The sequence below is a fragment of the Necator americanus genome, chromosome III (genome assembly GCF_031761385.1).
Source record: "Necator americanus strain Aroian chromosome III, whole genome shotgun sequence".
NCBI classification, from domain to species: Eukaryota; Metazoa; Nematoda; class Chromadorea; order Rhabditida; family Ancylostomatidae; genus Necator; species Necator americanus.
In genome coordinates, this window is record NC_087373.1 from 11,359,199 (window position 1) to 11,421,231 (window position 62,033).

The window sequence follows — 62,033 nt, forward strand, 5'->3', positions numbered from 1 at the left end:
ATAACCTCCTTTCAATTCTGCGCTTCGTCTGCTCGTCCTCGTCCGCATGTTTGGATCTTAGCGTTCCGGGAACCATCAGCCAGCCCCGCATCCTCCTTGCTTTTCCTCCTTCAAAGCTTCGAAATCGTTAAGCACCCCGTTCCTATTGTTTTCAACGGATACTCATCGATGCTTCTAGCACACTTTACCCGAAAGTAATGGGTTTGTCGGCGATGTTCGAGAGCACTTCGCCTAATTCCTCACATCATAACATTCTCAGCTGCAATAACAAATAAGTGCCGCGTTTCCATAAATTTTCACCTAAATTCCGGTAAAATTACGAAAATTATCAATCGGAGATGTATTTATTAGTCTTGTCTTGTTCCAACGGATCCGCTTTTCTAGGACAAAATTTAGAAAAAAAAAAGTCGGAAAAGAGTGAAAATTCTAGTTAGTTTTTTAGCTTCTAGTTAGTAATAATTATTCACAAGTGTACGCGTAAATTATTTTTTTAGATAATTTTTTTTGCTATTGGTGATGTTTCCACTGTAAAACTCTGATAAAATGTTCAAAACAAATTTCTTCTAAGCTCTAAGCGTTACTGCTTGACATTGCTTTTGTTCCAGAAGGTTCGTGACGTTTCAATTTTGTCCAAAGGCCGAGAAATTTGATTACATATTTAGATCTTTTTCTGGTTGGTAGGAACTTCAAAATTGCATTTCTCTCGGGAAGGCGCTGTCTGTTTTTTTCCATTGTTTAGAAATAAGAGTTCTTCTAGGGAGACTCAGATTCTCCTAATATTTCCTGAGGAAATTTCTTTTTTTTTCGAATTTCTCTTAGTCCTCTTTTCTTATAACACCCATCTTCATTGAATTTTATCCCAGTTTTCTCTATTTCCATTATAAAGTGATTTTATATTATGAGATTCCAATTTGCCCTTGCAATTGATTTTTAAAAAATAGTTCTTTCCAACAGTTCATTCACAGATTTCGTGATATCCGGGGAATTTTTCGAAAAAAATAGAACAGAAGATTGTCGGATTTTTCCCCGTGCATTTTTGAAATCTTCTGTAGCCATTTTTTGGATAGAAATCTAGACAAAGTTCTATCACATCTGAAGAAACCAGGAATAGTTCCCTAGAGTTTTCCTTCTACCACTAAAATTCTGGCTAACACGACTCTAAAAAAGCTAAGGCATGCACATTATGAGAGTTCGCTGAGTTTCTCTCTAATAAATAGAACATTCGATCATCTTTTCATGGAATTTTAATAAAAAAATATCCTTGAAGTCAACCTTTTTTTCAAATGAGGTGCCCTAAAAATAGAAATTTCATACGGAGAAGCAACTTAAAATCAACTTTTCTATTTGATCTTTAGCTTCTTTACATAAAGGTCTCTATTCGGAAGTAAATTTTACGACAACTCTTAAATTTCTTTAAACTAACTGAAAAAAATCACTTTTCAAATAAGTAACTGCGTTTGTTTCTACTTTTTTTCACTTTCCACTCCATTCTTTTTCACTCCTTCACTTTTTGACACATTTCTCCTCTATTGTGTCCTTTATCATGCTCATTGATCATTACATTTTCTGGATTTATTCCGTTCGGATAAACATTCCAGAGGATTCGGTTCTACCTTGTGAATTCAAATCTTTTTCCTTAACGCCTGCATTCGGTGATGTTTTCCAGAACACAAACCACAATCACTTTCGGGAAAAGAAGCCTAACAAATGAAGTCTCTCACACAGTATCGTCGTTAAAATGATCGGCACACATTATTCCTACAATGATTTACATGCAATAAGTTTTGGTTCGCTATTATCGTGTGAAATTTCACGTGATATATGTACATACATATTAAGGTAGCCTGATTCATTGTATTAGAAGTGTACATGCTGCTTTTCGAGCACTACTTCGCTTTCGAACTTTACAAAAGCTATTCAGTTCAAATTCTTTTTTTGTCTGCTGAAATACAATGACGTTTTAGATCTATAATTTCTCAGAATCATTTTTTAGACATGAAAAAAGCAGATGACGTTGCAAATACGTCAGCATTCCTAGGTCAAACCGCTTATACTCGTATAAATCGGAATTTAATCGTTGTTCGAAGAATCGAATATTTTCTCCAGAATGACGCAAAGTTTTTTTAATCACTCATCCATGTAAATTACGTCAAACGTTTAAAAGAAAAAATCCTCAACAATTTATCACTTTAAGTCGAAGTGAAGTGCAGTTGCCGATTAAAGAACTTTAATCTTTTAAAATGAAGCTTCTCATCTCTGTCCTCCTTCTATGAAACCTCTTATCCTTTTTTTTTGGGATTATTTTCAGCGAATGAGCTGCTATCCGTTTTCTAGGATACTTACAAATAGTGCCTTGATAATTCCCCTTTCCTTTCTTTCTTTCTTCCTTTCTTTCTTTATTTCTTTATTTCTTTCTTTCTCCCTTTCTCCCTTTCTCCCTTTCTTCTTTCTCCCTTTCTTTCTTTCTTTCTTTCTTTCTTTCTTTCTTTCTTTCTTTCTTTCTTTCTTTCTCTCTTTCTTTCCTTCTTTCTCCCTTTCTCCCTTTCTTTCAATCTTTATTTCATTCCTCCCTTCTTTCTTTCACTCTTTCTCAGGACCATTAAAACTCTGAAACTAGTCTCGAGGTTTAAAAATTCTTCCACCTAGATGCATAGAACTGCAGGCGGCCAATGGATCCAGCATTCAATTTCAGACCAGCACGGAGCTCCTGGAATAAGTCGTTACTTCTTCCAGTTGATATGTTCCCTATTCCTCCGGAAAAAAATCGTATCACTTCCACAATACCACTAAACGAAGTAGAATTCTTTCCATGCTGTGACTAAATTGTTGAGATTAAACAACAGCTACCGTTTTAGCGTTATCGCCTTCGTCAGTGCCTGGAAAAAAATCAAAGCCGTCAGTGCCTCAAGCGCCTCATCACCCAACAGAAAGCACTCAAACAATAGGTAAACTCAAACAGCAACACATCAGCTAGTGCTTACCTCATTTGCTGGATCTGGTTACGCAGCAGACCACCACCATAACCATAACTATGAGTCAGAAGGGTTTTTTAAAGGACCTCACGGCCCGCCCCGTAGATCAAAACCCGCATAGGTCTACTGCGGGAGGTAAGCACTAGCTGATGTGTTGCTGTTTGAGTTTGCATATCGTTTGAATGCTTTCTGTAAGGTGATAAGGCGCTTGAGAGGATAAATCACTGACGGCTTTGATTTTTTCCAGGCTCTGACGAAGGCGATAACGCGGAAACGTTAGCTGTTGCTTAAAAAAGGAAGATCAATACCAATATTGGCTACAGCTCGAGGAAATTAATTAAAAACTACGTTTCAACATGCCAAAATTCAAAGACAGTCGAACATCGGCAATACTCGAATGTTGGTTTTTTTAAATAGTAGACGTTGGATTCGACTTGGATTTATTTGTTCTCGTCAGGATTTTGTCAAAAAATTTTTACATGAAGTAATTCTTGCTTCAGTAATACTTAAGGGAATGATTCTATTTAGAAATTAGGAAAAAAACCAAGAAAATTTGTAGCCTCTTAATAGTTCCTGGCATTTCTTGCAAACCTCCGTTCATAAAATTCTATCCACCCTCAATAATTAGGATTAACGATATGTCCACAGTTTTACTCTTTGTCCGGAATATTTCGTTATATTCTCGGGCGATCCAAGCGATAAACTGTTGGAAAATAGAGCTGGTGGTCGAGTCGGGAGTGGCAATCACTAAATTGTAGCGCTAAGAAAAACTTTTCGACATGAGACAGGATAATCCTTCGGTGGGCAGCGCGACTTTACGGATGATTATGTTAATGGGCTACATCCGTCATTCTCTCCACACATCACATCCACACACTACATCTATTCAGCGTTATCCACAGTGATATTCTGATATACTCGATTCGGATAAATGATGGAGGAATGATTATTTGAAGCGGAGCGGTGCGGTGCGGTACGGTACTCTTGGACATCAATACTCTGTATGGTGTGTATGGTGTGTGTGGGTGTGTGGGTGTGTGTGTGTGGGTGTGTGTGTGTATATATATATATATGTGTGTGTCGGTCGAGTTACACCACAGAATTCTGAATGTTTTCTGGTTGACGGTTAAATGATGCATGTTTCATATTCAGCACTGTATCACACACATATATACACATACATACTGCCATCATCTCCTTCATATACACATCCTACATATAGGAACAGTTTCTGCCGTCGATGATTAGGCGCAATTTCATTGCACGACCACCACCACCAGCACCACCACCATCACCACCACGGCCAACGTCAACCGTACCCACTTAGAACTCATACGACGATACTGTCCGATTATTATTCGATTGTACCTAATTTCATATATGTAACTCGATACCACAGAGCTACAGTATCCCAGCTGAAGATCGGTGCAATTTGCACGATTTATTGCCGGGTAATTATAGCGGGGACCACCGTCCAATACTGATTCCGCTAGAAAGAAAAATAACCCTTACTATTCAACTCATTTCTTAACTCATGATTCTGTTCTGCAGCTGGATTATCCGTAAGAATTTTTCTTGTCGAAGACTAAATAAATCAGGAATAAACCTTTAAGAGTATAATTCCCTGATCCTAGAATATCGTATAATATCGTCGACTATGAGATAATTGCTTTCTCCGACGAAAAATTCTAATGTTGCAATCTAAAACTTGCGAAAATACGTTACGTATTTGATCTACGTTTCTATTTTTCTTGTAATAAACAATTGAGATTCTCCTTTCCTATGAAGGATCTGCACCTTTTAGGATCTTCTATATTTTTTGCCTAACTAACCTGTTGCTTACGCTACTCTTGGAGAATTGAGGATTTTACAAATTTTTTGTTTAGATCCCACGCCTGGATTTGACTCACTTTGTCTATATTTTTGAGAACGTATCTCTAAAATTTAGAAAATCTGGTCTTTAATTGTGCATATCTTTGAAATTTTCATCTAAAAGATAATATTTCTGTTTTACAGTTCACTTCATTTGAATCTTACGTTAATTGATGAAATCCACAGAATGTTTCTAAAGTGATCTTGCGAGTTTTCTAGTAAAAAGAATGTTATTCCTTAACCTTCTTTTTATTTTCCGCATATTTTGAATCCTACAAATTGCAATTTCGTTATTTTTCTCTTCTTTAATAAATAAATACTTAATATATTCTTGGATAAATACTTCTCCTGTTCCGTTATTCCAAGCCAACCCTATTCCAATGTCTTTTTGATCTACTCATAAGATCACAATTCATGCCTATCTGAGACCGTAAATAATCTATTCCGTCCAATAAAGCATGAATTTTCAATTCGAGAAATTCCATTTCTTTCCCCAAAATCCTGAATTCCAACTCGGCTTCTTTCTAGGACTTTACTGTTTTTGTCACGTCACCGGATTCAGGGGACGGGGGGATCTCGTTTTCGTGTTCTAACCCACTGAGATATGCATCTTTGTTCGCTTTGGTTACTGCCTAGTAAACGAAACGACGAGAACGGGCGGTCCATAACCGAAATCCGTTTGTTCCAAGATCATAATCGTATTGTGGCAGCTGTGAAATGTGTGCGCCCGGCTCTGGCTCTGTGCGGGACCTCGGACCTCTGCACTAAGTATCTTAGAATTTTCCCTAAACGTTTTTTTCTTCTCTTTTACCTCTACTCTCTCTCTCTCTCTATTCCCTAGGATGAGTTATTGTAACGGCGCGTACACGCTTACAGCAGCAGCAGGTTCCTCGTGATACTAATCAGTTAATTGAGCCGGATTTCGACGGTTGTTTTCGACAATCCGAGGGGATGAAACGATTTTTTCCATCACTTATCACTGAATTAATTTTGTAAAGTACCTAACTGATATGAATCCGACAAAATTGATGCGTTTATCCACAACTTCAACATAGCTGCAACTATTCAAAGCGTTATTATGGAGGATGAACCTCATATGATCCTGCTCGGCTACTAGATTGTTTTTCTGGAGGTTTCTGACTTCTGAGAACATTACGAGCAAGTAAATTTTCACTTCACGTTGTGTCTGATAGGGAAGTTCTCGTCCTCAATGAGAGTGATTCTTGTACTGTTATAATAAGTAATACTTTGACAATAATAATAGGTAATAATAAGTAATTAGTAGTAATACTTAGTAATCCTAGCGATTAAAACATTCTATAACAAATTTGAACAGATTTTTCTCTATTGTCATACTTCTAGGCTGCATCGGTGTTCAAATAATATTGATTTGTTCTAAAATTTCTCTGGATCCAACCATTCAAAGCGCATAAAAGTGTCCTGATAATACTTTCTTGAGATGAGATTCTCTCCTAAAAAATAAAAGTCTTCTGGAAAACGTTATCTTCTCCAATGTTGCAACGTCCACATTCCTCCGGGCACATGTGATGATCCGTGGATACAAAACCCCACGGCGTGCTCTCTCTCTCACACACGTACACACACTAATCCCTGAAAATCTGCGCATGTAGCAATTTAACAAATTACGGGGCCTCCTACACACCTGTGTATTCCATAGATAGATGGATAGATAGAGACGATGTTTTTGTGAATATTTTTCCTGTAATATCTTTAATGGAATCCGTTTCTGATCCACGTCTCTTCGCTGCAAATTAATTTCCATTCCAACAATTTCCTATGTTAAGAATAAATATGCTACAGTAATCTTGAGTTCCTATGCTCAGAGCAAACATTTTCTAAGATCCACTTCTTCCAAAAAATTTAAGTAGCTATTTATTTGTTGGATAATTTGAATTGGGTAGTATTGGGAATTGTTTTTTCTTTAACTGATTTGCTGCTTCCGCCCCAGGAAAAAGACTGGGATATATTTGTCCTACGTTGGCAAATATGGGGAAACAAAAGTATGAAACATGGAAAAAAAACAAAAGTGCAACTTTAGTTCAACAGGATTTTTTTAATACACGCTTCAGTCCTGAAAATAGTTCTTGTAGTTTGTTTCGGAAAAGAAATTTGAAAAAAAAACTTGGTTAAGGAATTGAATAAGGCAAAAAAATCCACTAAACATTTTACATACTTTTTTGTTGAAGTTTTTGGCAGACAAAAAAAAAGCAGAAGAAGGTGACTGTAATTTTTTTGAAAAGATCCTGCAAAGGAAATTTCAAATTTTTTTCCGCTCCTTAAAATATTTTACAATTTGAATTACGTGTATTGCTATAAATATTGCACCAGAAAGATGTTTCTTCTGGATTCATGTGCAAAACTTCATCATATGAAATCTTTTCCTGTAGATCTTCGGATGAGATGCCAGCTTTTCAGATAAGCTTTCCAGAGATATTCTAACAGTTTCTAAACGATTTGTATTTGAAGTATTAATAGGCTGTGTAGTCGGGACTAAGGAACCGTTCACTTCCTGAAACGCCCTCGTTGTCCGAAAATTGGAGTTTTTTTTAAATCTTCAACTGAGATGAACTATTTGACCTACTGTGTATTAACCTACCAGATCCATGTAGAGAATTTCTTGAAATGTACCATGTTTCGATGTACATATATTATTCATATTGCGAACATGCACACGATTACAGTAGCTTTAATGATCGCTGCTCTCAGGTCTTGCAACGAGATTACAGTAACTTGCGCCTTTTCAGTATCACATAGACAAGAGTTACCGAAAAACGTCGCTTGTTTTTTAATCAGATTTTGTCCACATCATCTCATTTTTAATTTACTTAAAGCTTATTTTTTGTTTCATAAGAAGAAGTGGAAGCTTTTTAGAGTGTGTTACTCGAATCTTCAAATTTTTCTACAATAAAAAAACTCCATACGGAAAACAGACCGCTTGAATTAGGTGATAGTGAGAAATGAACGAAATAGTCACCGACGAAGACATACAAATACATTTTTGAATTATATATCAATATTTTCCCTCCTCCATAAAATTTAGAATATAAAAAATATTGGACTTTAACAAAACACCTTCACTCCAGAATGTATTATAAAAGAGGTGAGACTATAAATTAGAAGGAAAAATATTCTTTTTTAAGAGGAAATTCCAGATAGCACCTTTAAATGTAGACTTTACTGCTTTTTTTACTGATTCGTGCAAAATACGTCTATCTCACGCTTCCTCTCTAATATTGTTTCCTTTCCACTGAAAAATTCCCAAAGATGCGAATTGGGTTTGGTGTCATCAAATTTGAATAAATCAGCAACGAATGGATATTTTTGGGAAAGAATATCCATTGCAAATTATTTCCAAGTTTTCGGCTTTTCAAACGTGGTAAAGGAATGCCAGCTTTTTCTGGAAACTTTCTATTATTAATATTACTATTACTACTGCTTTTCTACAATATTTAACTTGAGAAAGGGAGTTCAAAAATTTTCCGACCAGAGTCATTCAAATGCTGATATTGTTCAAAAGTGTATTAGATTGAAAGAAATCCCCTAAATGTCTTTTCTTCAATTCACTTCGCATGAAAAATTCCGGAATACCTCTATGGCGATATTTTTATGGATGGGAAAAGTAGGAGTAAGGTGAAAAATTTCCATGTAAAAAGTCTAGAAGTGTAATATCGTAAGGTGAGTGTAATACGAAATTAAAGTGCGAAATTAAAATTTCAACGGAATAATTGGAGAAGAGGTCCACATATTTCTTGGTTAGAAGTTTTTACGGGAACTTTTGTAAACTCCATAAGTTTATATTATACTTCGTAAGAATTCCAAGAAATGGAACTAGATAGGACTTGTGTAGAATTTTGAAATAATAAAAATTGGGGAATTTTTTGAATCTCTTTTTTGTTTCTCGGACAACCTGACTCAAAGCTGTGTCTCCATAAAAAGAGTCCATTGTCGTATGTATCGGGTATGAACTGTGTGCCATAGCTTTGGCTTTTGTTTGATCAAACGCGACATTTTCCATGTGCGGTGCTGCGGCGGTGAGGAAGGGAAACGAGCGCGAGCAATTCCGAGCGGTGTATCATCCACGTATAGGTTTGGACAGTACACATCAACCCCACCCCATCACTCATCCAATCAGCCAACCAACCAACCTTCCACCCACCCACCCATCGCCACCATCGCCACCTCCACCATCGTCCCCTCATCATCATCATCATCATCACGATCATCATCCTCATCGTTCCTCTCTATTTCTACCCGGACTCCCCGTCTGCAACCGAACCAGAGCCTGAACTAACACTTTTCGACGTTGCTGTCTGACTGTCGACATGAACGACTTCACTTTGCTTTGCGTATTTTACAAACTACACATATATCGTCAATTCAGGATTCTGTTGTTCACTTTGATCACCTCGTTCGTCGACTCCCGTTCATTCCTTCGAATTGATCGACTGGGCGCAAATATTTCCTCCAACTATCCTTCACGAGTCCAAAAATGACTCTTTCTGTCATCGAGAAGAGCACGAAGCGCATAAAATCCTACAAGTAGCTCAGAATTACGCTCCTTGGACAAGTCCGACAGCACATCCACAGAGAACTCGGAAATCTCGGATCTAGGACTTGTAGGGTGAGACTGGCGGAATTCCCCCACCTGAAAGCATTTTGTCGAGGTTTGAAAATGAGCAACATCCAGTATGAGGCGTCATCCATGAAGTGAACCACTCTTCTACATATTAGTCCTCTCTTCTGCCATAAAAACAGAGTCAGAGCAGTGAAAGTCGCGCAACTTCAACTATAAACTATCCTGGTCAGGCTCGTAGAATTCGTATATGTTTATTATTAAAATCTGATGCAATCCAAATAAGAAACAATGAATGTTCTTGTAATAACTCCCGAGAAATTTCTGGATAAATGAAAAGTAAGCTGGGCGGGGATCCCATGTGTGCGTCTCAACTCGAAAAGTCAGTAATATTGCTATAGTATCAATTATATATAATTAATAATTAATAGCATTACTAGTGCATATAATGTAAATTACATAAGTTATCCGGAAATTCCAGATTCGAAAAAAGTTGAAATTTTTACTATTTCTAATTTTTAGAAATAAAAAGGTAGAATAAGTAGTGAAAATTAAGATCCTACTGCAATTTCTTATTTAACACAAAATATAACACAACGATATATGTTATAATTTATTTATATGTATTATTTTGATATTTCTGGAATATTTCTGCTTTGATTCTTGATATTTCTGGAATAGTTCTGCTTTGAAGATTAAATAGTTAAATATAGTTAAATAAACTTTAACTTTTATTTCTGTTCTGGAGATATTTTTAAAAATCATAAAGCACTGTGCTGGGCTCCATCTATTTATATTTCTATTTCTTTCCTTATGTCTGCATTCGGCATACTGTAGATCGTAGTGCTCTCACTCCATTGTTTAAGCATTTATAACAAATCATAACTAATTGATGGGGTCATTTTGATCTACTCAGCAGTGATATACTGGTAGAATGGTGTAATCGTGCCAAATAAGGTCATAACTTTAGTTTTCTACTGGTTTTATATGTACAGCTTCGTTCTGGTACATTCTAAACATTCAACATTTATGCAAATGACTCTTTAATTCCAGTAATAACGTTTGAACAAAGTTATCCATTATCCAGAATTCTTATTCTTTTCGTTACGGTTGCGTTATCCTCGTTGTATACTTCTCCAGAGCTCTTTTCCCGTCGTCAACCTGTCATATGCTGTATCCAGCAATCGTTGCTCCACTAATTAAATATAACATAATTTCCTTATTTTTTTCAATTTTCAGATATATGGTACAACAAAATTAGCGATTACATTGGTATGAGTGCTGCTGTCACCGAAGGACCGCCTGAGGCAAAGAAATTCCGTATAGATTTACCGACCCAGGTAATATTTTATGAGATCTCTAGATCTACAAAAAGAAGCGAATTTGGGAGCAATTATTACCTGAAGCTGTTTGCTAACTTTCTAAGTAGAACTATCCATGCGGGACCTCAAAAACTGAAACGTGCGAATAATTTTAAACGTTAAGAATTAAATACGAGAAAAGAGACTCCATTTATGAACCTAAAATAAAATTAATTAAAATCTGGATCTGCAAGAACTGCTCACAGAGGTGTTTTCAAAAACATAAAACAAGGTTTTTTGTCTTGATCTCCATTGAACTTTTGAGAAAAACTTTTTGTGGGAAATTCTGGATCAAAACAAAAAAATCCTTTACTCTGAAAGATTCTCTCTAGGTAGCAGATTTATTGTGGTAAATTTCTGCGAAAATATGATACCTCTTGTACATTTTTTCTACGCTCATAGTTTCTGTCTATTATTGAGCAAATTTTTCTACTCAATTAATTTAAGGAGTTTTTCCACTAGACCAAGGATCTTTTTCCCCGCTAGGTCCTTCCTACGCTTGTTAAAACAAGCGCTCTTCCTGGATAAAATAGAATGACAGTTTTTTTCTAAACCTGGGAATGTGATCTTAGAAGAATCTTTTCTACAAAAAGCGGATACCTTGATACGTAATCAAGAGAAATCCTCCAAATTTCGTGACTTTTTCCGAGTTCCCCCAAAATCACTTCGATCCATCGAAATCTGTTGATGTTCAATAATAGCACTTTCTTTAAGTCACGTCCTTATTGTTATTGGAGATCTGCTCTATATTAAAGGCTACGTATTATTTGGCATTGTAGAAATATTTATTTTTTAATTCGAGAGTAATACGGTAGCGTTTTTTCTGAGATCATATGATTTCTACTTCGAAGTCCTTCTTAATACCACAATCATATTTAAGCTGCTGTCCTTTTCAAAAAACAAGATTACAAAAATAGAAGGGTGGATGGTCACAGAAGCTTGAAATTTGAATTTTCTGTGGAATTTTCTGAAGAGATATTTATTGAAATAAGTGTAAAGCTGTTTATTTTTAGAGTTCTTGCAATAGCTGTGACGAATCCTAGGATTTTAATCCAGAACTGCAAAATGCAGTCAGGACGATTGTCTTTGCATTCCTATTGTGAGGTTTTTAAACTCTCCAAGGCTCATAAATCCTTCTAAAGGTTATCAAAGGGTTGTCTTTGTCGTTTTAAACTGTGCTGACAGGAAATAAACATTAAACACTTTTTCTCAAATCCCTATTTCAAAAAAGAACTGGGAATTCTCTATTTACATGACTTCAATACGGAAGAAACATGTTCGAAGTCTCTTATCATAGCTGGGGATCATAAAAATACCGTAACTCGGGCCGAATTATAAAATCGCACCGTGCTAGTCGTAAAATTTTGGGCACTGCAATCGAGTGAAGAGTTGCTTCAGCCAGCGTCCTGCTATTTCTGCGAAGCAAATCGAATAAACAGCGTTGCATAGGTGAATGGCTTTGCATTTGATGATACATGGGAAAACGGCTAGAGTGTTGCGTGAAAAACTAGCAGGTAGAGCAGTTTGTGGTGGGAAAAAACGGCTTCCGATGATACATCGTCGTGCGCACATGAAACGTTAAGCAGACGAAGCAGTCGGGGGAAGGGGAGGGATCGATTTCTAATTTTCTGGATCAGATCGTCGCCCGTCAGTCTTCAGACGATGTGCTTCAGGTCGTCGTTGAACCGTCACTGTGTTCATCCGAATCACCTGATGGTCCGGCGGCAGCTGAGGGACAATCACCGGCTGGACCGAGTTCAGCCAGATCTACAAATGGTTCGGAGGTGAGTCGCGATCCTATCGAAGGGAATGCAGTTTAACCATATAAACAAAGATCTCCTATATTTTCAGATCTCCTCCGGATCAGTGGAAAAAGATGATGAACCAGAACCAGGAATGACCGGTAATATCCTGGAAATGATCAGCAGAAGTCTATTGGGCAACGCTTTCAAGGTAATCTTTCTCCCCCAGCAACCGACCTACTCATCGCTTTCCACCCATCCTCGCGTTCTGTTTATCCAGAGAAACGGTCATCCGGCACACGTTGTGTACTTTGCGTGTGCTTTAGATACATTCATCGCACCGGTGCGATGATCTTCTTCTTCCGGACATCGTAAAAGTGAAAGTAAAGAACGTAGGAGAAGGGGAAGATTCGGTTGTATCGTGTGTATGCTTTTTTTCTCCTTCAATAGTCTGGAACAGAAGCGGGATTTTTTTTCTCAGACGTAAATAAGGGCGGTAAATCTCATGTTCCTAGTGATTTGCAAATTTACCGAATTAAAATAAAATATTAAATTCAGATTGAGATCTCGATCTTAAATTAAAACTAAAAATTTATATGTTTCAAGTGATTATATCTGTTATCCTTTGACTACAATTTACGACTACTATTTATTTGTTTTCTGGAATTTACAAAAGAAATTTAAATTCCAGGAATTTCTCGCCATTCTGCTACTTTTTTCGGATTTTTTTCACTCAATTATAATCTCGTATTTGTTCTTAATTATAAGGTAAATTCTCTTCTACTTTTGAATTTTCTTGAAAATTCTGTAACGAATGGAATATAATGGAAAATCTTTAACAGTCTACTCCACGCAGATACAACCTGTATATTCTGAATTTCATCTTGTATTTTCTGGAATTTACAGAAGAAATTTAAATTCCAGGAATTTCTTCTGTGATTTCATTGAATAGGAATCCGGGGGCCATATACGTTCAGACTAGTTGTCTATGCTAACACTGCTAACAATAAAGTGATGTTAGAAGAAATCCACTATGATTTCCCCCTTGAAATAATCTCATTTAAAATTGGAAATTCCGCATGAAATAACTTGTAAATAAATCGAACATTTGCTTTAGCATCCATCCAGTACTAAGAAAAAAATTATACTCAAATTTTCCATTTTTCTTGAACGTGACTTTGTAACTCAGAACTCGTTGTAGTTAGGGAATTCTTGGTTTTCGGCTCTTAGTGTTCATTTTTTTTCTTTTTTCGAAGATACAGTCCGGACATTTTTAAAGTGTGAACTGATAACGTTGTACGATAGAATTTCTGGCAACGTACGCGATCGTCTTCATCGTGACATTACTGCAAATAATGATTGGGTCACTTCGAAAAAATGGAAAAAAAAATCATTTGGAAAACTAATTGTGTTCATTTCAAGAAATGTCTGCGTGAGAATATGTTTTTAGATGACTAAGGTTGAAAATAATGGTTTTTCCGTTGGTTTTACAGGCACTTTTAATGTTTATCATAATTAACGAGACATTTTTGCTCTAATTAGCCTTTTCTGAAAAGGTCCCATTAGTCGAAATCACAGGTTAACGAATCTCCCCTGTTCCAAATTCGAGTTCTTGGTCAACTTCAGTTCAAACTGTGCAACAACGCCTAAAACTGTAATTGTTGTATTTCTTTAAATTTTTTTCTAACATTACGGCTAAACACAACACACAACACAAGGTGGTGTCAACAGCCACGGAGTAGAAATTTCTGAGAAGTAATCTCACATGACCGGGGATCATCCGCCTACAAACCCGTGATAATAAGACAGAGTGAATAAGCTTACCTCAAATCTGTAGCTTATACGGTAATTCTTCGGCGGCAATGATTTATAGTTTTAAGATGAATAGCATAAGATAAGCGGATGGATTTTACTAAGCCTCTGTGATCTTCCGTGATCCGTGAAATCAAAGGCTGTGCGGCCAAAGTTGATTACTTTTGACTCAACCCCAAAGTTTTTATGAAAACAGTGTATCTGGAGTGTATACAGAATATTTGTCAGTTAAGTGGTCATTAGTGAAAGACCATCCTGTCGGCGGTCTTCCTGTGGTACGTTTGATGTTTCGTGGAATCCAGTCGCTCACTGCTCTGGTCCAACGATTGTCGTTGAAACGCATCACATGTCCGGCCCACCTAATTTTGGTTTCTTTGTCATATGCGACAGCGTCTCTGATCTTCGACTGGTGGCGTAGAAGTTAACTTAAAACCTTTTCTTCGACTTTCTCAAAGCGGGATGCTCCTACCATCACCCTTTCGGCTGCGTTATATCACGCTGATCGCATTTTCCTCCTGCTTGCGACATGCCCAGGTTTCTGAAGCGTAGGTCAAAGCGGGAAGAACTCTGAGTAGGTGAGCATGGAGCCAGATGTTCTTAGTTTTCTTCACCACATCATCGATGCTCTTATTTGGTCCCCGTACCGCTCATTTCTTCCCACCTCTTACGACAGGTCCATTATGTTAATTTCTCGACCTAGGTATGCATAGTTAGAGCATTCGGATAAGTTCGTTCCGTTGAGCGGGAATGGAGCATCAGACACTCCGTTGCTCATGAAAATCGCCTTTTCCAGGTTCAGCTGGAGACCTTCCTTCTACACGTTTCATAGAATCCGACCATCATTCATTCCGCCTGATTGATGTTCGATATTGTCGTCAACGAAACGAAGATGGTGTAAAAGCCGGCTGTCGAATTTCACTAGCATGTTATTCCATCGCGTTCTCGAGAATATTTTATTATTTGAACTGGCTGATATTTGACTGAATATTTTGGGTGATATTGTGTCACACTAACAAACCCCTCTCTTCACGTTGATTGTGACATTATTGTAGAATGGGCAAATTTCGGTCGTCGAGTAGCTATGCAACTCACGAAGTATCTTTATGTATAAAGTAGGAACGCATCTGTTGTCCAAATCCTCCATGACCGCTTTCCTCTCAACGGTATCGGAGGCTTTCTTCAAATCGATGAAAGCGAGACACAGCACTTTTGAAACGGTGTGTAATCAATCGTACTGAACCATTTACCAAACCCTGCTCGCTCACATGGATGTCCTTTATCTAATGTTCTTTCTATCCCGTTTAGGATTATTCTTGTGAAAAGTTTGTAGATGACAGAGAGTAAGCAGATTGGGCGACAGTTGTCGATGTCATAAGGGTCTCCCTTCCTATACAACAGCACGGTGTTTCATTGCTTAGGAACCTTGCATTCCAACAGATGACGAGTGAAAAGCCTCGCCAGTGTGTAAATGAGGACTGGGGGTAGATATATCAGATGTTCAGGCTTGATTCTGTCGGGACTGGGTGAAGTACGATTCTTCACCGACATGTTGAAATTACATGTCCCTCTTCCCTCAGATGGTGAGGAAAAAAGTGGACGTGGCTGTCGAAGAGATCTGAGTAGAAGTCCCTTTTTCGATCTTGCAGTACTTCATCTGAGGTCCGGAGAGCAGTCATTTTTGTTTTACGATTGGCAAAGTTCAGAGGGGCATAACGAATGCTCTTTTCCGCCTCTGCAGCTTCAGCCAACACTTCTGCTCTCCTTTCTTTGAGGCCTTCTTTTGTCATCTTTCTGCAAAACCTTGCGAACTTGAATGTGACTTCATGGTTACTTGCAGTTCGTGCAGCTCCACGCTGACGTACTAGTTATGGAGTTTTCGGAGACAATTGTCTCTCGGTGGTTTTAAAAATCTTCGCTTTCCTCATACAGTCATGAAGATATTGTATAAGCCCATCGTCTTCGTCGTTGATGTTGTCCATGAAGGTATCTTTCCAAGAGCCGACAAGCAAGGCAAAGAGGTCCCAGTCGATGATAATTCTGGGAGTTCGCTATGTGAACTTCGTGGCTTCCTCTCCATGTAAAAGAGAATCTTCTTCAGAGAAGGCGATGGTTCGACCTCGTGTTAAACTTTGGTACAACAGCGACATCCGTCAGGCACAACTTTTTACTGACGATGTTGTTGTCAATTTCATTATGGAACCCCCCATCGAGTGACTCCCATATCCAGCGTAGAGAGGAGACTTTCTGGAATTGCGAGTTCCCATGAATGGCTTTAGCCGTCATGATCAAATCGGAAGGCCTCTCTCCCTGTTCATTGCATTGATCGTCGCGTGTTCCGATGTGAAGTTCAGCTGGCGTTCTTCTGGGGTCACTTTTGGCTTTTACATTGCCAACTATGACCTTTAGAAGGTATGATGTTCTCTGTAAAACTTCTCCAGGCCCATTTAGAGAACTTTGACTTCTTTCTCTTTGTAGTTTGATGTTGGGGCGTAAGCGACGAATATAATCAAAGCTGGCGTTAATCCACATGTTCTTATCCGCAGACGTCCGATTCGGGTCTGATAGAGTAGATGGTATAATTCACCACCATGATATTCGGCTCATTTTGTGGGACAGCAGTAATTAGAGAATTTTTGCATAAGCCAAGAGCAATTTTTCTGAGTTCTTCTTTCTAGTATTCACAATGACGACTTTTGTAATCTTCGAGTTTCCTAATTTTCTCCTCAACCTCCTCTATATTACACTTTCTGAGTCAATCAATAATGGTTCTTGTCATTATGAAAGTTCGCACTTAAAGGAGGTCATGACTTTTGCGCGACTTTTTCCTGACCACACTATGAATACTGTATGTAATTATGCCGTAGTATGTTGGTTATTCGAGTGATTGGAGTTTTTCTTAGTTCGAGTTATATATCGAACCTTGACGAAGTAAAGAAGGGCGCCGCGTTGACTGCTCGTGGATTTCAGCGACTTGGGCTGCTTTTCGAAGAAAAAACTTGTAAAAAAATGGATGGATAAATGAATGCAGACAAAAGTGGTAAGTTACAGAGACTAAAATCAAAGAGAAATGATACTGATCATAATCATGATCATGATATATAATAACGGGCTTATTCTGTCACGTGTGTGTGTGTCAGTCACGAAATTCAAAAAGGGGGGTGCGACGGGTCCACCGGTGTCGAATTGGTTTCTCAAAGCTAGAAAACTATAAAATGGAGTGAGACGGGTCCATTGGCGCCAGATACCTATAGAAGAGTGTGCGACGGGTCCACCGGCGCCAGATACCTATGGAAGGGGGTGCGACGGGTCCACCGGCGCCAGATACCTATGGAAGGGGGTGCGACGGGTCCACCGGCGCCAGATACCTATAGAAGGGGGTGCGACGGGTCCACCGGCGCCAGATACCTATGGAAGGGGGTGCGACGGGTCCACCGGCGCCAGATACCTATGGAAGGGGGTGCGACGGGTCCATCGGCGCCAGATACCTACAGAAGCGGGTGCGACGTGTCCAAAAAGTCAATCTCATAATCTCTGTTTGGCTTCAGAAATAGGAATTATTTATCACCGTTAAATAAAATTATTTATTAGGCTTGAGAGGAAAAATAATTAGTCTTCAGTATACTTGAGAAGCAATGTAGTCTTCATAAGTTCGGCTCACTAAATTCGATCCAAGGTATCGAAATTCTAGTGCGGGTCGAACCCGTGGCGCAAAAAAAAAAGGAATTTTGATCGGCCTTTAGCCTTTATCTAGTGGTTTATGACCTGGAATACGAGACGAAAACAATATATTCGTTCTCTTCCATCGGTACACCCTCGCTTGAATGAAATCGTTACGGTCACCACTAAATCTGCGCGGCCGGCTGTCCGAGTTCGATCACGCTCAAGGCCCTATGAAGTCTATAAATCGATACTGGTTCTGTTCGGGAGAATAACACAGGAATCATGAATCTCTGAGATTCTGAATTGAAGTGGAATGCATTGGTGCATCCCAAAGCGATTGGTCAGTGCCATTTCAAAAATTAAGAAGTTTGGATTGAAAAAATTAAATTAAAAATTTATGTGCAAAGTTAATGAAGAATCCGATTAAATCTTTTTACCGTACTCTCAGGGAAATTGCAAGAAATCCAGAAAGTAAATTAAGTTCTCCTATTCTGTATTTGATTTGACGCCTACTGAGTACGGATTTTTTGGAATTACAATAAGAAAGTTTTACTGCTAAATGATATGACGGGAATAAGGGATGTCACGTCGTGATTACGGATGTGCCATCTGAATGGGAACTCTATTCATCATCCTCAAAATACCTACGACATGCGGTCCCGAAGGAGTTCCCAGAACAAACATGTGCGAAATGAAACATGTACTCCCCGGAGATCCGCCAACCGTTGTCATCCATCACATCTCGGGCAACGATAAGCTATTTTTCAGTTGGATGAAGTCTCACGTCCGCCTCGTCTACCTTCAGTACCCGCGTCACCCGTTCCGGCACCGATTCCCGGCGCTGTCGCTGTCGCTCAATCACCGGCCGCTCAACTTTTCTCGGAGGTAAGTGTACGTTTCGGAGCACGTTTTTCTTCTGTAGCATAGCGAATTTCTAGGTAAGAAGAACGATCGAATGGTTTCAGGATGACTGGAGTTGGCATCGGAATCCAGCAGCAGCAATACGATCCGGTGGCACGAATAAACAGACACCGGTCTGGAAATATTTTGTCTATAATAAGGCAGAAAACTTAAGCAGGTGAGAGACTGAGAGAAACACATCAGGATCTTTTGCAAGGAATATTAGTTTTTTAAAGTATTATTTATTTAGGTGCATAATCGGAGATTGTACATATAGTTTGAAAGGGCCGCATACAAGCACACTTGCGTGTCATTTGAAGAAGCACTCAGCTGAATATGCTGAGTTCCAGAAGCTTAAGGTCAGTTAAACGAGGAGGAGGATCTTTGGTGTCCTGTTGCCAACCTACAATGTCGGAGAATTCAGGACAAAAAATGCTTAGTTTATATAAAAATCATCCTGATTAATCCAGTGAGGATTTTATGAGTTTTGTAGCCAAAGAGCCTTTTTGGAATATTAGGCTGTTTCTGATTTTCCCTACTTCTGATCCAGAACACAAAAAAAAATTACAAATGATCTGTAAAACACATAAAGAACACAGCGAATCATATAGCAATTTAATCCAGCAATCCAGCATGTGACTGTTTGTTTGCGAAGGATGTTAGATAGCAAAAATGGTGGTTAAGTGCCATGTAATGGATTTACCAGGAAGAACTTCCAAAAAGTGTTTTTTTCTCGATTAATGGTAAGCAATCAGACTGACGATTTACACCCCTGACCGTATACTGTCCAAGAGAGGTCCCAACATCGTCAATTTCGTTTCATGCTGGCTTTTTAATGTATTTAAGAATCCTTTTCGTGGATTAACTGCAAACTATAAGTGTTCCTAACAAAGGGGCTCATGATCCAGCCTAGATGAGCCTAGATCAAGAGCAGAATAGACCTAATTTTTAAGTGCCTAGTAGTTTTTCAACCCACTGAGTAGCTCTAAAATTTTTCTGGATTTCTTCAACCTTAATACTGTTAAAGTAAAGATAATAAAAAGTTATCATAATAAAAAGTTATAAGTTAAGATAATAAAACTGTTAAAGTGTACAAACATCTGTGATATCCATGATACATTTTCTAAAGGGAAAACTTTCATTTCTAGTAAATTCCATGATTATTCTAAGACCGTACGTACAATCACTACAGGTTGACTACACTCGTGAACGTTATGGTGGTCAACTCCCCTCCTCACCGTCATCGTCAGCGTCAGGATCAAACTCCTCCTCAACAAGTAACAATACTCCCGCTCCGAAACCGACAAAACCGAAGAAAGAAACGAAAGCTGACGTTGGGTTAGTAATTTGCTAGCCATTTATTAAACTTTTCCAAAGAATCATGAACATCTGGTAATTTACAGTAATTTGATGGCTGCTCTCCGAGCAGGGACCCCAGCCATTCCGGGATTACTGCAGAATTTGATGCAAGGTGTGAATCCACTACAAATGATGTTGAATCCACAGATACCGACATCATCAGCCAATATAACCGCTACACAGGCGGCTAATCAAATGCTACAACAAGCAGGTAAGCGCTTTGGTTATCCGTCCACCTGATACAGCTTATCCGAAAAAACACCGTGTGCAGGACTCACAATCAGCGCATCCGGACAGATCATGCAATCGAAGAAATGGCGGCGAGATGAGCGGCGTCAGCGAGAGTTGGAACAGCGACTTGCGCTTGCGCTCACCACTTCACATCTGACATCTGAAGCTCTGGCGAATCCACTGTGGAAGGAGCTTCTGGAAGCAGCACAACCTAAATTCACATTAAATGACGATCCACAGTATTTTGAACAAGTGAGGATTTTTTCTTTTTGTTCTGGTCCAAACAGATATGGAACTTAAAGATGGTTCTTTCGCTTTGTGCAACTATGAAAAAAAGAAAATAAAGGAATATTTATGTAAAATATGCGGAAATATAAAGACAAATATATACGGCAAATAAATAAACAAAATAAATAATATCATAATATAAAATAAATATACAAATGGAAATGACATGTAATTTTATAAAGTTACTGTCATAAAAGTAATCGATAATGTAATAACTATAAGGAGCCACGGAAGAAAAGAACCATTATCCACAATTAACCAACTGTTTTGAAATTCATGACAAGAAAAAAATGTGGAGATGTTATGACAACAAAAACAGTAAATAAGGGAATTTGGAGAAAAAAATTGCAAATATATCCTATTTCGAAGGAAATTGCAATAAAAAACAATAATGAGGGATTTTCAGCTGATATCCACGCTTCACCTCCGCCTCCTCCAGTCTATCCGCGCCCTGCTCTCCTCGGCGGTATGCGTATCAGTTCTCGTCGATTGCGTCCGTCTCCCTCCCACATCCGGAAGTGAAGAACCACTATTAAGGCTCTGTGTTTCGGCTGCATTTCCCGGTTTTGTCAATCAGAAATACGAGGTACGTATGCTTACAGGAGGAATATGGTAAGGATGCTCGGGTCTAAGCGCGAAAATATTCCAGGTTCAAGTGATACTGTTGGCTTTTCGTCCCCTACTTCAAGCCGATAACACATCCGAAGCGGTAGCGATGACTATCGATCAGGTTTGAGGACTTTTGACTGTTGCAGATCACATAAAACCCTGGATCAATCCATAATATTTTAAAAAAAAAACCACTAGAAGCTTATTATCGATCGTGAATAGATTATATGTGAAATTTCTTTGTACACAAAGAGTTCACCTGAGATTTCTCTTGAGATGAAGTTCGTAAATGCTGTGAAAAGAATGCAACTAATATTAGGTGATGAAAATGTTTTTAAATCCAAGAAGTCCAGATTCTACCCATCTAGGAAATTTCTTTGGGATCAAAGAGTAAAATAAAGAAAAACACCACTTTCTTTCAAGATTCACCATAAATGATGAATTGCTGCACAAATACACAAATTTGCTTCATCAAAATTGTGCTAATCCAGAAAGTTGGTTAAATAAGAAGTAAAAAAAAACTGGAAATTATATTTCAATCCTTTTTGTTAATAAAGCTATTAGTATCAATATATTACAAAAATTCCTCGTGGCGCTTTAGAAAATACAAAAAATTCTGTAGATTGAACGCAACACTTTATTCGTCTCGATAAAATTTCAAAAATTAAATGTTATACAGTTTGAAATAGTGGAAAAATTAAAATATCATGAAATAGTGTGGAAGCAATGGGATTTTCCTAAAACACCTTTTTTTCAGTTTGTCCAATTCATCCCATAGTCAAACTGTCTTCATACGATGAAAGCATAGCACAGTATCCCCTCTTATTAAAACATCTCGGTTTTGAAGGAGTTGTTTAAAATGCACATTTATCCAATACTACTGCACTTTTTATCTCTATGCGTTTAAAAAATTAGAAGTTAATGGAAAATTCTCATTGCAGACAGCTGTTCTTTTAGTCTTCATTTTTCTGACAGAATAAAGTTCTTGATCGATATGCTTGAGCTGTAGCCAAGACTTGTATTTCTTTATTAACTAAGTTCTAAATTGGTCCTAATTCGGTTTTGAAGTTACCGTAGAATAAAGTTTAATTGTTGTCCTTTCTCTAGCACATTTCCCTTTGTATCTCACAACAGTAAATGCTAATAAATTTACGAGAACCCTTGCCACCAATCGGCCACACAAATCTTATTGATTGATTGACTGATCCAAGACTCGTTCTGTAGCCGAATACATCGTTAGCTTCATAGAGGCTGGGAATGGTTTGAAGATTTAAAATGAGTGAAAACCTGTAGACAACTAGTGGCACATTATTCTTTAAATAGTGATCTTTGCTGAACTCAAAGATTAATGGGTTGTTAATCTATTTTTTTCTTACCACTACGGTAGAATCAGGTACGGTTCGCTAGCTTTAAGTAACGCCGATTATTTCAGGTCCTAGCCGACTATGATTTGTCGCAGGAAAAAGTGACAAGAATTGTTTGTTCCGGTTTAAAACAACTCCTGGATGATGACGACGGTTGTGTTGTGGATAAGCAGGTCAGCTCCAAAAATCGCATCCTTTTCCATATTTCTATGATAAACTCAGCTCGTAAGTTTCCAGATGGAGCCGTTCAGTCAACGAATCATGTCCTGCTTCACGCATTTCCTGGAATCAAACTCCACCATCGAGGAGCTTCGAAAAAGCGTCTATCAAATGATATTCGCATTTGTTACAAGGCCGGATGCATTGCAAGCTTTAAACAAAGCGGCCGGTTGGTAGATCAAATATCAGACTGGGGAGAATGCAATTTTTGGACGAGTTTTTTTTCAGGTAGAATCGTTGAATTACCGCTCAGCGAACCGTTTCCGGTCTTAGCGGAAGCAGTGATTAACATAAGGCACGCAATCGATATTGTGACTTTGGATGGGACTACGCCACACCTTACGGACGAGCAATGGTAAGTGTAGTCATCCACGCCTACGCATATGTTCAACTGGGATGACGCGATGCCTGCGCGGCTATTTGTCAGTCCAGTCAGGATGCGGTATTGATCGATGAGTGTGAAGGCGTCCGCGGCGGACGCGTCGCATCAGCCTGGTTGAACGCGTCGCAGCTGTGCTTGAGTTCTCAGATTGTCCGTACAAGGGAAGCATGTGCAAAAAAAGTATTATTTAGGTTATTATGGTTATTTTTTTAGTATTTTGGCCTTGGTATTTTGGTATTTTGGTATCTGTAGCAACGATTAATTTAGAACTCTTTATACGGGACAAACGCTACTAAATTGATGTTCGCCTACAATCTTTCTAGAGGCTTGATAATCCAGAAAATAGGACTGGTGGTAGATCCTGACAGTCGGATTTAGAATGCTAAAAAAAACTCAGAAGTGATTAAAGAATCTGATGTGGTACGGGTTTCAGGTGGAGTTTCGTATACGGGATCGTAGATTATGCGGAGAGGGTGATTTCATCCATTTCTTCCTAATTGACGTAAAAAACGGCCAGGAAGATGCGGCGCGTGTACAAGGTTGGCGCGTTCCAATCGAACTCCTTGGAGAAAATAGCGCGCCGGATCGTCCGAAGCCGAAGAAACTGACAAACAACTTTTCTGCTCCAAAGCTATTCTATAAGAGAATGAGGGAGGGAAGTGGAATGTTAGAAGCAGAGAAAAAAATTTCATTATGTTTTCTCATTTACATCGTTCTCAAAGAAAAAAAGTACGTTAAAAAATAAAATATTTTCGCTAGTGCCTTTGCCGTCAAAGTGATTGTATAAGAAAAATTTCTCGGGATGATCCGTACTAGTTCAGATTCGTGGGGTGATGCTTTAAGTTGAATTCGACCATAGCAGGGGATTTAACGTAGCACGACTTATGAAGAAACTGACAAATTGTGCTTCTACGGATCAAACCAGTTCTGGACATTCTTTTTTTTCTATAAAACCTTCACAAAACAAAAATCAAAAAAGAAATCAGTTTTTCGTAAGATTCGCGCAATTAAAGTAATTTATTGATAAAACATTGTGGAAATATTTCTTTCGTAGTGGATTTCACATTAAATGGGCCATCTTGAATTGATTGACTGAAAAATTCACTACAGTAGACATATGTAGATTTGCATCTGCCCCATCATTATCTTTTTGTAAGATTAATTTCTCAAATAAAAAGCTCCGTAGTTTACGCCAAAACCTCCTTCTATTTTTAATTGGTGGGAAAAAACTAATAAGTACTTTTTCGAATTCTTAATACCAGTAAGATGGCTACGAAAATTCTATGTTTACTTTTTATGTCCGAAACTACTTCGTTAAAAATTGCAAGGTATACATTGTGCGCAATGGATCATCGACGTTTGGATTATCGTCGGATAATCAGGAGAAGCGGCTCGGGTCGAGGCTACAAATCCGCGATATAAGGCAGATGATAGATGATTGAACCACTGCAATTCGTCATTTATTGCTACACATGAAGAAATACGAAGACGTTTCTTATCACACTGAGGATAAAGAGGAAACTTTTCGTAATTTTCATATGAAAAAAAGAACAATAAGCAAATAGAGCAAGAGAGAGAGAGAGAGCAAATATGGAAACAAAGCTCCTGGAAAGAAAACAGTGGTACTCTGGTAATTGAAAACAAAGATAAGAAACTGAAATATGAGTATGAGGTTCGAATGACATTGCTTTAACAAATAAACTAATAAATAACAAACAAATAAGCGAACAAAACTACCGTTCCAATTTATACTCCATTTATGAATGGAGTATAAAATATCGAAGATGATTGAAGAAATAATGTTGAAGGAATACTAAAGAATAGAAGGAAGAAAAGACCAGAAGAGAAGTTTTAGTCGAAACCCAGGTAGTAAACACAATTCACGCGACAACAAAGAAAAAATTGATGAGTGCGTATTTGTCAATCAGGCAATCGATATGAGAAGTCCGCAATCAAAAAAATTTCTGGTTTCATTTTTCTTTCATTTCATTCATTCAATTTCATGGTTGCGTATAGTCAGATCAAAACAACCTGAAACTCTGCACAGTAACAGAGCGGCTGTGATCGAAGTGGCGCGGTGGAACCAGCTATTGAAATCTATGTGGGACCACCCCTAGCTTCACTGGTACTGCAACGATGATTAAAGGCATCACCCTACGAATCTGGGGTGGTGCGGGTTTCAGATTTGTTATGCCTATACGGGATTGTAGACCCCTCCTTATGGGAAGGAAGGTGATTCCGTTCATTTCTTCCTAATTACCGTATAAAACGGCCCGGAAGATACGGCTTCGAGCGTTCCGGCGCGCTATTTTCTACAACGAGTTCGATTGGAGCGCGCCAGCCTTGTGCACGCGCCGCATCTTCCGGGCCGTTTTTTACGGCTATTAGGAAGGAATGGATGGAATCATACTCCTCTCCATAATCTACAACCAAGTATAGGCATAACCCACCTGAAACTCGCACCACCCCAGATTCGTGGATTGGAGCCTTTAAAGGCATCACCCGTCGAAAACCCATTCGGACGAATCCCAGGCGAGGGCGGGGCGCAAAGGTTGCGCACTGCAACAGAAGCCGTCGTAGGAAACAGTTCCGGGGTCGTCCGTTTACACTGATACAGGAAGAGATGAACGAAATCATCCTCCTACCCACAACCTACGATATCACAATCCCCATATAGGCAGCACCCGCCTGAAACCCATATCACTCCAGATTTGTGGGTGATGCCTTTAAAACTAATTAGGATCCCAATTTGAGCGGAAACAAATGGGTCCACCATGCTGCTTGAGCGCACCCGCTTACGCAACTGCAACCAGCTTTAGAACGTACACTGACTTACGAGTGTAGAAACAACTTTGCTGAGAGGAAGGAAAGAAAAGTCTTGGCTCAGAGACTTCTTCCTTCGAATCCCCGAGATACTAAGTTACCACATCAGCGAACCAAAATAAGATGTGTTCGTTCAGATCTCAGTGAATCGGACCAATTCAGAAAATAATGGGAAGGAACACTCTTTTATAGTAGGGTCAAAGTGACTTATAGCTCGGTTCGGTTGCGCAGTCGAGCTAGGGAAGGTCCCATTCCGATCATGGACGCAAGCGATCACCGCTCCACTTCACAACTGTACCGAGCCAGGTCGTCCTGGCCTGACTATAATACACAAAGGATAGTCTCAATACAAATAAGACGGATTTGAATAAATGAACGGAATCCTAGGATATCGCAGCGACGCCAACTATGCACAGTCGCAGACCGTGTAAACGCTAAAACCATTGTGATAAATTTTTAATAGATCTTCTTTTTGCTTTATTCATTTCATTTCACTCTGATTTTCATTTCCATTACGACCTTATTATATTTAAAAACCTGCGCTCACTTGCAGCGAACAAAATCAGTCGATAATCAACCATTTCTACGTCTAGGTGCCAACTTCGTGGAGTTTCCAATGCATCAGCTCTTTTCCGACAGTATGGAAATGGTGTTGCCGAAGGTGAATGCCCGACTGTGGATGGGGTTGTCCCAGCCATCAAGCAGATCATTCATGCATTAGACAAGGTAAATGTGAAAGCAATTTCCATCCGTGTCCTTATCGTCTTAAATCAGTATTCAGGATTCTCTTGATCTTGGTGCTCTCGCCTGCCAACTGAAAGATGTGGTCATGGAACGTCTTGCCTCCATTATTGACGTGAATCATGAGGAATTCGACGGGACATACATCCAGGCGACGGCTCTAAATCCACAATTGGCGGTGTTACTCACCGAGCAACAACTCTCTTACGCAAGATCAGCTATTGAACAAGAGGTAAGCTTAGCATACTACAGTATCATCTACTTATTTACTCATTCAAACGTGCGCTAAAAAAACAAGCACTGTTGATGCAATCATTCAAAGCATAGAGGAGACCATGACCATCCACAGAAACATTAGTAATACCATGTGCATCCATGTTATGGATGATTAGGTCAATCTCCACTAGTTAGGTCGGCAACACTAAAGGCAGCATACCATGAATCTGGGTGGTACGGACTTCAGGTAGAGTATTCGTATACGGGGTCGTAGATTATGGAGACCGGGGTGGTTCCGCTCACTTCTCCCTGAATCACTGCAAGCAGCCGGGCCCACAATGCTGTTTTGTACGATTCCTTCTATGACAGCGCGCCACCCTTGCACGCGTAGCATCCCTTACTGCTTATCGGGGCAGTCCGTATTGATTTTTAACGAATCGCAGGGCGGGGGCGGCGCAGGGGGTGGAGCGTTGCAATAGATGGCGTCGTACAAAACAACATTCTGGATCCGGCGGTTTGCAGTGATGCAGGGAGAGATGAGCGGAACCACCCCAGTCTTCATTATCTACGATCCCGTATACGGATACTCCACTCGAAATCACAACCACCTCAGATTTGTGGTATGCTGCCTTTAATTGTCTGTAAGGGCAGCACACCCTGGATTTGATCATGTTTTGATCTGAGTACGAAAAAATAGGATCAGAGACACAGATCAGGAGTATGAGCGCGATCATGCTCAATTCCTCAGAATGTGCCGAGACACTGCGTGTGGAACGTCGATGTCGGTCGACCTTTCCTACGAGGCACCTAACAACGCATCACACGCATATGTGGGCCCACGCATATGCACCGCGTCTGCGAACGAGCAGAAAAGACAGCATCAGAAGTTCTCGATAGTCTGATCGCTCGTAGACGCATTGTTTATGCGCTCGTAATATGTTCTTAGATGCTTCGTTGCAAAATTTGATCGACAAAGCCATCTCTAAAGCCGCTTTTAAGGATATTTGTGCAAAATTGAGCGTGGCTGCGCTCATATTTCTCGTTCACACCACCGGCCCTGTCTTTTCGTTGAGAGATCCCAATATTATTAGTTTCTAGAATGCTGCTCTTAGGAGTTGTCGCTGAATAAAAATGGGAAAAAATAAAGAGAAATTAGTGAATTAAATCCAAAAATTTAGAAGAAAAGGTTGGAAAGACATATTAATAGCTCTACGACACCTACTGTTCTAGCTCCATTCTCGAAATCCTCCCACTTCTTCAACATTGGGTGTCGATGCATTGCTGGCTTCCGTACTTTCCTCATCTCCCGATTCGTTACCCCTTTATTCGGATCTTCTTCAACAAGCACAGCGACTACAACAGGTTTGTCTTTACATTTCCTTTCATTTCAAATCTTAGATCATGATATACATTTCGTTGCTCGAAAACGACTTAAAATATCCTATACGCATGTATGTAAACAATTTGCATAATTGGTTTGCAAGATCTGGGTGCTCATATCCGCTTGCTTTCCGAAATATATTTAGAAATCATGCCTAGCGGCTGATAGAGTTCCATTTTAGATATTACAATATTACTTAATCGGTGCCACACATAGATAAAAACCTGAATCTACTTTCGGTGTGTGCTGTCTAATCTCCTGTAATCTGTAGTTTTAGCCGTATGTTCGTGAAATACACAACAAGAAAGAGGGAACTTCCGTCTTATTGCCGCAATTCTCGTTCCTATTCGAACCTAAAGGCATCACCCAACGAATCTGACGTGATATGAATTTCTGATGGTCAAAGAATATGTGGGATCGTGAATTGCAGGAATGGGTGGGATCCCGCTTATTTCTTCCTAATCACCGTAAAAAACGGCCCGGAAGATGCGGCTTTGGGCGTCCCGGCGCGCTATTCTCTGCAACGGGTTCGATTGGAGCGCGCCAGCCTTGTGCACGCGCCGCAACTTCCAGGCCATTTTTTACGGCGGTTAAGAAGAAATGGACGGAATCACCCTCTTCCCAACAATCTACGACCCCGTACAAGCATAATCAAGTTAAAACCTCTACCACCCCAGATTCGTGGGGTGATGCCTTCAAGCATATTTTTGTGCTTAGGATCTCGGAGTTGCCTGTAAACGCTCAAAAGAGCTCAATTTTCATCTTATTAGTTGATCAAAATCAATATTATTTCCGGAGGTTGAACAGAAGAGCAATCAGTGACCTCAACAGCTAAACAAACAGTTGTTGGGTCTCAGGATTAGAGTGAAGCTAAAGTTGAACTACGGTCCTAGCACGTGACTCCCAAAAAAATAAAATGGGGATTGAGATTTCATGAATGCCAACATTGCAACTCTTTTTAGTTCTTCTACTTTAACCTTACAATTCCGAAGTAACTGACGAGTAATTGATAAATATCGTGTGGATAATACCTCAGTACTGGGTGTAAAGAAGTGCTGCGGCGGGTGATTTCACCTTGATCCACTTTGCACGCCTTCATTTCATCTTAGTGTAAAGGGTTGTGTCGTTCGATAAACTAATGCCTCGGTTTCTGTATTTGTAGTCGATTCTTCGCTTTTTTCACTCTAAGAAATCGCAAGCTTCTCTCTGAATCTTATCTATTATCACAGAAAACGCAAAATCAGGAATTTCCCAGAACGATGTTTCTGACTTAGGTAAGAAATAGATGAGGACAGAATCAAATCCTGGATAACTGAAACATACTTCATGTTCTCCCTAATTTATAAGGCGAATCTCATCGTTTCAGGATCGCAACTCACAACCGATGCGTGATCGGATAACAGAAGCCGCTCTCTCATCGTATTTCGACGAACTTCTAAGCGGGGTTTGTCGTTTACTTACACAAAACAACTGTACAAAAATTTTGTAAAATAGAATATTCGCTCCCAAAAACAAGAAAACTATGCTCTGAAGCGGCATCAAAACTAATGTGATATTCTCACTAAATTTAAATTTACATTTCGAACAAATCTGCAGGAAAGTTCTTTTTTTTAAAGTTGTTTGAACCAACTAAAACCGCTTGCTAGACCATTTCAAAAGCAGCATCATGAGTAAAATGTAGAAAAAAAATGCACAGAAGCAGAAAATGTGAAATTTTGCAAAGATACATTTAAAAAAAGCAACTATTTCACATTAGTAGTATTGTTCAATGAAACTACTCAAAAAAAATTCCTAATAATCTGCTTTTCCCATATCACTTAGAAAATGTTGTGCTTGAGTTACAACTTTAGTTTTAAGTTCATTAAGTTATTCGAGTTTTTGAAGAATAATTGTTCTTGAGTCAGATAAGCGGTTGTACACAAAATCTAATAATTCTAGTGAGACTTTTCTGAAAGAACTTATATAAAACAACTTCTATGTAAACAACTTCAGGATAAACCTGTACTAATTTATTTTTTTCTTTTTTTATTCTAAAAAAAGCTTTCTGCGATAAAATAACGCACTTTCAGTCCCCAGCCGATGCGCTGCTTTCACCTTTGCGGTCGTTCGGCAACCCATTACAGACACCGCTGGTCTTCTGGCAAGGTTGCATGCAACGATGTCCGACGTTGGCCGGACTTGCGCTTGAGCTGCTGTCGATCCCGACCACAACGCTCACTGCGTCGTCTTTGCTGTCCTTGCGGGGCACGTCTCCGTTCCAGAAACCTGACCCAATCCCGATCTTGTCACATTTGGACAAACCGGAAAGACTTGATCGGAATTTGTTACTTAGATTCAACAGGAATTTTATACATAAAGCTTATTAAGCTGGTTAGTCACCTGTACGACTTCTATTGTGCATTCTTGCTAATGATTTCGTTTATTTTCGAGTACTAACTGTAGTATTTAGCGAGTTATTAACTCTTATTATTTTATTTATTACAATGACTTTGTCTACGAGAATCTTTATCTCTCTTGTTTGCATTTCTTTCACAGCGCATTGCATTGAATCCGAAAAACGCTTTAATTTTCTTGCCGACTTTCTCACCACACCATAGTTTCCTTCTTAGGACAGGTCTAGCATTTTTCCACTTGTTTTTTTTTTCTCCTATTTTTCAGCCATTTGCTCCCCTGTACCATCTACTCGACAATGCCTCTCATTCGTTGTATTTCATCTTATGTGCAATACCATTTAGTCGCTCTTGAACCTGTGATGTCGCCCCTCCTTCTCCCTCCTCTTTTTCCATCTCCATAAAGTCGGCATTTCCCTCCAATCTAAGAAAAATACGTTATTAGAGACATACTGACAGACAGACGGCGCACGATTTGGGTCCTAACAGCTCCCAGCTCCTTTTTTTGTCAGTTCTCCTAGATCCATACCAATCGTGCCTGTTTCTCGTTTATTTGAGTGTATGTTGAGATTTTCTTCCTTCTTCTGAGTAATATTACACAATTCCGATGCGTTTCACTCTCTGTAAAGTAGTGGAATGCTTGGTATAAATATGGCCTATTTCTTTTCCCCACAAAATGTTATATTAATTCAAAGTGTTCAGTGATTGTCATCTATTCAATTTCTATACATTCATCCAAAACTGTTTATAAAGTTCATAATTATGATGTATTGATTTTGCGATTTGGAGCGAGAGTTTCCATGATCCCTTATTAACGAACTAAAGAATTCATTGCATACGAAGGAGTACTGTAATTTTATAAGTAATAGGTGTTGCCACTAATGTTTACAGGAAGGACTGCGATTCGCGTTTAATTGAAGCCGGCGGAATGTGTGTTAGGCGTCTCCGGGCATCGAACGCCTTAACGCACATGTGAAAATAAGGTGATCAAAATCGTCACTCACTTTAGTCACTTTAGTTCTCTAAACAATCTTATTCGATGCCTTACTCTCATGCCAAAAGCAATAGTTAATGAGCTTCCCTAATTCTGCCTACCCCTACCTTTTCAACTAGCAACTGCTTTTTAATTTTTGTGAATAAAAAAAAACTGTAAAAGTTGCTGGGGACATTTGTACTGATGGGATTATACACGGGAGCTCTCACCCTTATGAATATTTCCACCTTGTATGTGGTTTCGTGAGGCGGGTGTAGTGTAGCGGTTAGAGTTTTCGCTCCTCTACATACATACAGCTCAACAAAGTTCAAGCTCATACCGGTGGTACGTAACCCGTGCCACAAGATTTATCTTCTTTGCCCGAACTCAACCAAATGTTGCTCCGTTTGTTGACCGATGAACACGACTCACCTGCCAAGAAACTACGCGTATAACAAAGGTTCGAGAAAGGCTTATCCTATCCTATGCTAGAACAGAAGATGTAACTGACCGCTCTTCATGTTGAGGCACTTCTATCTGAACAGCTAGAATGTATCGCGCGATGGCAACTTTCGTGTTCATAGGAAAGGTAAGACATGTAAATCTCCACCCTTCCCGTATGAAAAAAAGAAAAAGGCGCCGATCCGTTTTTCTTTTTCCATAACTCGCCAACTGAATGTAATTAGAACTTCCAACACTTATCAAGGAAACACTTTTTTGAAAAACTTACCTGTGGGTACACATCAACAACATTCACGAGAAATATGTCTACATCGAAAATCATATATCCGTGGGGCGCAGTCATCTCGGACTCAGCCTTGTTAATGTCTACCCGCAAGTGCTTTTTTCAAAAAGTGTTTCTTTGATAGGTCTTGAAAGTTCTAATTACATTCAATCGGTAGGGCTCTTGCTCACGAATCTATTTAATTATAGCTCTTATAATAAAGATTAAATTGAGACGAGTTATGAAAAACGCGAAGTACAGTAGGATAGCTAATTCTTCGACAGTAGACGAAAAAAGCGCAAATCTGCGTCTTTTTTGTCTTCCGTCGAAGAATTAGCCATTCTACTGTACTTCTGTCAGAATATATAGACTACAGATAATCCAGTACAAATAATACAGTCTAATATAAACAATTTATGTGAAAGAAGAATTACAAATGTAGCTCACGAAATGGAACAATACAGATTAGCAAGAGTAGACAGTATAGTATGCAGATGCAACAGAATGGTCCGATTGAAACTACGTAAGCTGCAAGGTTCCTTGTTCCTATCTGTTGACCTCATATCTGTGGGGTGGCTTTATTCACCCGATTACTTCTTTTCGTTACTGATGACCCCACAAAGCAGTATAATACAAGTAAGGCCAATTGTAATCCCTGTTACGACGTAAAAGCATAGAAATGAGTTATTTGTTGTGACATTACACACTCGTCAGTAAATGTGACAAGTAACTACAATGCAATAAGGAAGAGAAAACGGCGGCAAGAGTGGCATCGAGTAGTCAGGAAGAGACACGTTGTGTAAATCTGGCTCATAAATTAGCAGTATCCAATGGGTACAAAAATGAAGAGTGTGTTCGACAAGGATGACATCCCTTTCAAAGATCCAGTGTAGTGGACGGCCTAGAAAAGGTTCCGTTCTGTCTACCTTACATATCTGATGATATGAGCAGAGCGGTACGGAGTTGTCAACGGAAAGCGTGTCTACAGAATGACGTAAGGGATGCGGAAATACCACTCAACTCCCAGCTGCGCGGTCTACCCTCGCAAAATCTAAACTTTTCCATCCTGCTTGGAGCACACCGTAGAATAAGTCATCAAAAGTCCGGGATAGAGGTAGAAGTTACAGTACCTTCGAGCCGGAAAACGAAAGTGCGCAGAACACTAGAGGCGTTCACCGCCAAAAATCCAAAGATTAACATTAAGAATGAGTCCGTTGCTATCACAAACGAACTAGGCCCATATTAAGAGCTGCGCGGGTTTTGATACAAAGGGGTGGAGGGGTTGGGGGGGAGGAGGGGTGAAGACCCTCATAAAAACCCTTGAGACTCATAGCTGTGGCACGTGGTGGTCTGTTACGTTAGCAGATTCAACAAATGAAGTAACCACCACCAGGTGTTTTGTTCGTTTGGCTATCGTTTGAATGCTTTCTGTAAGGTGATGAGTAGTTGAGAGGATAAATCACCGGCGGGTTTGACTTTCTGTGCTCTGACGAAGTCAATAACGCCGAAACGTTACCAATTTTGACTACAGCTCAAGCAGATCAATGAAACAGTTACGTAGTCAACATGCAAAGATTCAAGGACAGTCGAACAAGGAGAATGCTCAGAGAAAACATTGTTTCAAGCATAAGTTAGAAGCCGAATGGGAGCGGTCGGCTCTCCGGCAAAAGAATCAGGTCGACAAATACGAGAATTTTCCCATAGACCCTACATTTTAACCAATAATGGGTCATAATCGTTAGCTGGTACCCAGCTCAATTCAGGAAACATGCGTTGGGTTTATGTGAACTGCACTATTTTTTTCCTTTAAAAAAACGCCAACTATAAGTGGTTCACAACGCTATTCAAATGCGGATATAAGAAAACTGCGTAGCGAATAACGATCTTTACGCACTAAACGCATTCATCAGCACAGCAGAACAGTTCTTTTTCTGACTTGGTCGCGCTGCATCCGATATTTATGTTAAGCCGCTCAAATACAAGCTGCATTCAGAAGTCCTCGGATGACGTTAATTCTGGTTCGCAAATGTGAAGTGTAGAATGTCCTTTGTGGAGAATATCCATTGCACATTCGTAGACTTCACACAGCGCTTTATCATCTTGTACGCCTATTTATTGCTTGTTGCCTTTGTGTGTTTGGTTTGCGCCTACGCCAGTTTAATTTCTGCATCCATTTCTTGTCACTGGTCAACTGCAGAAAAAACTTCAACAACAGTTCTTCATTTTCTTCTTCATAAGATGTCCCGTACATATCTTTTCTACATATACACATTGCATTTGCTGCTTTGTAGTGATTGACTTCATAGGGTAGGATCACAACCTAACGTCCAGCAAACATCACTTTTCCCGGAATCTTTTGAAAAGTGGGTGACGATCAGCAAGTGCTTGCTGAAAAACAATCACAGCTAATTGACAAATCAATAACAAGTAAATTTAAAAACTTTTGATGCAAATTACACCACTAAGATGTTATTGTCGAACTTACTTTAGATTTATTAGTGTATGAAACACTGGAGCCACCAGAAACAGATGCCATCGTTGCTTCACGTCGACTCACCTGAAAATGGACCTTTCTTTGAACGAATAAAAACTATGTGAAAGTCAACGAAAATGAATAGGAAAGAAAAGGAAGTATACAGAAGAAAAGAAGAGTAAGAAAATATCGGTAGTACAAATATCCATGATTACTAGATGCAGAGTATTTAGATGAGTTAATTGGCAAGATCACTGACAGCACAGATACTTATTTTGATGTATATTGATGCTTGAATTCATAGTTATCACATACTAGTATAGTACTAAAAGTACTGCGTTCATTTTAGCTTCACTAAACAATAACTGTTACCTAAGTATTATTCTACCAAACAGAAAAAACAAAATAAGATACACAACTGTACTTACTCTGATAGTTCCATCGGCCATTTCCTCTTTTACATCCTCTTCTTCGGCATCAGCATCTGACGCAGCCAACACCTGTTGTAATAATTGCAGCTGCGAATCCTAGAAAGGAATTTCGAGAAAATGATAATGACAACGGTATCTTCAAGCGCCTTGCCTTGCTTCCAAATTTGAGATCTTCTTTCTCCATGCCTGGCAAACGGTTTACAACTTTGTAGGCATACCCTTGATTTACCAAGAACCTGACAGGGAAAGGGTGATAAATGACATTTTTCAGCGACGGATACCAGTGAAAATACCTGCCTTTGCCTTTTTCGGGAATACCCCATCTCAACGGTATCCTGTGAGACTAATGAGTAGAAAAATGCATTGAACTGGTCTGTGGAATGTTTCTTAGCACGCAGAATGCGACCTAATCGTTGGGCCTCCTGAACTTAAGTTTTTATTCACGGAGCGAGCAAACATGTGATTATGATTGTAATGTTTGTAGTGAGAAATTGTTCTGATATAAAAACAACCAACTTTTAGCATGTATTAATGATATAAACGCAGAATAGGATAGAATCACGGATGTGTAGTACTGAATAAATTACCTGTCGCCTGGAACCACCATGAGCCGATACCTGTATGAGAACATTGGCTTCCGGCAAGTCAAATGATGTATCAGCAACCTTAATAAGTAGGAGTTCATAGAAAACCATGAAACAGAAAGCATATTCACTCACCTTTGAGACGAAAATTGTGTTCACGCGAGGATTGTATTGGAAATTTTGAAGGATTTTCATTCGCTCATTTTGACTCGTCTCTCCGTAGAGGAATGGTTTGTTCATTTCTATGGCGTATTTCTTGAGAGCGAAAACGTTGTCAGAGAAGACAATAATCTGTAGAAAAAAAAAACTGAGAAGTTGGATAATTTACGTAAACAAATTTCTGTTATCGCGAAGACATAAAGGTATTTTTCATAGAAATCAAAATGCCGAAAAAAATCAAACAGCTATTCGATAGTTCGGATACACATATTTCTAAAAAAGATGCAGCCAGCAGAAATTATACCAATTAATTACGAACTTTGTCATTTCTCCGTTCATGGAATTTAATGAGAAATTGACATATCCTGAATTTATTCGGGTTCATTACAGCAAGCAATAGACGTCGAGCAATTTGTGCCCTGGAAAAATCAAGTCTTATTAATAAGACGATCGATTATAACCCGATAGTAATAAATAGGTAGTGAAGATTAGTCGAAATGTAGCGAATGTCAGACCTCAAGTAATAAGCATAGAACTCGGATGTCATCGGACACCACACTTCAGCACATTGTACCTTCGCGATGTGACCAGCTTTTTGAAGTTCCATCCAGTTTGCTTCATAAATTTTGGGACCTAGAAGGAATGATCTTGAAGTAAAGCTGTCTTGCAGAGTAAAACAACGGAAATACCAATAAGAAAGTTGAGATCAGTAATCTTGTCATCTTCTCGAACAAGTGTGGCAGTGAGGCCAAGTTTGCAGTGAGCTTGTACAATGGTCAGCACTCTTCTGAACATCTTCGCAGGAATGGTGTGTACTTCTGGAAATGACTACACTCACTAAATAAACATGGAAAAGCATTTATAATGAAAACAGCAGAAACTTTAGTTACTGGAGTTAATCTCTGCTACAACTTTCTAACTGTGTAATATATTAAAGAAAAATAATCTACCATCTAATAACAATAATCCCCATTCCTGACTTTCGATAAATTTCATCGCTTCTTCAGCTGCATATGTACGCTTTCCTGCATATGCTACCATAGAGTAAGTGCTGATACATACCACAGGCTAAAATACATGATGTAGTGAAGAATCCCTTATTTCTTTCCATCTCTCAAATCTTCATCGGTACTTTTTGACATCTACAGCTCAGGTGCTACAAAACAAAAATCCAATTGCTATTCAATCAATTTTGATGGAAGGGGAAACCAAACAAAAGAGCAGAAAACATGAAAGAGAACTTCAGCAGGGCTCCACTAGAAGACCCACATTTTTAAACAAACAAAAAATTGAATTAAAATCAAAGAGGAGTACCTTGCTAGCGTCCGGACCATGCGGTACGGTGTCTTTCGCTTCCCTGGTGAACCGAACAATCTGTTTGTCAGTAATGGTGGACCACAACTGTAATTTCCTAGTATTAGTATATTTTTAGTTATCATTCAAAAACGATACTATTCCAAAAAACCTCAATGTATTACATGTCTCTCATCATATGCTAGTAAAACACCTTAAATTGAGCTCTCCACTGCTCGACTGACACGTTGGAATTGGCCAAACACAGGCAACGCTTGTTGACAGTTGTTACCGCTGTGACGCCCACGAGAGTTTTTCCTGCACCACATGGCAGCACAATGACACCGGATCTGATACAAATTTTACATAATTTCTACAATATAATGTTCATCATAGGCAATTCAAACATCAACATTCAATGATTCCTAAACATTGCCAGAATCATCATTAGGAAACAGTTAATTTGAAATCTTCTACAAGAGTATTTGCACCAATTGCAGTTTTCTATGACACTTTAGAAGAACTTCCACAGAAAGAGAACAACATATGAGGCAAATTAATATAAACCTTGAGGAAGAATGGACAACTAGAACTGACGAATTGAATATGTGCGATAAAGCTAACCTTGCTCGACTATTTCCAAACATTTTTCTGAGACTTTTCTCCTGATACGGACGTAAAGTAGTTGAAGGCTTCAAATCAATGCCTAGATTGGGATTCATTGTATCATTTCGGAAGTCGTACTCGGCTAGCAGTGGATATTCTAGTTCAATACATCTCTTCTGTACAGTTTCGATACTTTCCTGCAAAGGTATGAAGATCTCTGAAAAGGGATGAAAAAGCGTTAACTGGGGATGTGAAATCTACAGACTTGTTTGATTTCAAAAGTAAGCAGTTGGAGACTGCGAATCTCTGCGTCTTCCTCATCATCGCCATCCATTTTTCCATATAGTTCATCAATATCCTCAGGAACCTGGCATAAAGCACGATATCATCATACACATTATATAACAAGAGTGCAAATGGAAAACTGTAAAAATAAAACCCCGTTCCTCACATCATCTCCTTCCGGTTTCTTTTCTTCCTCCTTCATTTGTTCTTGAGGGAAATTGATTTTCTCCAGTTGAGTCTAAGAATAAACAGTGCATAAATGAAGACTGATTAGGAAATCCTAATAAAAAACGAGCCAACCTGTGTTTCTTCAAAGGGTTTTTCTTCCTCTAAAATACATGACTGGATCACTTTGTCTTTCAAGAGTTTCTGGATAACGTCCGAGTGGCGAGATTCAACAAAATATCGGTTATGTTTTAAGACAAGTTTGACCTTCCCATAACTCAGTGTGCACATCTGCAAGCAAAGTGGAATTCTTTTAAAATGTCAAGAGATTGCGAAAATATTGTCAGAGAAATTAAATAAATTTTCAAAAAGTGCACAAAGTGACCACAAGTTCTTTGAGAAGTTTCTTTTCTCTAACTTTCTTCTCTTTTAAATAAAGCTTGCACTTGGTCACCTCAACACATGAATTTTCTTTGAAGAGATGATTTCATTAGATCTTTCTAACAAATTTAACAAAAATTAAACACGTTAATGAAACGCTTAAACACATAAAGCAGATGTTGTAGAAGGGGAGTAAAGATTTAAGATGTAACCAATGGAGCTATAGGAAATAGGATCTTACCTTGATACTGCTATAAGAAATAGGAGCTTACCTTGATAAACTCAATGATTCCCCGAGGAAGAGCACTTTTACTGAGTCTCTCCAAATATTCAATGATGTCATTCGTTTGCAGCCCGACCGATACAGCCGCATACAAGGAGTAAGCCGTTAGTTGGTATTCGTGGATATGCTCTGGTCGACAAACTGGCTGAACATCGAAGACTACACAAAATAACTTTACCTACAAAATGTGTTTCAGGAAGTAAAACTACCTCTGATATAGCGATCAAGAAGTCTCTTGCATGTCTGTATACTGGACTGAACGATTCAAGAAAAATATGACCGTCCGGAGCAACCCAAAGTGGTCGTGAAGCATGATCTGCCTGAAAAGAGCTTCAAACGTAGTCGCTTACGCAAATGCACCGAGCTTTCTGTCGGTTTTGTGTGACTACGTAATAGAAGTAACCAAATGCAAATCAACAGCGATGCAGTTGAAGTGATAGATCTGTAGCAATAATTGATAATTTCTAACATTAGAATCGGTTTAGCGGCTGGGTAAAACAAAGCAACTATTAAAATGACGAACGTGGTCATAAATCTCGTGCACACTTCCGCAGTCAGTATTACTTGTGAAATAAAATCCGAGTTTCATCACAAAGCAGCTAAAGAATACCTTCAATGGCATATCTGAACGGTAATCCTTCCCGCCAAATTCATCCGTTATAACAGCAACACTTTCGCCATTCAAATTGTGTGATGCAGCCTTTGGGACTGCAATGATAGTGGAGAACTATACGATGCAAGAGAATAAGATCGCACCGTTGAAAGTTAAGAAATCCCTGAAAGAACGAACCAGGTGCAGCCGCTTCCTTCTCAACCTGCTTATCTACAGAACTGTTCGAAAACCCCTCTTCGGAATTGAATTCGGAATTGTAGGTTTCCCAGCGACCTCGTCGCTTGCGCTCACGCCGCGACATGCCTGAAATGTAGTGTGCTATTGACAAACGTCGTGCAGAGACTTTCGAAAATATTCAGTGGGGCGGGAGTAAACAACGGTGGAGAGGAGACATCGCGTGAGAACGAGTGGTCGGAGCGAGCATTATGGACAACAGTGCTGAAATTACTCCCGTGCATTGCTTTCGCATTTTCTGATGTTTTTTTTTCATAGCATTAGGTACACCTTGTCTTCTACTTCATCACGACGTTTCATACAATTTAAGGGCAAATTTCTCTGGATTCTACGCCCAAGACGAAACCATATTTCTACTTTTTTTTTGAAACGACCTTCATTATGAGGTTTTCACATCTCATCCAAGTGTCTTCATAAACAACTGATTTTGGTCACTCGAGTCATGTGTTGCTCCAATTGGTATTCGCTTATCTTTTCCCACGCAACAGAGAACGATGTTGAAGCCAAAACAATTTCAAATCGACAGCATCTTTAAGATATTCAAGATATTAGACAGCAGATTCACTGAAAGAACTCCATGAATTCGATTTTTATTGAATTCTTCAGAATTACAAGTACTGAGACATTCACAATGCAAGATATTCATTGAAAAGCTTGGAGGGCATGGGAGAACCAGCATAATTAATTGTGCTTTGGTGAGAGGGGATTTTGGATAGAATTATATACAAACAACGTAATGAACATCACAGAAACGAGAACTAAAACATGTTTTCGGCGAACTTCACAGCTACACAGCGATTAAAACGCCGAAAGACATTAGAACCGTTGTTGTTGTTGTTGCAAAAGTACCCGCTGTCTTTATAACAGTGGCGAACTATTATAAAACTGCAGACAATATTTTATAGCTGCAATGAGATAAACAAGCCCTACACCTAGACCACAGTCCTAATCTAAAACTGCCGATGTACCACTAGTTGGTGCTTCAGATACTGGAGAAATGCTCTTCGATGACGATTCATGTTCAACGCGAAATCCTGTTTGTTTCCCGATAACGTACAGATTATTCAGTGCACTATCTAAGTTCCCTGAAAACGTCGTCTTCAACATTTAGTCATTCGCTCAATGTAGGGAACGTTCAACTCTCACACCTTCTTTGTTGAGCTCCTCCCACTTTCGATACAGTTTCAGAGCAACCCGAGCATCTTCGACAGAGTCGTGGATTCCATCTTGGATTCTCTCTCCTGAGTAATTCATGAATTTCAACATCCTAATACTTTACACACTTTCCAACATCTAAACGAATGTTTGCAATGCTTTCACTAAACTCACCTAACAAATAAAATGCTAAAAACTGAAGCGAGATAAGCCGCTGTGGAACTTGTGGAATTCGGAACAACTCTACCGTATCTATCATTTGCTTAGGAGGTACCTAAAGTTATTAGCATCATGTCAGTTACAAATATCACTCCCGATAAATGAAATCCTACATGAATATTCAATGCAGAGAAGTCATTGACGAGCGCGTGACCCACGAAGATACATCCTTTTTCGACCAAGTGCAGCACTTTCAGGTAGACACACTTCAGTGTTGTGAGGTGTTTTGTTGATTTGCTCGGATCCAAGTCGTCTTTTATTATACCGCTGTAAAAAAAACCATGAGGTACTGAAGGAACCCTATATAGTGACTGAAGATCTACCTGAACTGTGTAAGATAGTCGTTCACCACGTCTCCTTCACAAGTAATCACGTAATCGTCAATCAAAACTTGTTCCCCGGTAGAATCCACACAACTTACTCGACCAACTGATTTCTGCCCCAGCTCCTTATCTCCTTTCTGTTCCTGGAAAGCGTGAAGCGTTGACGACAACGTTTTTACATCTTCTTGGGAGGTTATTGTCAAGTGATACATTGCCATTAATATTGATGAACTCGGCGTCAATGCCAACATAATCGCCTTCGCCGGGGATATCCAAAGTTCTTCTCTCGCGTGCAACCTCGTTATTTCCAGTGAGGTTCGCATCAGTATGGAAAACAGAGGGAGGAATCGGCAGCCGGCTTTCGGGAACTGCCAAATGAGCATTAAACAAGGGAACGATTGGAATGAACTTGGAAGCAGACTAAAACTGGTGTTCTACAGGTTCGAGAGTAATGCATACCTTTCATAAGTCCTGATTTCTCGCTAGCATAACAAAGAATTAATGGAATCTTCCACCGCGAATCCATATGGAACGCTTCGTCCGTGTGGAGTCGAGTGACTAAGACATCATTGAACAAACACCACGGAAGCTTCCTTAAGGAATTCAGAAGTTATCCACTGCATTACATCCACAAAAACCCCACAAAAACGTTGAACCAACACATCTATGTCGTCCTTAATCATCGCGACGGAATGTGTCCACTGGCCATTGCCATTACCTATAGCATAAACCATGGCTACCAGTTCGTACTGTTCACATTCACCTTCCATGGGCTTTTCGTTCAGAATAGCCAGACCATTCGCTACCTAAAGCGATGTCTTTTGCAAATCTCTTTCGACAGAAAACACGAGAGAAACGAAATACGTCCACAAACGCTTCGTAGCTTTGAAAAAATAGCAGGAAACGAACCCTAGCGCAGAATGAAGGTGAAACAAAGTGTTTCCAATCACCACAACCAGAGTCTTCGAGCCAAGCAGCACATTCCATGTCCCAATCATCAGTTCCATGCGAATACTTGCAATATGTTCTGTAATGTTCTATGACTGAAAACTCTTTCTCTTTTTGTCTTGTTCACGTCAGATGCTATGTAATCCTGTAATCTTGTAATAAATACTGGTTAAGTAGAAAAAAATGGAAACAAGACAGAGTGAGTTAACAAAAACCACTGACATAACATAGGGAAACTCACCTGTTTCTACAGTCAGCCCCATAACGACATGGTCTCTCGGCACGGGCTCCACCATCTAAGACACATTCCTTGTCTGGAGCTCGATAACGAGGCCGTGATTCAGAAAACTAAAGAAAAAATCCAAAATATAAAATCAGTTTCGCAGAAAATAACGAGCTCAGCAAACCAACTTTAAGTTGTTTTTCCCAAAACTCTGCGAACTTCGGATGAGATGGATTCGTATCAATTAGTAGTATAGGTGCTAGTCTCTGCACCCTCCTGGTATCATCCATTCGTGTCTGAAAAAGAATGACAGCTACTAGATTGTATTTCCAATCACGATGGAAAAGCACTTTTTTAGTGAAAATCTCTCAAAAAAAAATGGACTGAAGAAGGAGAACTCTTCCGAACAAGCATGATTTTAACCAACCGTAACATTGCATGATGCGCATGGCCCTTCATGTTGTCCTTTAGCGTGCAAAGCTTTCTCCAACAAATAGCTCATGTTCCGCTCATTCGCCGCTGAAAATCGGCGTCCTTACTGATGCGAATAGAAAGCTCTCACAAAATGTAAACATTACAACTCCACTACAATCTTATATAACACATGTAAAAACAAAGCATACCCTACCTTCAGGGTAGTTTAAGGAAAGAACAATCTTCTTTTCATCAGAGGCGTTCAGTTCACCGCAGCGTATACATCTTGATAGTACCGTTAATTCAGACTCCAATATGTTGGCTAAGGTCTCATTTTCTTCATTTTTCAACGACTATAAATAGAGCTAGCTTAGTTTTTGTTTGAAGACATATTGCATATCAAGAGTCACCTTGTTGATCGAGTTGACGACACTTGAGAACAGACACTGTGTTGTTGTCTGAACTGGTCCAACAACATCCGACCCTCTGGTTACAAGAAGTGAACGGATCAAGTTCGTGCACTAAAAGCGAGAAAAAAGTTGAAGAGTGCAAAAAATCACCCAAATGCGAGCTAACAACTTACAGATGCGGTCTCCTTTGATTTGCTTTTGTCGCTGATTATTCTGAAGACGAAGCCAAGCTGACAAGCTATGCAGTGCTCGTCGTCGCAAATATGGGATAGAATAAGATTACGAAGGGCAGAAACATGGAACAATATCTGAAAGTTACACATTGTGATACACTATCTAGAAGCAAAAATGTTTTCAAAGATGACAATTTTCTGAAGTGGTCCATAAAAAGTAAGACAAATTAAGAAATGTGACATACTGACACACTAATAAACAAAGGCCTAAAAAGCCCTAAACCTCTAGGTAATCAGATAAACAGAAAAAAAAAGTTCCTGTTCGGTGGTCTGCGAACCAAAATTTTCAAATTCCATTCTATTTCCATTAAATTCTAGCGTCTAACCCACCCCAATCGATGACCTTTCTGCGGAAGAATAAGCGTGCGGCAAAATTTTTCAGCTCTCTACTACTCTAATCAGTGTGCCTTTTCTCCCTGCAACGTTTTCGGAAAGACACCGTATCTCAATCAAAGCACAGCAACCCACGCTGTACCATACATGACAAAAATAAACAATAAAGAACAGTACTATAAGTACTTACCAGCACTATTGGGTTTATTATACAGCTGGAGGTGATTACTTCCATCGGTGCGTAGTCGGTCTTGTTGTATTTTAAGATGGAGGTATCGTCAAGACGTCCGCTTCGTGAGCGTCGAAGCTCCAGTTTGCGGTAAAACTGAGGAATTATGACAGGTCCGGGGTCGACAATTTCTGCAAAAACAAAATGGGAAACAATCTCCGCTGACCAGATGAAAAGAAAAGAAAAGGAGACTCAGATCTCGAGAAAACAAAGAGGAAGGAAGAATGATTTTTGAAAAAGAACTCACCACAGTCCTCTTGGCCATCCTGACAGTAAGGTACGACATTGAAACGGGCAAGTGGAGTGTTAGCGCGAGGATTCGCAACGTAACCAACAAATTGGATCGTAGACAACGACGGTGGAACAGGAACAGGCTTGGGTTTCCTTAACAGAATCTGGTTGCCATTCTCACAAATGAATGAAGGTCCCACACAAAATTCAATGCAATGATAAGACTTGCGAAAACAGGAAAAGATGCAAAAATCAATTTACAAATTCTTTACGAAGAATACTTTTCGTAATGCTCAAAACGAAGAACAAGTGAAGTCACCTATACACGTTCAGGCAAAATTCTTCCGGCCAATCTGAGAAATAGCTGTCATCACACGAGAATGGCAGAGGAACTGCAGCTAAAGGTGTGTGAGTGTCATCAATGAGAAACGACTGAGGTGGTCCAAGCTGAAAAACTTGAATAAATGAACTAAATCAGTATTTTAATTGCTTACTTCCTACCGAAGGATCAGCAAAATCAGTTTCCCAAGAAGAGTCGTTGATTGTAGGATTAGGTCTATCAGCATAAACATGAATGTTTCCTAAAGCGATTTGAAAAATGAGAACAAAAGAAGAAAATATAAACATGCGTGATTTAATAGCATTCAGATAAATTATCGTTTTTGAAAATGAGAATGATTACTTCCGAGTATGACCGAGTCGATCATTGTCTGAGTGGAACTGTGTGATTTATTTTACAGTAGTGGGCTCCATACAACTGAAATAGATTAACCCTTAAGTGAGGATTACTAGCGATTCTGACCACATTCGAATTCTTCTGGATTAAATTGAGTTACAGAAAAAAGGTAAAAGAATTCTCTTCGACACCCTTGCGAGAAGTTGTTAAATTTCGGCAATCAAGAATATAAAATTGGCGAGAACGCGAATCATTTGCTTGAATTTGACTTTTTCAAAGAGTCTGGAAGTTTTTATAAGTGGAAAATTCGCAACGAACAACAGCATTTATCCTCTCCGGAAGAAAACGTTCCAATTTAAATGAAAGAGAGCTTAAGGGGAACACTGATGTTAAAATGCTGGGAACCCAATGCTTCGTATTCAAAACCCACTATTAAAAGTAAAACACATGCGAACGCTAGTAGGTGAGATGGTGATTAGCTGTGATTCAAAAGTAAGACAGGGCCCAGTTTTAATTCCAAGACGGAAAATCAAGGAAGAGTGCCAAAACTCGACGAGGTTAAGAAAAGGAAAAGAGGTAACTTCCTCAAGATCGATAAATGAATAATAATTATTAGAGTAAGAAAAATCAAAAACCACATCCAAAAAAATCTTACCGATTTCATCTGCAAATGCCAAATAGTGCTTAGTTGACGAAAAGCCGAATGTTGTCAAGTGATATCCACCGGTATCAACTATCAAAGGCATTCCAGCACCGCGTTCGTTCAAAAACATCATTTGGGCTTGGCCGTTCTAACGAGACGAAAATTTAAAAAGAAACATACGAAGGATAGTGTAAGCTTCTAAAACTGACTATACCTGGCCAACACTAAGGATTCGATTGTCGCAGAAAGCTGGCATTGATAAGAATCTAGTAAACGAAGGGGCAAACGACAGCGCAATAGGTGGTAGTGCGGCAAAGCTACGCAAATCGTACACCTTCACGTATGGATCGCCATGCGGAAGACCTTGTCTAGAATTATACATGTATGATATTTATGAGAGAAAGCCAAAAGTAGAGTGTAATAAACCTTATTGAACATCCACAAGTTATTAGTCTGTTCCCACTGACATCAAAATCAGTTATAATCCCATTGTGTGCAGGTATTACTCGTAGAGCTTCCATACTCCCCAATGATCGTAAGGTTATCTATAAAATCAATAAATAAGATCATGCAAAAGTAGCACATTACTGCAGCTAAAAGGCAGCGTTTTGAGGAATCATCGACGTTGGGTTATCTCCAGCAATGGTAAAGAGATCGAGACAAGAAGGAAGATCGAAATTTTCCAACCGCGGCGTTTAAAAAATAATGTCGTACAATGTAATAACATCCATAATGACCTTGAAAAAGAGACAAACCTTGCCTTCACTATCAGCGGTGAACAACTGCGATCCATTCACTTTTATTATGTTGGCGTTCTTCTCCTTGATACCTGCCTAGAAAGCATAAGTTTGTAATGGCTACAAAACTGCCCTCAGTCAGTGAGCAGAGTGAGGACAGAAAAGCAGAGAAAAGCAGATTATATTCCGACAAAAAAGGAAGAAAGTCATAGCGAAAACGCGAATCTCACAAATCAGAACGAAAGCCCGTGGAAATAATAAGTAAAACGGCATCAATTTTTAGACAAATCAAATTGTGAGGTTCGCTGCAGGTCTAAAGAATTCTAACATCAATGAACTGCCAAATTTCTCTCATTCTTTTAATACCGGAACCAAGTGTACTATAGAAGTCAAGGACTAGAAAAGAGCTTCCCTTGCTTACTAGTATCAACCATCTGTATAGTCACTATGAATACAATTTATTGTCAGTGTCACTATATACTTTCTAAAATATTTGAGAACATCAGAGAGGACTAAAAAGAAAAACCAAACAAACCACGCGGATCTCTTTTTGCTTCTCATAATCGAATTGTATGAGTTTCTTTTGGTCTCCTCCCAGAAACAGTGATGATGTACCACTTATACGCCCCATTGCTGTAAGATTCTGCATTGATTGAGAGCTGAAAGGAAATAATTTAATTAATTATAAATTTTTAGAATATCTACGACTGACTAACGTGCCTAAAAGAAAACGAAACAAGACCATGGCGAGTGTTTGCCTTGAGTTCCGAAGGAGATAAGGATAGAACAAGCTCTTCAGTTACTTCCATTGCTCGAACTTCTGCATTTGTTGCACAAACAGCAGTATATCGATCGAAAGAAGGAGCATAAAAAGACGCTATTCTTCCCTTGAAAAAAAAAACAACGTTGGCATCCAAAATCCTCGAAAATAATGGAGAAATAATGACGACTGAAGTACCTACGTTGTAATTTCCACACCACAGTAATTCCTCATAAGGATCGAAACAGAGGGCTGATATTGCAGCTGGGTTGAGAGCATTCATCTCAAAGCTCGAAACGTAGACGAACGAACCATTTTGTGGCCACTAAAAAAATGAAGTAAAATTTTGAAAAATGACCTGACATTCTGGAGGACTGGCACTACATTTACCACACTTCCAAACAAACAAATTATTTTAAGAGCCCCTCATGCATCCAGAATTAGACCTTCACAAAAAAAATTTAAAAGTCCTGCGAACCATCACAAAAAAAAAGAAGAATTGACAGCAAAATAAAACCAAATACTTCGTCGGTAGCTGCGGCACCAACAAGGCCCGAATTTTCCATCGTCAGTGGAAGAAAGGACGGTGGTTTGTCAGCTTACCATTCGAAACCTTAAATGAACTATGTACAAAATTTCATAGCTTCATAATAACGTGCAGTATACAAAAATATATCACAGTAGAGCTGAAGAAGTGTCTTGAACACGTTAAAACAGTTGACATTAGCTCAGTACTATCACCCTTATTTATCGTTCGGGATTTGAAACATGTGAATCTCATAGACAACTCAGCCAACTCGATTAAAATTGTTCGAAACTGCACACGGTTATGTTTCGAGTATCCAGAAATGAAGCATACCGCAAGCGAGTTCTCGAACAACCTAACAGTTGCAAACCATTTCAGTATAGTTTCTGTATGGAATGTTTGACGCAAACATAAAATTCTTACTTCTGAGTGCTCAATTATCAGAGGAAGCTATTTGTAATTATTTTACAACTGGACCCATATCGTAACAAGAACCTTCTAGTAAAAGAAAGTCAAAATAAATCCACAAACGCAAAAATAAAAGCCGCTTCTATTAAATGTCCATGAGATCCGAATATTTCCTGAGCAGACAGAAGAAAGAAATAAAAGTGACTTCCGTTACATATAAACATCACAGTATATCCGAAAAGTGCAGTTGTGTAACAATAATAAAAGCCCTCTCAAGCAGATGTGAAGCACTTCGGGATCAGCTGCCAAGAAAAGTCCCAGGATTTGAACGTTGCTTTTTGTTCTACGTATTGTTATTGAATTTAAACTATCAGTTGCTAAAATTCTGCAGTAAATCTAGAGATTTTGCAACAGAACCAAAGTCTGATCAGGAACTCTTCGAAGACAAAAAACCAAGGAAAAAAAGACTCATCCATTTAATTTGGTTTTATCACCGGTTTATCAACAACCCTAGGTCCATCATACACTCTAGAAAATGCTCTGATTTTGGAATATATAGTAAATGAAATTGCAAGTTTCTGGTGTTCCACCGCGAAGCACGTGAAAAAGTCGTGCCCCAACATCTTCCCGCGTGCAACATTTGAAAATCAGGGAGGGTTTCGTACGGTAGCCAAGGTCTTAGCGACGCCACCTCAACTCTACACATTTTGGGCCATTTTGTTTTCTGAGCTGGCGGTGGCGCACGGCATCTCAGGTGTTTGTTTCGTATTGTGTGGTTTTCGAGTTCTTGAGTGTTTTCGGATGTTTTCATGAAATAGTTCAGCCCACTCGTACATTTTGTGCTCTGTTTTTCGATCGTTAAAAAGGGACTCTTCTCCGATTACTATCTGTATTGTGAGGGTGATGGGGCGAATTGTTATCTGCTCTTGTTAATTCCTTCAAATTGCCGAAAGAAATTGTTCGTTCTTCGTGTTCTTTGGTGGATTTCGAATTCTTTCTCATATTATTATAGTTGGGAACCAGTACCGCTCAGCAGCTATGGGCAAGGAAAAGACGCATATCAACATTGTCGTCATCGGACACGTCGACTCCGGAAAGTCAACCACTACTGGTCATTTGATTTACAAATGCGGTGGTATCGACAAACGAACGATTGAGAAGTTCGAGAAGGAGGCCCAGGAGATGGGTAAAGGATCTTTCAAGTACGCTTGGGTCCTTGACAAACTGAAGGCAGAGCGTGAACGTGGTATTACCATCGATATCGCTCTCTGGAAGTTCGAGACGGCAAAGTACTACATCACCATCATTGACGCCCCAGGACATCGTGATTTCATCAAAAACATGATTACTGGTAAGGTTTCTAGACAACAGTTCACTTATTCAGTTCCATACTAATTACTATATTTTAATATCCTTTTTCTCAGGTACGTCACAGGCCGATTGTGCAGTACTTGTCGTCGCTTGCGGTACTGGAGAGTTCGAGGCCGGTATCTCGAAGAACGGACAAACTCGTGAACACGCTCTGCTGGCTCAGACACTTGGTGTAAAGCAACTTATCGTTGCTTGCAACAAGATGGACTCTACCGAGCCACCTTTCTCTGAGGCCCGTTTCAACGAGATCACCACCGAAGTCTCGAACTTCATCAAGAAGATCGGATACAACCCCAAGGCTGTGGCCTTCGTCCCCATTTCCGGATTCAACGGCGATAACATGCTGGAGCCATCACCCAACATGCCATGGTTCAAGGGATGGAACGTCGAGCGTAAGGAGGGCAATGCCTCTGGAAAGACCCTTCTCGAGGCTCTTGACTCGATCGTCCCACCTCAACGACCCACTGATAGGCCACTTCGTCTTCCTCTTCAGGACGTATACAAGATCGGAGGTTAGCTATGTCTAGTAAAGGATTTCATTAGATAGAGGGGTGAATCTACAGATAGATGATATTTCGGGCAAAGTATAACAGTCCACTTTTTTACTTGAGCAATTTTGAACTCATCTATGAACTGTATGACAGTGGCGCACCGAATGATTAGTAATTTAGGTATCGGAACTGTCCCCGTCGGCCGTGTTGAGACCGGTATCCTCAAGCCTGGTATGGTTGTTACCTTTGCCCCACAGAATGTCACCACTGAGGTAAAATCCGTTGAAATGCACCACGAATCTCTGCCTGAGGCCGTCCCTGGAGACAACGTCGGATTCAACGTGAAGAACGTCTCCGTGAAGGACATCCGTCGTGGATCCGTCTGCTCAGACTCGAAGAACGACCCAGCCAAGGAGGCTCGTAGCTTCCATGCTCAGGTTTGTCGTTTCTTAAGGATTCCATGTTCGACGTCTACTTTTGACCTTCTTACGTATAACTGACAGGCTTTTAGGTCATCATCATGAACCACCCTGGACAAATTGCTGCTGGATACACTCCAGTGCTCGATTGCCACACTGCTCACATTGCGTGCAAGTTCGCAGAACTCAAGGAGAAGGTATATTTCTACTTTTCAAAAAATTTCTACGTAGATGAACTAGTTGTGTGTCCACAAGAAAAAGTTCATTTATTCTGGTTCTCAATGGGAGAATATTGATATCCTGTTTGCGTTCTTAATTCCTTCATTATTGCGTTTTGACACAACTTAGCGTGAGGTATGGGCTATATTTTATTGGGAAACTTGTCCTAAAATTATGCGCTAGTGTTATTTAAAGGTGGTTTTTTGTAGAGGGTATTAAGCTTATCCATTCTCACAGCTAGTCACTGTGAATGTCGTTTACGTGCGAACATTTCTTTCTCTAGCTATGAAACAACGTATTATTTTAGGTTGACCGCCGTACTGGTAAGAAGGTCGAGGACAACCCGAAGTTCCTGAAGTCTGGTGACGCAGGAATTGTTGAGCTGATCCCCACCAAGCCGCTGTGCGTTGAATCGTTCACTGACTACGCACCACTTGGACGTTTCGCCGTTCGTGATATGAGGCAAACCGTGGCTGTTGGTGTAATCAAATCTGTGGACAAGTCTGATGGAGCTGCAGGCAAAGTCACCAAGGCAGCCCAGAAGGCTGGAGTTGCCAAGAAGAAGTAACATCAATGTTTCTGTTTGTTGATTTATAAATTATATTTTGTTCTTGTGCTTGAAACAACTGATCAATCGTTATTCTTAAGCATATCATAGTATGGAACCAGTTGCTTTGTTGTATTAAAGTCAGATTGAACGTATTGTGCAGTGTAATGAGATTTTACTGGTTCGCTGCGTGGTTCGGAATAGGCATACTACTTCTACTCAAACTCGAACAATGAATGCATAATCAATCCTTTGGGCTGTCTACGCATGGTTGACGGGGCACAATTATGTCACTAAAAGTTCCTTTTTTATATCATGCATGTGTTTTTTTTTTATGGCAATGTGGCGTGGCATCTGCCTAGATGGAGACCCAGTTGAAGCAGATGTTGGAAATACAAGAAATAGCAGCAACGGGACGCCAAATGTCCGTCTTTGTGTGCGGCTTCGGTTCTCTTGGAACTTATGAATAGGAAAGTGAAAAAAAGGCAAGGCAAAAAGTAAAATATGAGAATAACAGGTTGTATTTAGTTTCTTCACATGTATTGTGAAAACAATTGAAATCGACGGTCCTTAAAAACAAAACATACAAACAAACTTCTTTATTGCTAAGTGGAAAATGCACGAAGGTGAACCGATAAAGCACCGAGTTCTTGAGTTATATCTTATTTACAAATACAACTTATAACAACGTAACAAGACGGAGATCATCTAAAATTGAGGTGATATGGTCGAGAGTCAGTTTTATTTGGACGTTACTTCTTTTGTGTATAGCTAAATAAATGGTCCCCATCCGATGTACATTTGTGCGAGGTTCTTTTCATCACTGGCTATGTCAATTAGTTTTGCTACTTGTCCTTCGAGGCTCATTGGAGCACATGAAAATTTGTGCTTGTATACCTAGATGAATTTGTTTTTATTCGAATATATGGAAACACAAGGAAATATCTGAACACGAAAGAAGAAAAAAAAAACAGAAAAAAATATGCATACCACTAGATCATCCCGTAAATAAAGTTGTTTTTTCCAATCGCAGTTTTTTTTTGGTTGCAAAAAAAAATGCTTCTAAGAGATGACAGGGTATTGCAGATAGTAACGAAGAATGATATCTTATAGAGAAATATATTAAATAGTTCGTCAAATTTAATTTTGAAACTTTGCCCCCTGCGTGCGATTCGTCCGAATGGGTTTTCGACGAAGCGCAGGCGGGGGCACAAAGGTTGCACATTGCAACAGAAGCCGTCGTAAGAAACAGCGTTCCGGGGTCGTCCGTTCACACTTCACAGGGAGAGATGAACGGAATCACCCTCTTTCCCACGATCTACGACCCCGTATATGCATTACCCAGCCCAAATTTGTGGAGTGATGTTTTCAAGTAGATCTAGATGGGCCATATTTCACATGTCCAATTCTGAAGATTTGAACGATTTTCGAAGAGATTTAGAGGCTGTGCGATGATGAGTCAAGCTGTAGTACTGTCATGAGTCATAACTAAGCAGCGGCATTAAGTGATACCGTGTTGAATATTCTGAATAGGGGAGAATTTACGACCAGTCGCATGCGGCTTCTTTCCAACTGTATCCAAGACTGCACAAATTCGTACCATTCTCAGTAATGATAAAGTGAATACAAGTGAGCACAGCTTTCTCAAAGAGGGCATCACGTTCTTTAAGATCACAAAGGTATCAGAACCGAAATTGAACCTTCCGGTTTGCAGCAGGTGTTCAACACCAAAATTTCTCAAATTTCAATCGACCTACGATGGAGAAGCACGTTTGCACCTGATATTTTCATTTAATTGCAATTTTTCTATGAAGACAATTAGCCCATCGGATTTGGGATAAGTACAATACTAACCATGGAAATACATTTATGATTGTTTCCTGAGAGCTTAGCATAGAAGTTTATCCAGCCCTTCATTTAAAATTCTGATTGTTCTTTCATTAGTAATCTAACAATACGTTTGCCAGGGAGAAACAATCCTTTATTGCCATCTTGTTATCATCATCTCAGGTCTTGTTACAAAACTCACTTTACAAATCCTCTCTTCATGTTTCTTTGGAAGTTCTTTCTTTACCTCTCGAAAAGAAAAAAATAATTGAAACTAACCTCTGGAGAAACTATGTGTCCCTCTAGCCGTTTCAAAATCAGCTGCACACTTTCTGTTGATGGAGCATTCAGCTTTTGTTGGCCACGCTGCAAAGAATATGATTATTGATTGACAGGTCATCTATTGTTACCAAGTTTTGTGATAAGCTCTCTATGGGTGTGATGGTCGAGTCAAAGCCTGACCTGAAGCCTGCTGCAATCGTTCAAAGCATCACCCCGCGAATCTGACGTGGTATGGATTTCCGAGGGCCAAAGACTACAGGGGGCGTCGATTGCAGAAACGGGTGAGATTTCTCTCTGCATCACTGTAAACAGACGGCTTCGGATGCAGTTCTTTACGACGTGCTCCACTGCAAAGCGCCAGCATTGCGCACCGCCCCTCCTGCGATTCGTCCGAATGGGTTTTCGATCGCAGGAGAGGTGGGGCGTAATGGTGGCGCTTTGCAATAGAGGACGTCGTAAGGAACCGCAACCGAAGGCGTCTGTTCACAATGAGGGAGAGATGAGCGAGATCTCACCCGTTTTTCAATATACGCCCGCGTATAGTCTTTAGCCCTCTAAAATCCATACCACGTCAGATTCGTGGGGTGATGCCTTTAAACGGCTGTGGTCGAGTTGGGACCGTTGCTCTTTTCTGCAATCTGACTGCAGCAGGCGAGAGTCCTGTATAGATCCCCAGTACTAGCTCCACCATGCTACTACGAGCACAGTCGCTTACACAAACGCACAGGAGTTCAGGTAGTTTTGAGCGGACTACTGTGTCACGAAATACTTGATGTAGTGAAACGGCTTGAATGTTTAGTTTGCTCAGTGGATTTCCCAAAGATGACTCCACTGTCAGCAGATTACTGCGCTGGCGCTAAAAAACAAAGTCAGCGGGATTAGTAGTGAACCGAAAAGTAGCGCAAGGGTTAGAATATTGGTCTAAAAGTGCATGAAACGTTGAAGTCGTCCCATGGTTGTGGCGGCTTAGCATACGTGGTGATGTATACGTCCGTTTCTCTACTCTACTTTACCTAGCTCCCATACTTTTAACCACATTCCATTGTAAGAGACGAAATACAAGCGAAGCATGTTCGAATACTGGCTAGAGATAAAGTGGATGAAGAATAAAGAGATGGAAGAAAGAAGAAAGATGAGAATAAAGAGCGGCGTTGATCAATCCCCGTGGGGATGCGCTAACGCGTTTGACTGTAATTGGAATCCTTGAGGTTTGTGAATGTGTGTGCAGCTTTAGAATGACTTGCGGAGGCTAGCCAATATGCCAAGTCAGTGTTTTTATCCTTCCAGAAATGGTTGGTACCAATTTATCGACACCGGAAGGATGAGAAGCTTTGATGGCACTAGCGCGGATTTGAATCGTGGTTCGATCGTGCAGTCACTATCGAACTTCTTACCGACTGCGCTACACTTGCATCCTTAGCCGCACACACCTGATAAATAAAGAGGTCTTTCATACTTCTCATACAAGACCCTTACTTTCATCAGCATGGTTCGTATCACTGTATAAGGACGACTTAATCAAAAGGAAATAGATAGCCCCATTCAGTATCTCTAATTATATTTTCAAATTGGAGCGGTGTCAGGGTAGTATAGATGCGAAATAAATTTTCAATTCTTCTAAACTGTAATGCTGACACGTTAAGCTAAAAAAAAACTGTGATCGTTCTTCAGTCCTAGCATTTCTGAAGGATATTAATGGAAAAAAGAGTTTTGACTCTTAATTTGCGAGATTTTATTTTTCGTATTTTAAATTTCTATTTTTTTTCTCAAAATAACACTCAGGGGAATTTTCGACTCCACGTGTTGGCTGCAAGAGTAGATAAGCGCCAGAGCGTCCAAAGTGTTAAGTTGAAAATGTGCAATTCTCCTGGGAAATCCATGATTTTAACACATCAAGAACACTCAAGTACATCAGTTCGCACGACGTCTGCGAAAATACATCCGACAATATGAGGACATGTACTCCACTAGAGCGATAGAATGTTTAGTTATCCAGTTTTCAATTCGCTTAGAGCCACCGTACCCAGGGATTTTCCTTTTTTTGTGGGACTCATTTTCTATGACATTTTTTTCCACAGATGTCGTGTAGTCCACAGGCTCTGAGTACAGTACTCTCTGTACTCCTAACTTCTTAACGCCTGGATTTGTGCAGCACTGGCACTTGCGCATTCTCACCGTGACGTTCGTAAGCAACGTGCCGGTCCCTATCGACCGGACGTTCACCAGTAGAACCATAATGTGTGGCGTTTGTTTCTCTGTCTTTTCTTTGTACACCTGTTGACTTCATGGCTCGCTCTCCTTTAGGAGCAGAAATGAAATTTCCTACCCAGGTTTCAACTGTCTGCTCATTTAAACCCTGTGAAACAAGATGAAATCACTACTTTTTCCCCAAAAGTATTGAAAATACAGGATTCATTTCACTAGGTCCAAAAAGATCAGGTTTCGAAGTCAAAATTAAAAACGTGTAAACTTCCTTATTCTCATAAAAGAGAAAACAGAAAAACCGTAGAACTAAAAACAATTTATTTTACTCTTCTTTTTAATTTAGCTAGAAGGGAACTGAAAAGACATACCAGGGCCTAAGTTACTTGTTTGAGGTTTGTTGGGTAATCCGTAAGTGAACTGATGGTTAATAAAGCTAGAACAATTACTCTGGATGTTTTTGAGGTAAGGCGGAGTTAAGGCTGTACGAAACTGTATGAAATTTGTTGATCATTTTTGCTAAGGAACAGCAGGAAGTTAGTTCGATTGATCTCATTGTGTTAATAAGTGGGCCCAGTAGGTAAATGTGCCAAAAAACAAAACAATTGATCTGTGTGCCGATGTCAAACAATGAAGCTACGGGTTTTGGTGAGTGCAAACATACTGAGAATCAGTCAAAGAGAGAGCAAGGCCACACGATTGATGTGCCGTCATGAAATGGTGGGAACACGAATTTTGATCGATCCAAAGGTTATGAAGAAGGAGCCAACACTGATACGACTATAACAGCGTATAATAAATAACGATAGTAATGACATTTCGGGCTCCTGGTTCGGAGTCAAGAAGGACCTCAATTTTTCGAGATTCACCTGCGTTAAGTAGAGCGACCAGAACGTTCGCGAGACAAAATAAAACTATGGTGTCGCTTGGTACTTGTTGTATCGGTTTTGTTGGCTGCCCCGGCGCTGAGAATAGGATCAAGGGAGAAGCCGCAGGGACCTTTAAGTGGAACAAAAGGGTGCAAAAGCTGTTGCAATATGTAAAACTAAGGCAATGCAGTTGACAAGGATCGTTCAGATGATGTTGTGTTCTCATTTACAGAACTGTTGTGCTATGCGCGATTGAAACTGTCACTAAACTACACAAAAATACTAAAAATAGTCGGCTCAAGACAACATGAAGCAAGGTGTATTTGCGTACGCGCTCGAAACGGCGCTGTGGAGGCAGCAGTTAGATCTGAGGAAGAACCATCGCAAATTGCAGCGATGGATGGCGCCACCAAGGGTTTCAGTGCGCTTCTAACCGCTACGCTACACCGAAGCGCATCGAGAGAAGCCGCGTACGCAATTGCATACGTGCCTCATGTCGTTTTGACCCTACTATACTTCTTTTAATTCTATTTGCTGAAGTGTATAGCACCATCACCCTCTCTCTTCTTCCATTCCTCCGTACAAGTAGTACAAGGAAGTTAACACTGAACCTGATCTAATTATGGGATACTTACCCGTATCACTATGGTGATACTATTCATGTAGTCGTGTCAAAACGATCTGAAGCTGGATCGAGCTGCGTAAGCGGCTACATTCGAAGAGACGCAGAGGAGCTGAGCTGATGGCATCGAAGATGACCTTCCACTCATCTTTGCAGTCCGAATGAGGTTAGCAAAAATCCCTATTCGATTTTAAAGACAACACATCACAATTTTGACGTGGACCGGAACCCAGAGCACAAAAGCACAAAGTTTTTGATAGCAGATTACGGCACTCAGCGTGGTTCCGTTCGTCTTTCCGTAATCGTAAAAAACGGCGTAGGAACCGCTTTAATAATTACGAGATCCGCTAGAACGCGCCTCTATCTACACGTTCCCACCCCCTTAGAAGTCTATTCATTGGTTTCACTTGAATAGGCTGACGAGGAGACCTCATTGATCTTCGATCGCTCGCAGGTGGATGCGGCGCGTGCACAAAGGTACCGCGTTGCAATTGAAATCGACGTGAAAAAAATGATATCTTCCACGCGGTTTTTTCAATGAAAACTGGAAAGAGATGAGCGGAGCCACGGTGAGCTCTGCAATCTACTGCCTGAACTCAAAGCTTCCGCTGTGGGTTTCGCACTACAGCAGAAGTTTAGAGTTTGGGTGCAGAAACGTGGTATAGTTTAGCAAGGGTTTTAACTGCGCATAGTACCTCAGTTCTTTCAATGAGAACACAAGATCAACTGAACTGATCAATCCTTGTTCAACTGCATTGCCTTAGGGTTACATATTGCAACAGCTTTTGCACCCTTCTGCTTTTATCAAAAGCATGATACGCTGACTCTACAGCGCCGCTTCGAAGCGCTTATGCAACTGCACCAAGCTTCATTCGGATCGTTTCGACAAGGCTATGCCACTAAACAAAAGCGTTAATGAGTAGAAATATAGCATTTGAATATATGAATAAAAATGAAATAAATAAAAGATATGGCAGTAAACAATCCATCTTTTTCAAATAATATTTTCGTATTCCAGTTATGAGGAATATAAATGGTACAGACCATGATAAACAGTTATAATGCGTTATTGATGGGAGGCTGCTCCGATGTTAGCCAGTTTAAGCCTTTTCCATGGGGTGGTCATGGAATATCAATACAGTTGCGATTGCGCAATAGAGAATTTCGTAAACTGCCTCATATTTTCCTCCTCAAAGGATAACAAATAAAGCGACTAGCAATCAAAGAAATCTAGAAGTTTAACGATAGTGGGACATAAATATGCACGTGGTCCGTCATGTACATAATTAGAGTTTTTGATCATGGAACCATGCGGGGAGTTGTTTTTGCATATTTATTTGATTAGAAAAAAGATTAAATTCACTCACTCCTTTGTTTTGCTGTGCTCTAGCCTCCGTGTTGATCCATTCCAATAGTGGATCATGAACAAATGTTTGAATAACCTAAGTAAAATCTTGCTCAATACAATGTTCAAAAAAAATCAAAACAAAAAAGTTAGAAACGTACGCTAATGAACTCACAGTTAATAATGTATCCTTATTTTCTCTCATAACTCTCAGCGTTGACTCGCAAGATCTCCTAAACGACCCCTCGACTCCTGTCGGGCCAAATCCATTCACCATATTTCGTGTCAGTCGGAAGGGCACAACCTAAAAACGAAATGAAGGTAGAAGAACAAATGAGTTTATTGATTTTTCCAATGTTCCGCTTCTCAGGAAGGATAAGTGCAGATATTACGGAAACCTTTAGAATGTTACTAAACGAGATGGGTATGAAATAAATATCAAAGTTTGTTCGCAGAAATCTCTAGAACTTAATCTCGTTCCCGAAACTCTACCGCCTTGGAATTTTCTTATTTTATCCTATCCTCCCTATTATCTATTTGTTAGCGTAGACACTTTCATTTACTACGACTATTTTTAGTTTAATTTACGCTACTTTACGATGATTTCAGAAAAAAGTCCAAGTGTCGATCAGAAAATGCCAGCCATGCGGAACTTATTTATTGGTGCTTTGGAAAACAATAACCTGTAGCGTTGTGTTCTGGACCAAAACAGCAATTCCTTATATAGATGAACTGCTTATCAACAGAAAAAAAAACTACAGTTTATCCTCTTTGCTTCAAGCTAGTCTTTTTAAATTGCAAATAATGAATGTGTCAGGTTACAGATATTAATCAGCCGCTGGGTTCCAACGAAGATATTAAAACCAATGATGCGTACAATGAAAGAATTTTCTGGAAAGAGAAAGAGTTTTTGGCGAAAGTAATAATGAAATAAGCACAGTTGAGCACTTGACTATTATACATTATATAAAATTTTTTTACAACGAAAATCTCTGGAGTAAAACTCGGTTTGTAAGAAATGCCAGAAACTATTAAGAGGCTACAGATATTCTTGCTGTCGTACCTCTCGAACAGGCAAGTATTCTCCTTTATGGAAGATGAGATTAAAGTCAACATGAACCACACAACCTTCCATAACATCAATCAGAATGTTTTCTCCGTGTCGATCGCCTAAAAAATGCGTTCTTTGTTCGATAAGAAGTGCGAAGACCATCGCTAACTGTTCTCACCTAATCCCAATACAAAGCCAATCATTGACATAACCGCACATGACCGTGCGAATCCTAAGCGTGCCGCGTACCATACCGATGGATCCGGGAATTGTCTCCTATAAATTTGTTTGTTTATTATAGAAGATATAAAAGGCTAAATGTAGAACAGTCAATTTCGCCAATCGTGCTGATTATAGATGCGATAGTCGGATCCTGTGCTCCGACCCCTTTCACTTTTGTACGGTTAGCGAAGGGACCTCGTTCACTTTTGTACGGTTGGGGAAGGGGCCATTTCACTTTTGGACGATTGGCGAAGGGATCCTCACCATTTCGGCTGCACCCCATGAGCTGGACCCCCTTCACCTGAGGAGGGTCCGGCTCCTCCCTATCGCACCTGTGGTGCTGGTTAGTATCTAAATATACCTTGGCAAATTCATCATTCCCTGTAGAAAAAATTTGGCTTGTACTGAGTAACTGATAATGTATTGAGTATGTATTTACTACTCATTTTTTCTGGTGTCTATTTATGTTGTTTTTTTTTCGAATACACACATAGATAACCACTTATTGAATAAAAAAAAATTGAAAAAGAAAAAAGAAAAAAAAGAAACAATCGTCGTGAGATTACAAACTATGGTTCTTTTTCAATAATTAGCTAGTCTATCATCTATTTGGATTTGTCAACGCGTTCGACTTCAATTCAGAATCGTCAAAATTCATGAACGCGGCATATGTGGGTTTACACGATGGATGACTTGGTCCATAGCAAGACAGTGTTCTCATTCTCCCAGCCGAACCAATTTATCGATCGTAGAATGATGAAAAGTTTGGTTCCTCTTCTGCAGTTTCGAAGGATCGGCCGCGCTAGCGCTCTGCGAGTCTCGTAGCATAGTGCTACGCTCATTTCAGTATACAAATTTCTTGATTCGATTTCTGAACAAGAGTTGTACAAGAAAAATACGTGAACTTACACAAGAGGTACTGAGAGTTCCATCTAAATTTTTAGGGGATATTTGTGCCTACGGGGGAGGTGTGGCGCAATCGGTAAGAGGTTCCACCTCGTCTGCACGATCAATCGGTGGTTCGAAACCGCCATAGTACCAACCAAAAGTCTTTCGTCCCTCCGGGATCGATAAGTTGGTACCAGACTCGTCTAGGAGGATAAAAGCACTGAATTGATACCCCAAAACACAAGCTAACACAAGTCATTGTATAGGTTGTACACGCGTTCGCAAACCTCAAACGATTCTGATTTGAAATGGCTACGCGGTGGTGCATCCCAAGCGGATTGATACGCCAGACACTTTATCCTTTATCTGCGCTTTCACATAGATTAAACGTCTTCCTTTGGGGAAAATCATGCGCGTACAGCTAAGAACTATGGTTCCGCCATGGTTCCGTTGTTACCGTGATAAGATCAACTTTAGAAAATTACGAAAAGTATAAACGCTATTCATATTAATGTACAAGCGAGAAGGTTATACTTTAAGGACAAGATTTTCTAAAGAAAAAAATGAAAAAAGAATAAAATAAAATCAGGCTATCGTTGGAAATTTGGCCTCTATTCAGGAAGAAAACTCACCAAAATCTCCTCCAGCGCCTAAAACATAGAATTTTCCCCTTGCAAATGTGAATTTACCCAGGAGGAGTGATTTGATACAACTTTCATTTATAAGCCTGTCTCCATGGTCACCATGGTTTGCACCTTCAATTACATAGTGGTCGAACAAGCCATTTCCATAATCATACGAATAAGGTGAACTTAAAAGGCACAAAAACGAGAAAATTGACACATTTGCTATTATTCTAAAAGATAATTCAACCTCTAGAATAACTATAAGAATTGCCCCTTAGGTAGCCATTGTTATCTCTCTGTGAACGTGGTAAATGTCCTTCGTGGAAAATCCACGAAAGAAATCCAATCATCAACAGCGAATAACCTTTGGCGTTACTTAATAAAGAAAGATCCATAGGATCCTCAGAGGGGTTATCCCTTAAATAATGCGGTTTTCTATATTCTTCTATTCTATTTTTCTTTTA

The 62,033-nt window shown here is 39.6% G+C and overlaps 5 protein-coding genes across 10 annotated transcripts; 2 read left to right on the forward strand and 3 right to left on the reverse strand.

Moving 5' to 3' along the window:
* Positions 1 to 8,878: 8,878 nt before the first annotated feature.
* On the forward strand, positions 8,879 to 30,892 carry RB195_009263 (uncharacterized protein; the record flags this gene model as incomplete). Of its 2 annotated transcripts, XM_064189735.1 has the most annotated exons (20): positions 8,879 to 8,951; positions 10,678 to 10,778; positions 12,473 to 12,583; positions 12,651 to 12,752; positions 18,782 to 18,898; positions 18,979 to 19,091; positions 19,164 to 19,272; positions 20,106 to 20,251; positions 20,317 to 20,483; positions 20,544 to 20,755; positions 21,198 to 21,377; positions 21,441 to 21,521; positions 22,833 to 22,937; positions 23,002 to 23,152; positions 23,212 to 23,338; positions 26,782 to 26,914; positions 26,970 to 27,161; positions 28,376 to 28,507; positions 29,893 to 29,970; positions 30,596 to 30,892. In XM_064189735.1, 20 exons carry the CDS (start codon positions 8,879 to 8,881, stop codon positions 30,890 to 30,892), a joined length of 2,727 nt encoding a protein of 908 aa, XP_064047318.1. The 2 variants fall into 2 exon arrangements, with proteins under 2 accessions (XP_064047318.1, XP_064047320.1); XM_064189736.1 differs by lacking the exon at positions 8,879 to 8,951 and having other exon boundaries at positions 10,713 to 10,778.
* On the reverse strand, positions 8,994 to 9,569 carry RB195_009264 (uncharacterized protein; the record flags this gene model as incomplete). The annotated part of the gene is made up of 2 exons (XM_064189737.1): positions 8,994 to 9,147; positions 9,511 to 9,569. The coding sequence occupies 2 exons, from the start codon at positions 9,567 to 9,569 to the stop codon at positions 8,994 to 8,996; spliced, it is 213 nt and encodes a 70-aa protein (XP_064047319.1).
* Positions 30,893 to 34,950: 4,058 nt separating the features above from the next.
* On the reverse strand, positions 34,951 to 48,220 carry RB195_009265 (uncharacterized protein; the record flags this gene model as incomplete). Of its 3 annotated transcripts, XM_064189739.1 has the most annotated exons (48): positions 34,951 to 35,001; positions 35,099 to 35,170; positions 35,515 to 35,613; positions 35,669 to 35,753; positions 35,815 to 35,939; positions 36,105 to 36,182; positions 36,237 to 36,392; positions 36,580 to 36,679; positions 36,776 to 36,893; positions 36,950 to 37,078; positions 37,211 to 37,328; positions 37,575 to 37,661; positions 37,768 to 37,903; positions 38,178 to 38,356; positions 38,425 to 38,526; positions 38,611 to 38,682; positions 38,745 to 38,900; positions 39,263 to 39,418; positions 39,483 to 39,593; positions 39,884 to 39,981; positions 40,064 to 40,189; positions 41,089 to 41,205; positions 41,269 to 41,361; positions 41,450 to 41,549; positions 41,608 to 41,761; positions 41,818 to 41,960; positions 42,028 to 42,185; positions 42,277 to 42,410; positions 42,478 to 42,623; positions 42,727 to 42,844; positions 43,007 to 43,113; positions 43,177 to 43,284; positions 43,416 to 43,507; positions 43,617 to 43,755; positions 43,813 to 43,923; positions 43,986 to 44,120; positions 44,569 to 44,738; positions 44,855 to 44,991; positions 45,158 to 45,285; positions 45,340 to 45,419; positions 46,170 to 46,305; positions 46,372 to 46,525; positions 46,584 to 46,702; positions 46,913 to 46,990; positions 47,430 to 47,553; positions 47,615 to 47,781; positions 47,857 to 47,979; positions 48,179 to 48,220. In XM_064189739.1, 48 exons carry the CDS (start codon positions 48,218 to 48,220, stop codon positions 34,951 to 34,953), a joined length of 5,667 nt encoding a protein of 1,888 aa, XP_064047321.1. The 3 variants fall into 3 exon arrangements, with proteins under 3 accessions (XP_064047321.1, XP_064047322.1, XP_013297287.2); XM_013441833.2 differs by lacking the exons at positions 34,951 to 35,001; positions 35,099 to 35,170; positions 35,515 to 35,613; ... (16 more) ...; positions 39,884 to 39,981; positions 40,064 to 40,189 and having other exon boundaries at positions 41,066 to 41,205; XM_064189738.1 differs by lacking the exons at positions 41,089 to 41,205; positions 41,269 to 41,361; positions 41,450 to 41,549; ... (22 more) ...; positions 47,857 to 47,979; positions 48,179 to 48,220 and having other exon boundaries at positions 40,064 to 40,187.
* Positions 48,221 to 48,502: 282 nt separating this feature from the next.
* On the forward strand, positions 48,503 to 51,656 carry RB195_009266 (uncharacterized protein; the record flags this gene model as incomplete). 2 transcript variants are annotated; one of them, XM_064189740.1, is made up of 7 exons in its annotated part: positions 48,503 to 48,541; positions 49,240 to 49,342; positions 49,601 to 49,939; positions 50,013 to 50,471; positions 50,631 to 50,887; positions 50,962 to 51,066; positions 51,396 to 51,656. In XM_064189740.1, the coding sequence occupies 7 exons, from the start codon at positions 48,503 to 48,505 to the stop codon at positions 51,654 to 51,656; spliced, it is 1,563 nt and encodes a 520-aa protein (XP_064047323.1). The 2 variants fall into 2 exon arrangements, with proteins under 2 accessions (XP_064047323.1, XP_013297288.1); XM_013441834.1 differs by lacking the exons at positions 48,503 to 48,541; positions 49,240 to 49,342 and having other exon boundaries at positions 49,627 to 49,939.
* Positions 51,657 to 52,406: 750 nt separating this feature from the next.
* RB195_009267 (uncharacterized protein) lies at positions 52,407 to 60,433 on the reverse strand (the record flags this gene model as incomplete). Of its 2 annotated transcripts, XM_064189741.1 has the most annotated exons (7): positions 52,407 to 52,532; positions 53,742 to 53,828; positions 58,805 to 58,879; positions 58,958 to 59,086; positions 59,846 to 59,952; positions 60,012 to 60,109; positions 60,417 to 60,433. In XM_064189741.1, 7 exons carry the CDS (start codon positions 60,431 to 60,433, stop codon positions 52,407 to 52,409), a joined length of 639 nt encoding a protein of 212 aa, XP_064047324.1. The 2 variants fall into 2 exon arrangements, with proteins under 2 accessions (XP_064047324.1, XP_064047325.1); XM_064189742.1 differs by lacking the exon at positions 60,417 to 60,433 and having other exon boundaries at positions 60,012 to 60,042.
* Positions 60,434 to 62,033: the final 1,600 nt, after the last annotated feature.